Source organism: Rosa chinensis, chromosome 4 (genome assembly GCF_002994745.2).
Source record: "Rosa chinensis cultivar Old Blush chromosome 4, RchiOBHm-V2, whole genome shotgun sequence".
NCBI lineage: Eukaryota > Viridiplantae > Streptophyta > Magnoliopsida > Rosales > Rosaceae > Rosa > Rosa chinensis.
This window is the reverse complement of record NC_037091.1, coordinates 10,655,197-10,722,844: the sequence shown is the minus strand read 5'-3', so window position 1 is coordinate 10,722,844 and position 67,648 is coordinate 10,655,197. Positions and strand designations below refer to the sequence as shown.

General features: G+C 36.7%; 1 protein-coding gene and 3 long non-coding RNA genes across 9 annotated transcripts; 2 read left to right on the top strand and 2 right to left on the bottom strand.

Moving 5' to 3' along the window:
* The first annotated feature begins 12,918 nt into the window (after window positions 1–12,918).
* Window positions 12,919–26,132, top strand: LOC112201163. Of its 4 annotated transcripts, none has more exons than XM_040518894.1 (24): window positions 12,919–13,318; window positions 14,145–14,362; window positions 14,462–14,567; window positions 14,711–14,812; window positions 15,048–15,119; window positions 15,286–15,364; window positions 15,448–15,598; window positions 15,853–15,976; window positions 16,079–16,259; window positions 16,374–16,402; window positions 17,324–17,472; window positions 17,691–17,793; window positions 17,965–18,060; window positions 18,143–18,192; window positions 18,280–18,403; window positions 19,021–19,083; window positions 19,197–19,256; window positions 19,344–19,505; window positions 19,582–19,655; window positions 19,737–19,830; window positions 19,942–20,078; window positions 20,163–20,243; window positions 25,565–25,670; window positions 25,792–26,132. In XM_040518894.1, the coding sequence occupies exons 1-24, from the start codon at window positions 13,145–13,147 to the stop codon at window positions 25,861–25,863; spliced, it is 2,607 nt and encodes an 868-aa protein (XP_040374828.1). In that variant the 5' UTR covers window positions 12,919–13,144; the 3' UTR covers window positions 25,864–26,132. The 4 variants fall into 4 exon arrangements, with proteins under 4 accessions (XP_040374828.1, XP_024197958.1, XP_024197957.1 ...); XM_024342190.2 differs by having other exon boundaries at window positions 15,060–15,119; window positions 25,792–26,131; XM_024342189.2 differs by having other exon boundaries at window positions 15,451–15,598; window positions 25,792–26,131.
* Window positions 26,133–27,249: 1,117 nt separating this feature from the next.
* On the top strand, window positions 27,250–29,686 carry LOC112196062. The gene is made up of 5 exons (XR_002934911.2): window positions 27,250–27,553; window positions 28,172–28,398; window positions 28,507–28,660; window positions 28,767–28,829; window positions 29,066–29,686. It is a non-coding gene; the product is annotated as an uncharacterized LOC112196062 (long non-coding RNA).
* Window positions 29,687–36,374: 6,688 nt separating this feature from the next.
* Window positions 36,375–37,187, bottom strand: LOC112196861. The gene is made up of 4 exons (XR_002935427.1): window positions 37,139–37,187; window positions 36,774–36,854; window positions 36,543–36,633; window positions 36,375–36,450 (listed from the first exon to the last, which is right to left on the bottom strand). It is a non-coding gene; the product is annotated as an uncharacterized LOC112196861 (long non-coding RNA).
* Window positions 37,188–44,219: 7,032 nt separating this feature from the next.
* On the bottom strand, window positions 44,220–45,373 carry LOC112200124. 3 transcript variants are annotated; one of them, XR_005810177.1, is made up of 3 exons: window positions 45,195–45,373; window positions 45,033–45,095; window positions 44,220–44,448 (listed from the first exon to the last, which is right to left on the bottom strand). It is a non-coding gene; the product is annotated as an uncharacterized LOC112200124 (long non-coding RNA). The 3 variants fall into 3 exon arrangements; XR_005810178.1 differs by lacking the exon at window positions 45,033–45,095 and having other exon boundaries at window positions 45,195–45,319; XR_005810176.1 differs by lacking the exon at window positions 45,195–45,373 and having other exon boundaries at window positions 45,033–45,188.
* Between the last annotated feature and the right edge of the window lie 22,275 nt (window positions 45,374–67,648).

Below are 67,648 nucleotides of genomic sequence, written 5' to 3'. Positions count from 1 at the left end.
CACAATGTTCACCTTTGAGGGAAGCAAAAAGGACTGTTCTCTAAAATCCGTTCTTATAGTTCATAGTCCTCAGTTTTATTGGAAAGTATGCATATAATTTTAACTAACTTTGATACTTCTTAATGTGAATTCTAGTTAAAAGGAAAAGGTTTCTTATTAAAGCTCAGGAAGACAGTATATCGGATCATTGTAAATATGAAAACACCATTAACTCCTCTTGCGCTTTCACTGACTAGGAGAAATATTGATTTGACAGGTAATGACACAGGCTGATCTAGGCATTACAGATGCATATATCAATTGCGATTTTTCTTTCCATGATAAAGACCGAGGTCTTCTAAATCTTCTTATGGTAAGACAATTGAACATTAATTGCAATCTCATTCTCCTTATTATGCAGATTTTGATAAAATTTTGCCTTGCTGTTTCTTCTTCCAGTTTCTCATTGCCAACGAAGATTCTAATGCCTCAAAATCAAACAAGAAAAGGTGCAATGCACCGATTATCTCAAACTAGAATTGTGATATAGCAGATAACAATCAGCCAGGTCTCATTACATTGTTGGTTTTTTGTAGGAGATGGTGGCAGCCTTTGTTTTTCATAGCCACTATAGCCTCAACCAGATACTTCTTTCAGAATGCTTTCAGGCAAAATAGTCTTGCACAAGCTCGAAGGAACATATATATCTAGTCATTATGATATGGTATACAATTTATGACCTAGGAATATAGAAATAAACACTACACCAAAAACGTTAACACACAACACTTTTTGCACAACGGAAAAAAAAAGTGTTGTGTGATGAAGAAAAGTGAATCACACAACATGTTTAGTAAACTTACATTATATAAGGTGGTTAAAATTCTGAAATTTTTGTTTAGAAGGTCATTGCACAACGGTTACAAGAATAATCTGTTGTATGAATAAAAAAAAAATTGCGGCAGATTTCCCTCCTATATGGACTCAAATTTTGCTCCAAATTGTACCCTAGATGCCACTAAATTGTACAACAGTTTAGTTACTTGTGTTGTAGGAGTATACTTGCAAATCATCATACAATGGTTTTTAATGTGCTGTTGTGCAAGTGAGTGGCAGAATTTGGAGAAGTCTCCAAAATGACATTCATTATCCCCCCCCCCCCCCCCCCCCCAAACAAGCAAATTTGGCTTCAATGGTTTGTCATGCTTGCAACTTCCTACAACATAATGAACTATTTCTGTTATGTGAATGAGAAATGCCTAGCCTAAACGCCAAAACTGGCATTTTGATTGCACAAGCGGGACATTTTCATCTTTTGTTTCCTTAGCTATGTAGCAATTTAGACAATGTAAATATATCTATATGTTGTATGAGTAACTAAAAACAAAGAAAACAAAGCTATTGCTTAATGCCTTAGATAACTGAGGGCACATTTAAACAAAGTTAGGCCTTAGCTGTTTTTCATAACCTCTCAATCTCTTCTCTCAAGACGCCCAACACTCACAGCTCTCCATCTCTCTCACGAAATCTCTGTCCTCTTCATCGTTGAACTCTCACGTTCTACTCTCTCTCTCTCTCTCTCTCTCTCTCTCTCTCTCTCTCTCTCTCTCTCTCTCTCTCTCTCTCTCTCTCTTCAGATCGCTCCTCTCCCTGTCTCACTCTCAGTCTTCTCTCGTTATCTTCTTCATCCAACTCTCTTCTTTACCCAAAAATCATAGTCTTCCTCCCTCTTTCATTCTGAAATCCCAATAGGGAAACCCCAATCTCAGATTCCCCGAAATCAACCAAATCTCCATTGGTCGAACCCTCAATCTGAAACCCAAATTTCATTGACCTAACTCTCGTCTCCACAATTAGCCGGATTTACACCGCACAGCCATGGCCCAGGAACTTGATAAAGAACAAGCAGCGCCGCCGGTCATCCTCCGATGGCAAGATTTGGGCGAGTTGCCAGAAATCGAGCTGATTATTAAGGCTCCCGAAAAGGTGAGAATGGGGGTGTAAGATGGTTTGCAGAAGATTGCTCAAGAACAGCGGTGAATCTAGGGTTTTGTAGAAGAATACCCGATATCCACTGCTAGTTCCAGGTGAACTCTCAGCGAGATTGCACAATTTCAAGAACTCCCACTGCTTATTTCTGGGTATGATTCTTTTTCATGTTCTTCCTAGCGATAATTGGCAATTTTTGTTCTTTTTCTATTCCGTCAAATCTCTTGGCTTGATAAGCCTTACTGATTTACTTTCTGTTTTACGAATCTCATCGATATAGATATGTTTTTCTCCGTTAGGATTGTGATAATTGTACATTCAAATCATATATTGCTCAGTTGTAATTTTTTTTCTTTCGATTTTTGTGTTCAAATGGGGATTGCAAAAACAAGTATTGGGTTACTATACTCCTTAAGAAATGGAACTTCATGTGGGTTATACAGGGCTCCTTAAGAAATGGAACCTCATGTGGGTTATACAGGGTTTTCGTTCTTTTCTTAGTTTTATGTAGTTTCATACTAAGTTCACAGGGGAATTGAAAAGGGAAATTCGATGTAATTTTATTGTTATTTCAAATTATATATCATTCAGTGCTACTCCTATCTGCATTTAGTGCAAATCACAATTGGGACTTGGATCTGCATGACTATTCATCTGAGCCGTGTTTGTAATACAGAGAATTAAACCCTTGCCGTTGAGATACAAGCTCATACTCATGTGCATCACAAGGTCATAGTTATGGAAAAGAAGGGTCGTATCCTAGCTCTGCAGATCTTTGATTGGGACACGGGTAGTATATGAAGTCGTGGAATAAGAGAGGCTCATTGATTCAAGCACTTGATGAGGAGGCACAGACAAATCTAAAAAAATCTTGAACCTTCCACTTTAACTGTTCTGTATAATTTGACACTGCTTCCACAATTATCAGTTTTATGTGTGCCGCATTATTTGCGAGCATATTGTTTTCAGTTATCATATTCAAATTATAATGTAGTTTATGTGATTAGTGCCTTGTGTTTCTATTATTCGGCTTCTTCCAAGATAGTGGAGGTGGACCTCTATTTTTTACAATATGAAATTTTTGTTTAAGTGATTATGACATCTCAATTGAACTGAATCCTGGATAGGAGCAGCTTTTATCGATGCTGCTATTATTTTTGCTTTTATTTTTTTAAACCATTGAGATGATGGTGGGTCTGATGCCTTGATTCCTAATTTGCTATACAGACAAAGATAACCAAGAAGGCTGGTATTGTCGGTGAAGAAGGATTTTCTGTAACTTTGTGTTTGGGGACTGCAGATTGTATCGGAGTGGAGCCGAAAGACAGTTTTGTAAATTGTGTCAGGCAGACAACAACAACTACAAGAGTGACTTGCATCTGCTGCTTTTGTTATGACAAGTCTTGGTATATTTGGATGTCTTGAATGAATTTCTATGAATTACTAGACAACTTACTTCCCCCACTCACCTTTCATGAGTGGAATTTTCAGTTGTGGCATGGAAGTCACAATGAAACCATCCCCCTGCAATAAATATCTTTTATTCTATATCACATAAGCTAATCATCGTAATCAAGTCGTTGAAAGAAAGAAATAGAAAAAAATGAGTATAACCTTATAGGATGTATAGAAAACTAGCAAATAACTGGTATAATAGGTTTCACCTTCTGCTGAGAGAACAGACTTGGTGTTTATGAAAGAAATTAAAATGGTGGAAGGAGATGAGTGGATGGGTATCATAATAATTGTGGGTGGTGGAAGAGTATGTCGTGGATGAGTGATTGAGTTTGTTCATAAGGAGCAATATGGAATAACAGGAAAGAGTGTTTTTTTTTGTTTTTGTTTTTTTTATTATTATTTTTTCCAGCAATTTAGTGAGGGCGGGAAATATGAGAAAGGGTGGGAATAGCAGCATTCTTAATTATTTGTAAACTGTTATGCTTGTTACGGCCGGACATTAAATGAGCTATTCAATTACAGGGTGAGGATATTACTGTGGCAGCTGTAAGGGAAGTTAAAGAAGAAACAGGAGTAAGTTATCAATTGTTGTTAAGTTCTTCTGAATTGGTAGTTCCTGCTGTGTAGCCAATTGCTATCTTTTGTGCCCCTTTTCTGTCTAATTGTTGCTACGGTTTTATGTTAAGTCTTACAACCCCTGTTTTTACTGACTTACTAGCATATGGGAAACTTTGGATACTATATGTAACTCAGTTTATGTAACTTATTCTAGTAAAAAAGTTTCTAACTGAATTTTATAGAAACTTATATTCCTCTTCTAGTTCACTTGAGATTCACTTCTCTATTTAAATTTCTTGAGTTTGGTTGCGTTCTTCTTGAGACCCGTGGGAACTGAGTCTATTCTGGAGTCCAATTATAGTCGCGCCCCTAAGAGATGGCACCATCAGCGAAACCCTAAGTCTAGGGACAATTCAGGACGATTTGGTCCACATTCTTGCTTTAATGAAGAATGCAACCTCCAAAACAAGCAAACACAGAACGATGGTGGTCAACGTGTAAAAAAAGAGGGAGGCAATGCCTCTGGCCATGGTGGTGGAGCCACCAACCATAAGAGCCATCCAAATCGTGCCCCACAAGTACCTCGATCATGGGAGCCTGACAATAGAGATGTTTATCTTCGATGTGGAGTGTCTGGACATTGGGCAAAGGCATATAACTCATCCCAGAATGTTGCAAACGCATATAGGATGTATCGGGGAAGCAAGGGAAGCAAACTTCATGGAACAAGAAGATCAAGAAGGTGATCATGAGCTAGGGGGAAGACTTCAAATCTAGCCAAGATCAAGAGAATGACGATTTTGAATAATTCTTTATTTTTCAAGAGATGTAATAGGCCATTGCCATATATTTTGTACTAAATGCCATTGGTTTAGTTTTTCTTCAACTAGGTTCATCCAAAGCAAGTATGATGTATAAGAAGGTTTTGAGATAAGTGGTACTTAAACGAGCTTTGCTCCACTGACATCTCTATAGTCACCTGGTCATATTTATTTTGGAGTTACTGAAAGAAGTTAAACGACTAACGACTAACTTTGTTTTGCATTAGCTAGTTTCAAATTAGATTTTATTTTGGTCAAAGAAACAATGATGTACTCCGTTGGCTTATGAATAAAATTTTGAGTTCTTTTCTTTATGACTCCATTTTAATTCTGAGCATATTACTTTGTGACTACGATGGCTAGGCCATCAGGATTAGTTCAAGGACATGGAATAGGCCAAATTCCTTTTGCCAAATGGCACCTTGATTACTGTCACAGAAACTCTCTACGCTCCTAGGGCAAATCATATTGAGCCATTCAAGCCAACGCATTCCATGCAAAAACGCATATAGAGAACAGAAAAGAGTTCATTTCCAATACCTCTAATGATTGCGAATAAAAGTGCATCGTAGAGAAACTTATGTGTCTCTCTAGTGGTTTTTATGTCACCACTATTCGAGCCATTAAATCCAATAAATTTATGAGAGAAGATCTCTTGGATTTAGACACATATTGGCTTTGTCACGACAGGATAGATCATCCTAGTCATGATATGATGATCCGTCTACTATAGACTTCACACGACATCCATTCTTTCAAGCGAAACGAAGCAAGAATCAAAGGTTAATTCCTGGACTAAGTGTGATCACCACCACAGCCGTCCATCGCCAGCCTAGGGCGGGCGCTAACCATATTCATAACACCATGGATGGCATCCATCATGGTGATGGCCCCCAAAGTGATGTTGCAATCACCAAATTTGCTTCCAATAGTGTTTAAGACGCTCAAGCCCAACCAAAATCCTCATTGATTGCTTTTAAGGCTCCTCGCTTATTCTGCAAAGCCTGTTCCTTATGGAAATTAGGACTGAGACCGTCCTATGAAAAGGATACAAGAATGCTCATTCTGTTCTTACATAGAATCCAAGGGGATTCTGAGGACAAATTCAACCAACTTGCGAACGTTTAAATATTTTATGATGTTGGTTGACATGTTGAACATGCTGGTCATGTGTTGTACCATTGTCCCCTTGTAATGCTGCTTATTCTACACACCTAGCACATATCATATGGCGATGAGCTCACTCCCGAATCATCCCATTCAGTCAATTCAACTTGACAATGCTAGAGAGTTTACATCAAAGACTTTCGATGGTTATTGCATTGGGACTGATGTTGGACATCATATTCTCATGTACATACCTAAATAGTCTCACGAAAATGACCACGATGGTAGCCCAGACATTGGTAATGCGCACCAATCTCCCTATATCCGCTTGGGGTGATGCAATATTGCATGCAGTTATGCTAATTTGTTTATTACCCGCCGCCACTCAATCTATCTCTGCGTTATAGCTAGTGCCTGGGTACAAGTATCTCATGCTTATGCATATTTAAATGCACCATTTAGGTGCCTATTGCGCTGCCACAACGCACTAAGATGGGTCCTCACAAACTAATGGGCAAATACGTTGGATTTGAGACCCCAACAATCGTCCACCACTTAATACCCTTGCTAGGCGATCACTTTACCACTTGCGGATTGTCACTTTGATGGACAGTCTTCCTGTAGTTAGTGGGAAATAAGAACACGGATGTTTAACAGGAATGACAGAAATTGTCGTGGTCTGTCCCCACTATGTCTCATCTCAATTCCCGCTAAAGTGACGAGATCACACATATCTGCTATGAAAGTGCTTGCAAGGATGGACATCCCCACAAGAGGACGTAGTAACACCTTACATGGAGGTATGTATGGCACCAAAGCCATAGAAAGTGGCACTCTGGCATCACAAGCCATGGCTCCAGCTAGGATGCATGGGAGGCCCGTGGGTTCGAAAGATACTTTGGCACAATCTAATCCTCTTATCATCAATACTCAAAATCCACCTCATGAAAATGTTCCGGATTAAGGTTATCGTTGGGGGATGCCTCAAAGTCAGAACCTATTCCTGAGAATATAGAGCTCTTTGAAAACTACAATGGAAAGATGCAAACCAGGTTAAGTTGGATTCTCTAACGAATATGAAGGTTTTTTGAGCCAGTGACGCCAACACCTCCTAACATAAGGAGAAAATTGGCTTAAATGGAAAGATGCAATCCAGGTTAAGTTGGATTCTCTAACGAAGATGAAGGTTTTTTGAGCCAGTGATTCCAACACCTCCTAACATAAAATCTGTTGCCTAATAGATCTTCGTTAGAAAGCGTGATGAGAAAAAGATATGGTAATCTCACCTTATGGCACAAGGCTTCTCACAAACGCCCTGGAATCGACAACGAGGAGACATATTCTCCTATAATAGATGTCATTGCACTCCACTACCCCTTCAGTTTGGTTGTTTCCGAATAACTGAACATGTAGGTTACTAATGTGATCACTACGTATCTTTATGGGGATCTAGATACAGAATATACATGATGGTTCCTGGTGAAATTTGTTTACCTAAGTCAAGTGGCTATAGACCACGAAGTGTGTTTAGAATGAGGGAGTAATGCTCACTAAAGTGACTACTTGATTGAGATGGGATATGCCCACGCGTTTCCATGACATTTTAGATTCTATCGCGGTTCATATTGGTGACATGATCTTCATTGGAAGCCCTTAAAGAGTTAAGGGAAACTGCTGAACACTTGAAATCCGAGTTTGAGATGAAGGATCTTGGGAGAACACAATTTTGCCTCGGTTTGGAACTTGAGCACCATGTTGATGGATGCTTAGGCGTTTTGACAAGGTCAAGCCTTCAAGCACACCGATGCTCATCCATAGTCTTGATCCTAAAAGGATCCTCTTCTTTGAAGGATGATGATGAAGATGTGCTAGAGGCAAAAGTGGCTACTTGAGTGTAATATGCGCATTAATGTACTTAGCTCAATACACAAGGTCGAACATCTCATTTGCAATGAACTTGTTAGCTAGATATAGCTCTGCACCAATGTGATGCCATTAGACTAGTGTTAAAGATATTTTTGATGCTTGAGATGTACGATTGATATGGGCTTGTTCTATCCCTACATAGAGATGATGAATTTGGACCCATCACGCACCAGGGACGCTGCCAACATTGCCCCGCATCCTCTATCCCCATCCCAAAATGATATTGGCATTTTGGAATGTTTTACTGATGCTGGATATCTCTCTGACCCACATAAAGTCATTCCCAAACTGGTTATGTGTTCATCAAGTGAAAGACTACGATATCTTGGAGGTCTACACAACAGACCACAGTCGGTACTTCTTCGAACCATGCAGAGATTATTGCTCTTCATGAAGCGGTTCGTACATGTATATGGGTCAGATCCATAATTACGCATGTTCGAAGCAATTGTGTTTTGAAGTTTACCATAAATGAGCTTATGAGCATTTATGAGGATAATGTTGCTTACTTCGAACAAATGAAGCAAGGCTTCATCAAAGGTGACAACACCAAGCATAATCAGCAACAACAGACTTTACTCAAGACCAAATTGAATCAGGTTTGATCTGAAGACAATGTGGCAAACTTGTTAACTATACCACTGCCTAATTCCACTTTTGCGAAACATGTTGGTGGCATAGTTTGCGGAAGCTATCCGAACTCCCATGACCGTTGTTATGAGGGGGAGATGCAGACATCAGGGGGAGATGTCTACATGTATGGTCTCGAAACGTGAAAAGTGTGTTGGACTTGTTTTCTTCTTCGACTGAGATTATTTTTGTCCCATTGGATTTTTGTTACTCGGCAAGGTTTTTGACGAGGCAACAAGAGGATCACCACGTTTAGGTGACACAAGGGGGAGTGTTCAAGTATATTTGGATGGTGTGTCTAGCCCAAACTCTGATTACTTGTCTGAGCTGTAATAGGGTTAATCTTATAGATATTCTCAGAGATATCTTATTTATTGTATGATTCAATTTTCATACAAGACTCATATTCTCTGATTGTAATTCTCTATATAAAGAAGCCCCTATTATCAATGAAAGTATACATCATGCATTCTCTCCCAATTTCTGATTTCCTACAACAACAGAGATTTTTTTTTTTTGGGAGGTAATGTGTGCATGTACTTTGCACAAGTTGGGCTTAAGAGCAACGGTCCCATGCCTCCAAGGCAAAGAGTTGAAGGAAAATCCTCACATGCCATATGGGCCATAACTCACATGGAAGCTAAATCTTCCATCTCCATTGTTGTGATTTTGTTGATATCATCCAACACAAGAAAATAAGGACTCATCACTGCCCTTGTTTCCACTAATCGGTCTATATGTTTGCTAGTGTCATTTACTCTGCGCCACTACTCCGAGTCATGGGTCAAATTAGATTGTGTAAGTTTTTATTTTTTTTGGGCTCATTTTTGTTGTTTGATTGAATATTCCAGGGTGAATGAGAATGATGATGAAGACTTTGATAAGCATGCAGTTGAGAAAGCTAACGTATTTGATAAGCAAGCTTCAATGATTGACATGTGCATTCCCTCTCTTCTCTCTGCACAATTTTATACAAGGGCGGATTCAGGGGGTTGAGTGTAGGCAGCTGCCTAACCTCAAAACTTAAAATAAGATACAGAAGTTTCTTTGGTCATAGGGTTCAGCAAAATTCTTTTCTGAAAGAGAGGGCAAGAGGGTTGGGGCCAATACCCCTGCACGTCCTTTCTGTTTCTTCTCTCCAATAAAGACGCCATCTGGTAGTTTGAAATCTTTAATTAGAGTTAAGGTCATAACTAGGTTTAAATACAATTAAATATAAATAACACTAGAAACTTATCACACCCTATGGGTGTGGTCGAAGTGGGTGGTTACCCGTCTAGAAGTATGTAGATAGTTTCTGAAAATAATAAACTTTCTTATTAATTATTTTAGGGGTATAAAGTAAAAAATTTCAGTAATGATGAGCAAGCCCTCTTCTCTTAAATATAGTATAGATAATACTTGTCAAAGATATAACATAGCACTCGTGGCATCAGCATCACTATTTTACACTAGGTTTAGAGAATTGTGTATATCTTTAAATATTTTTTTGTATAAACTTTTTTCTTTTTAAGATAACATAATATTTATACTTTTATAAACTACAAACTATACTTCTCTCTTCACCCCTTGATAATTTTTCTTTTTGTTTTTCATAATTTTGCTTTAGTAAATGATATATATTTGTGCTCCAATTTTCATGTATGCAATTGCTACATATTTAAGAGTTTATAACTCCAATTAAAATATAAGAAATTAATTTTATTTTTTGAAAACCAATTGAAAAGAAATCTATTAATAATTTTTACCTGAGAAAGATTTCTGGATCCGCCACTGATTTTATATTTGGGTTCATTGTGATTAATATTTTCTGGTTTCTGCATGTGTGTGTGACTCTGTAAGGAGAGATCCTCTACTGAGCTCCTTATCTGCCTAACCTGCCTAAGTTTTCGATGACAAAGCAAAACATGTTAAAAATCACATCCAACAGCTGATATTGATTTCCCCAACCACCTACTTATTAATTCTCTCTTTTGGATAAAGACAGCTAACGCATTTAGTCCTATCTGCATAATTTTATACAAGGGTGGATTCAGGGGGTTGAGTTTAGGCAGCTGCCTAACCTCAAAACTTAAGATAAGCTATGGAAGTCTCTTTGGTCTTAGGGTTCTGCATAATTCTTTTCTAAAGGAGAGGGCAAGAGGGTTGGGGACAATACCCTGCACGTCCTTTCTGTTTCTTCTCTCCAATAAAGACGCCATCTGGTAGTTTGAAATCTTTAATTAGAGCTAAAAGTCATAACTAGGTTTAAATACTATTAAATATAAAATAACATTAGAAACTGTTCACACCCTATGGGTGTGGTCGAAGTGGGTGGTTATTCATCTAGAAGTAGGTAGTTAGTTTATGAAAATAATAAACTTTCTTATTATTTATTTATTAATTATTTTAGGGGTATAAAGTAAAAAATTTCAGTTATGATGAGCAAGCCCTCTTCTCTTGAATATAGTATAGATAATCCTTGTCAAAGATATAACATAACACTCATGGCATCAACATCACTATTCTACACTAGGTTTAGAGAATTGTGTATTTTTTAAAATATTTTTTCTATTAATTTTTTTTTTTAAGATAACATAATATTTATAGAAAATCTAGAGTCCTATAGTTCCTTACCGGGAGAGCAAAACCTAAGGATTTGAGTCTAGAGAGCGACGACGATGGGTCTGCTCCTCATCGTTAGGTCTAGCAGAGGCACGAGTTATCGTCGTCGAACACGGTCCTAAGGTGAGGCAGGGGAAATAGATTTTGCGGTTTTTTTTAGGATTGGAGCGGGGTTGTAGCAGAGGAGGCCGGTGGAGTTGTTGCAGCGGCGATTGGACTAGGTGCGATTTTGTAGCAATGGGGGTCAAGGTTTGGCTGCATAGGAGATCGTTGTTGTTGCAGCGACGATTGGTTTTGAGAGCGGAGTTCCTGTTCGATCGCTCGTTTTGGCCAATTGGGTTTTCGATTTCATTGTTTTTCTTCCTAGTTCCGGCACCGGGTCGGATATTTACTGATTTTCATTAGGTCGCTGAGAGGATTGGCGTTGATGCTGCATTGGAGGGGCCGTCCGCAGGAAAACGTGGCAGCAGCGATGATGACTAGTAGAGGCAGCTTAACGTCTACTGTTATGTTGTCTTTGGTACCCTTGGGTCTGGGACTAGGTTTGGAATTGGTCTCAGGTTATGGGCTATTTGGGTTTGTCTTGAGGTCTGACCTTTTACAGGGCAGAAGTCCATAGTCGTCTAGATGTTTGAGTTAGAATGATTGTATATGCTTGTAAAACTATCTCTATGAGTCTTGTGGAAGTGCTTAGCTTTAGTGTACCACAATTGCGTGCTAGGCATGTAAGGTTAGGTAAACTAGATTGCTTGCAAGGCGAGGTGTTTTATGTGGCATAGAACCAGAGTAGAAATGTTTCAATGGAGTAGAGTTTTGTACTATTATTTATCTATGAACCGGAGCATACTATTGGTATGTTCTATTTATCTATGAACCGGAGCATACTATTGGTATGTACTATTATACTTTTATAAACTACAAACTATACTTGTCCCTTCACCCCTTGATAATTTTTCTTTTTGTTTTTCATAATTTTGCTTTAGTAAGTGATATCTATTTATGCTCCAATTTTCATGTATATAAAACTCCAATTAAAATATAAGAAAATTTTCTTTGAAAACCAATTGAAAAGAAATCTATTAACAATCTTTACCTGAGAAAGATTTCTGGATCCGCCACTGATTTTATAGGGGGTTCATTGTGATTAACATTTTCTAGTTTCAGCATGTGTGTGTCTCTGTAGGGAGAGATCCTCTCCTAAGCTCCTTATCTGCCTAAGCTTTCAATTCTTGTGCTGTTTATTCTTAGGCAGGTTAGGCAAATAAGAAGCTTGGGAGTAGATCCTCTCCTGACATAGCCTGCAAGGCGAGGTGTTTTATGTGGCATAGAACTGGAGCAGAAATGTTTCAATGGCATAGTCTTCTGTATTATTATTTATTTATGAACCGGAGCATACTATTGGTATGTTCTATTTATCAAAAAAAAAAAATATATATATATATATATTTATTTATATTTTTATAAACTACAAACTATACTTGTTCCTTCACCCCTTGATAATTTTTCTTTTTGTTTTTCATAATTTTGCTTTAGTAAGTGATATCTATTTGTGCTCCAATTTTCATGCATGTAATTGCTACATATTTAAGAGTTTATAACTCCAATTAAAATATAAGAAAATTTTCTTTGAAAACCAATTGAAAAGAAATCTATTAATAATCTTTACCTGAGAAAGATTTCTTTATCCGCCACTGATTTTATATGGGGTTCATTGTGATTAATATTTTCTGGTTTCAGCATGTGTGTGTGACTCTGTAGGGAGAGATCCTCTCCTAAGCTCCTTATCCGCCTAAGCTTTCAATTCTTGTGCTATTTATTCTTAGGCAGGTTAGGCAGATAAGAAGCTTAGGAGAGGATCCTCTCCCGTATATAGCACTCCCCTCAGCTTATTTCTTTTCTCAATCTGAACAGACTGGAGAGAGTAGAGTATCTTGAAATCTGGGTTCAACCTTTAAATTTTCTTATATTTTGCCGAAAATTTTTACAATATTCTCTATATATGCTCCTAAGCAAGTACAGATACATTTCTCTCGTTCTTAAGTCATTTGAAGTAGAACTAAGATAAGTGAAAGATGAAGGTGGCAGTGATTGGTTCTGGTATTAGTGGTTTGGTCTCAGCCTATGTTCTTGCAAAAGAAGGCGTTGAAGTGGTTCTATATGAGAAAAAAGACTACCTGGGTGGCCATGCCAGGACTATCACATATGATGGCGTTGATTTGGACCTTGGTCTCATGGTCTTCAATCATGTAAGTAGCACTCTGGTTGTTCTCTGAGGCTCTTCCTTAATTCTGCAAATATATTCTCATTATCCGAATATTAACCATCTGCTTGTCTTTGTATTTTTTTACTTCAATTTGAACATAATGTTAATGTGGGAAATTCTAGTGTAGTGGTGGGTATCTCATACCCACATTTACAAAATTGTTTATTGTCAAAGTTGTAATTTGAGTCCTAGCCTACTTTGTGTAATCTTAGTTCAAATAATGGTAATTACACCTCTTACGACATTTTACAAGTTTTTGAACAAATTCGTTGTCAATGTTGTAATCTTAGTTCTAATAATGGTAATTACATCTTACGACATTTTTACAAGCTTTTGAACAAATTCGTTGTCAATGTTGTAATCTTAGTTCTAATAATGTTGTAATTTTGTTTAACTATATGTAAATAGTGTAAATGAATATGGTAACTTTTGTTCTCAATGTTGTAATTTTGGTTCAAATACTTGTAAATTTTTGTTCAAATAGTTGTAAATGAGGGTATCTCATACCCACCAGTACACTATCTTGTCTCATGTTAATGTATGCACCGAGTTAGTTGTATATGTTAGATCAGCTGTGCAACTTCTATAAATACAATCCTTAAACTTTCACTATACAGTTTATACTAAACTCTAAACAATACAAATGAAGCTTCAATGATCCAGCCTTCTTGATTAATTGGTCAATGTTGATTCTCCTCATCATCCTCACAAAAAGTCTGTCAATTAATTACTACAAAATAAAATACATATGAATAATGTTAATGTTGCTTTGTGGACTTGTGGAATGAAAATTTAAAATTGGAATGTAGGTGATGTATCCAAATATGATGGAGTTCTTTGAGAGCCTTGGAGTTGATATGGAGACATGTGACATGTCCTTCTCAGTGAGTTTAGATAAAGGACGGGGCTGTGAATGGGGTAGTCGAAATAGTTTCTCAAGCTTGTTTGCAGAAAAGAAGAACTTGTTCAACCCATACTTCTGGAAAATGCTTCAAGAAATCACCAAGTTTAAGCATGATTTGATCAGGTAAGTAACTCCAATGGTTCCTGAAATGCATCCCATGTCTCAAAATGTCCTATTGAGGTGAGATGTCATGTTGAAGTCTGTATTCGGTGTTTCTCGCAGTTATCTTGAGGTGCTTGAGAGTAACCCAGACATTGATCGGAATGAAACCTTGGGGCAGTTTATTGAGTCACATCACTACTCTGAACTATTTCTGGAGGCTTACCTTGTGAGTTATGCATGAATTCACTAAAATTTAGCTGTATTAATCTGTATTATCTTTAATTAGAGCTTTTTCTAAGTCACTGCCTAATATATCAATTAAGTTTATTAGTTACTTGGTGGCAAAGTAATGTGATTATTCACGTGCAGATTCCAATGTGTAGTGCAATCTTGTCGTGTCCTTCAGAAGGAGTTATAAGCTTCTCAGCTTTCTCAGTGCTTTCGGTTTGTCGCAATCATCATCTACTTCAGGTGCATTTTTTATCTCCTTTTAGCTGAACTTAATTAAAAAGCCAATATTTTTTTAAAGTAGCATGTATTGTATGATAAATTAGATACCAGAAAGCATATTTTGATGTTTTAATTTCCATTTTAATACCTTAGGAGTTTTGATGTCTATATGTCATATTTTGATGTTTTAATTTCCATTTTAATACCTTAGGAGTTTTGATGTCTATATGTACTTACTTTCTTGGCCCTGGCCTAGTTTATCTTGCAGCTATTTGGCGGCCCACAATGGCTTACCATCAAATGGGGTTCACATTGTTATGTGAAGAAGGTACTAATCTTTTACTTTTGAAATAATTGATGTTGCTTATAAGCTTATATACCTGATGCCACATGTGGGAAAAAAAAAAAAAAAAACAGTTTCAGGGTCTCAACTGAAAGTAAATGGTTTTTTCTAGGACTCTAGTCTCTAGCTCATGTTTTGTTAACAATTTCAGGTGAAAGAAGTGTTGGAGAGTAAAGGGTGTCAGATAAGAACCGGCTGTGAGGTGCATAAAGTTTCCACAACTGATGAGGGTGAGTGCTTAGATGGATAGTTGAGACTGCTTTTTCTGATCCTCTAATCAATTGTATTAATATAGATTCCATGAGAGATATAGCAGGTTGCACTGTTTTTACTGGAGATGGTTTTGAGGAAATATACGATGGATGCATTATAGCTATCCAAGCCCCCGATGCCATGAGAATGTTAGGAGAACAGGCAACACCTGATGAACTGAGAATACTTGGCGCCTTCCAATATGTGTACTGGTATGCCTTTGTTTTCTCACTTGCACCTATTCAAATTAGTACCTGTACGTCTGTAATCTTGGTAACCATGTCTTGCTGGTCACTTCAAGTGTACTCTGAAAAATAGTCAACTTATAATATGCACCTGATCATTTGCTTTAAGTTATCTACCTTTTGTTGTTGTGGAAAAAAGGGTAAATGCTGAAGTTGATTTGGTTTTTTGGTCTCCTAGCTAATTCAATGAATGCATAATCATTGTTGAACTCTATTGGCAGTGATATTTTCCTTCATCGTGACAAAACTTTAATGCCCCGAAATCTAGCAGCATGGAGTGCATTAAACTATCTTGGAAGTACTGACAACAAAGTATGTTTGACATACTGGCTCAATCAGCTTCAGGTATTTTATGTGTTCAGTAAGAATATGAGGAACTTTCCTCTTTGAAATTGCTCCCTTCTTCTGTTAAAAACTTAACCATTCCTGGAATTTTTGAATGTGCAGAACCTCGGTGAAACAAGTCAACCATATCTTGTGACACTCAATCCAGATCATACACCAAACCACACCTTGCTTAAGTGGTCAACAAGCCATCCAGTCCTATCTGTTGCTGCATTGAAAGCTTCGCTGGAGCTTCCTCATATTCAAGGAAAGAGAGGAATTTGGTATTGTGGAGCATACCAGGGTGAGATTCAGAACTACCTCAATTTTCATTTCTCAGAGCTGATATTATCCTATGTTGCTAAAACTATGCTTAGCTTTTATCAATCATCTGATTGTCTATCATACACTTTTTCAGGTTATGGCTTCCATGAGGATGGGCTAAAGGTATGTTATGAAGGAGTTAGTTATTAGATCATATTATTGTATAACTGACTGATACGTGTTATAGTATGTGTGTGTGTGTGTATCCTATCTAGAGTAAGATCTCGCTCTGAAATTAAAGTGCGAGGTTGGAGTTTAGGGTCACTTTTCGGTCGCATATCCACATCTCAACCGTTCAGTTTTTAGGTACTAATATATAGATCATCTCTACAGAATTTCAGCCAAATTGATGATCTTTAAGATATCTAACTCGCTAAATCCAATGGACGAACTGAATCTGTCAAACCTGAACGGTACTAGTTTTAAGGCAGTTATCAATGCCTTAACGACTATCAATTTAGCTGAAATTTTGCAGAGATGATCTATACATTAGTACCTAAAAACTGAACGGTCGAGATGTGGATATGCGACCGAAAAGTGACCCTAAACTCCAACCTCGCACTTTAATTTCATAGCGAGGCCTCGCTCTGGATAGGAACTATATATATATATATATATATATATATATATATATATATATATATATATATATAACCGAATCTGTCGAATGGACAGAATCTGTCGAACCAGAACCGTTCGTGTTTATAATGATAAATTGCAGTTTTGGATGCCTTAACAATCATCAAATTGGCTGAAAATTTGCAGAAGTGATCTATACATTAGGACCTAAAAACTGAATGGTTGAGATGTAAAAATATGATCGAAAAGTTGGTCTAATGCCCTATCCCTATAAAAGACCAAAAAAAGGGATCCCTCACTAGAAGGGCCCTATATATATATATATATATATATATATATTATATATATATATATATATATAAAATGAAAGAGTGATTGACCTCCTCGGTAATTATTCATTTTGATGAATTGAATGGTAAATTACTTGAATAAAAAGCTTAATACATTGGCAAAGTGGAATTGTAGGCTGGAGTGGCTGTAGCACATGGTATGCTTGGAAAAGGCTGTGCCCTATTGGGAAACCCAAAACATATGGCTCTTTCATTGACGGAAACAGCAGCACGCCTATTTGTTACTAGATTTTTTAGACATTATATATCTACCGGATGTTTAGTGTGAGTAATACTTATGTTCTTGAAATTTATTCTACTTCCTCAACTTGGATTATAGATGTGACAAGCTTACTGTTATCTGCATTGCATGTGCCACTTGTTTCTTCTTTTTCTATCTTCTATGTCAGCTGTTTTTCTACGTTTTTTCTTTCCATCATTTGGAATAAGTTTCATCAGATATGAATACAATTAGTATAATTTAAATGTCGTTTTGTATGCAGCTTATTAGAAGAGGGAGGCACAATGTTCACCTTTGAGGGAAGCAGAAAGGACTGTTCTCTAAAATCCATTCTTAAAGTTCACAGTCCTCAGTTTTACTGGAAAGTATGCATGTACTTTTATCCAACTTTGACACATCTGAACTTGAATTCTAGTTAAAAGGAAAAGGTTTCCAATTAAAGCTCATGAAGACAGTATATCGGATCATTGTAAATATGAAAACACCATTAAATCTTCTTCCACTTTCACTGAGTAGGAGAAATTTGAATTTGACAGGTAATGACACAGGCTGATCTAGGCATTGCAGATGCATATATCAGTGGTGATTTTTCTTTTGATGATAAAGACCGAGGTCTTCTAAATCTTTTTCTGGTAAGATAATTGAACATTGCAATCTCATTCTCCTTACTATGCAGATTTTGATAAGATTTTGCCTTGCTGTTTCTTCTTCCAGCTTCTCATTGCCAATAGAGATTCTAATGCCTTAAAATCAAACAAGAAAAGGTGCAATGCGCTGATTATCTCAAACTAGAATTGTGATATAGCTGATAATAATCATCTAGGTCTCATTACATTGTTGGTTTTATGTAGGGGATGGTGGCAGCCTTTGTTTATCACAGCCACTATAGCGTCAGCCAAATGTGTCTTTCAGCATGCTTTAAGGAAAAATAGTCTTACACAGGCTCGAAGGAACATATCTCGTCATTATGATCTGGTATAAAATTTACAAGGCCGGCCGTGAGGGTTGCCTAGTGAGGCAGCTGCCTCAGGCCACCGGTCGTTGGAGGCCTCCGATTGATATAATTGTCTCAGTTATTAGTATATATATAATTTATTAGCGAAAATTATACACATGTACCAGAGTGGCAGAGTGGAAAAGCCTTGACATATAAATGACCAAAGCCTTCACGGGTTCGAATCCCTGGGCTGTTACCACGTCTTACACACGCGCGCGCACACACACATATTTATATATAAGAATAATAAATCATTTAAAAATATACCCAAAAAACACGATAAACTCAAATTGAGACCTAAAAAAAATATTTTAAAAAAAATTGTTCGATTGCTAAAATGTGAAACTCAAGTAAGGCCACAATTTTTTTTTTTTTTGCCTCAAGCCTCTACAATCTCAGGACCAGCCCTGAAAATTTATGACCTGGGAATATAGAAATAATAGGATTTACTTAAACAGATTAACCTCTCTATTATCACTTAGTACATATTAGAATAGATTTCACTCTTCTTTAGTAGCTATTTCAATGACATGCCAGCATGAGACTTGGTTTTTTAGCTCACAAAAGTTCATTATTCGCTTTTTGTGTGTTGTAGAGTAATGAACTATTCTCGCTGTTCTTGGGTGAAACGATGATGTACTCCACTGCAATATTTAAGGTCGGAGTCACCAGCTTCCAGTCAGTTTACTACAATAAACACTCATGGAAGAAAGTACATTAATTGTAATGTAACTTATATTTTTCTTTCTGTGTCAAATTGTCATTCTTAAGACAGAAGATGAGGATTTGAATACTGCACAGCTTAGGAAAATCTCTATTCTCATTGATAAGGTTAGTTCAGTTTTGAGAATTCTGTCAAGGGTTTGATTTCTGTTTTCGTCTCCTATTCCAAAGTGTTTCTTCTTTCAATTAAACTAGGCTAGAATCGATGAGAACCATGAGGTTCTAGATATTGGTTGTGGTTGGGGAACCTTTGCTATTGAAGCAGTCAAACAAACAGGCTGCAGATACACTGGCATCACTCTATCTGAGGAACAACTTAGATTTGCTGAAAAGAAAGTGAAAAATGCTGGACTTCAGGTATTAAATTTTAGAAACTTCAGAAACTTATTTATTCCAAGAAACTTGATTTGTTATTTGAGGTACTTAATAACAGCACCGGATCAAGTTCCTTCTGTGTGACTACCGCCAATTGCCTTCTTACCACAAATATGACAGAATCATATCTTGGTGAGTACTTTTCCCTTACCAACTTGAGTCCATTCATTATGTACTCCTCAAAATTTCTTGATTAGTGGCTGCGTTTTTCAGTGAGATGCTAGAACATGTCGGCCATGAATTTATGGACGAGTTCTTTTCTTGCTGTGAGTCTGTACTGGCAAAAAATGGGCTTTTTATTCTTCAGGTAGTGTTTGACAATTTTGACTCTAAGCTGCTTAACTATTTTGACTAATAAATTTGACTGCTATATATGATGGCATCGAACATATTGCTAATGGTGATTGATCTTTCTTAGTTCATATCTATGCCGGATGAATTCTATGATGAGTACCTACGAAGTTCAGGCTTCATGAAGGAATATATATTTCCTGGTGGGTGTCTACCGTCATTAAGTAGGGTAACATCAGCCATGGCCACTTCTTCTAGACTCTGGTATGATCTGTTATCATAATTTCATAATTAGGTCCAACATTTTGTTATAATGTTTTTCTAACTCATGAGAATGTCATTTTGCAGTGTGGAGCACTTGGAAAACATTGGTATTCATTATTATCAAACACTAAGATGTTGGAGAAAGAATTTCTTAGAGAGACACAGGTAAGAAGATAGTCATTTCTTTAATTAGTCTGATGGCAATATAAATAAGAATTCCATGTATAATGAGGTTGACATGCACATACAAGTTTTATTTTGAATTTATGATATAGCATGGGTGGTGCTATTCACACACCCATTTTCTCTATTTACACACCCCTTATAATTTTCTATTACTTTAATTCAATTTGTTTCTACAAATTACCCTAACTACCCTCCCTTGCAATTATGTTTCTTTTTATTTTTTCTATTTAGCAAGTCAATTATGAATCAAATACACATTATACAATAAATCAATATTTTTTTTTTTACCGAAGGAAAAATATTATGTTCATTAAGTGGAATGACATATATTATTAGACAAGGAATATGTTTCCCAGGTAATTACGTTCATCTAACTGAATCTAACTTGCAAAGTTTGTATTCATACAAGTAGGAGGGGTAAGATTGTAAGAATCATGCTTTACTCCTTCGTTGTCTTGGGTTCCAATATTGCACCTAGCTTATTTGAGTTTCTCGTCTCTTATAGACTGGCAATAAGCCATTTTCAAATGCAGTCTACAAATTTAGTAAATCTCTAGGTACAACAAAATAAAATATTTGCAGTATAGTTCAAGATTAATTGTTTGAACAAGACTTGCCTGAGAAGCTAGACAAATGCAGACACACGCATAATCAATAGCACTCACCTATAAATAAAAGTTCAACATTAGGCTAAAAAAAATATGATTAAATACTCGTTACTCCTCATACTTTTGCAAGAAAAACAGTTTAATCCAAATTTTTTAAATTAAACAGTTTAGTCCTTATTCTTTCTAATTGTCACACAACATGTCCTAAAATGACTATTATACCCCTCACCTCTCTCTCTCTCTCTCTCTATATATATATATATATATATATATATATATCTATATATATATATATAGTGTGTGTGTATATATCTATATCTATACACACACACACACACATATATATATAAATCTATATCTATATATATATATATATAGTGTGTGTGTGTATACACACACACACACACACACACACACGTGTATGTGTGTATATAGAGAGAGAGAGAGAGACAGAAAAAATAAAAAATAAAAAGTGAGGGGTATAATAGTCATTTTAGGATCTGTTGTGTGACAATTAGAAAAAATAAGGACTAAACTATTTAATTTTAAAATTTTGGACTAAACTGTTTTTCATGCAAAAATATGAGGAGTAACGAGTATTTAGTCCAAAAAAATACTAGACTTTGGAATATTTTTTCCAGTATGTAACAAGTAGATCCTATGCAATAATATCTCAAATGTTGCAAAATATCATAGTACACAACATGGAATCAAAACATCTTATAGTCAACTAGCCATAAATCCTCAACCATATATACATAGTGATGAGTATGTGATTGCTAATCTTGCAATAAAAATAATAAGAATGTATTATGCAATGCCAGAATAATCAAAATAAGATCGAACATAGTCAAAAATATTAGTCATATGGAAAAGAAAAGAAGCAATTGCAAAGAGTTTTGAAGTCCTCTTCTGCGGGAAAATAAGGGTTTAGGATTTGGGGATAATTGACTTGCCAAATAGAAAAAAGAAAAAAGAAAAAGAATTAGAATTGCAAGGGAGGGTATTTAAGGTAATTTGTAAAAGAAAATTGAATTAAAGTAATAAAAAAAATAGAGGGGGTTTGTGAATAGAAAAAATGGGTGTGTAAATAGCACTCACCCAGCTATATGGATATATATATATATATATATATTTTTTTTTTTTGAGAAGCCAGCTATATGGATATATAGAAGCAGTCTAAAGGAATATAGTTTTTCTATTGGAACCTCCAAATGATGTAGGACGAGAATCGACCCAGTTTAGCCGAAAAACCATAAAAGTAAAGAAGCGGTGTAGAATCAAGAGGAGTGATTGGAAAATAGGTAACTCACGCGTAATCAGGTTACTAGCCGCGGTAATATTCAAGAAGATTTGGTTTTGGACTTTTCGGGTTTCTCGTGCGAAAAGTCAGGTTTTGATTTTGAATCAGATTTGACTAACTTTTGGCCAGAATGTCCGTTTGAAACGCATGATACCTTTACAGAATGGGAACGACGAGATCTTCAAGACTCACTTTTGTGAGCCCTATCAGATTTAGGCCAAAATGTATCGTCTTAATTATCCGATTCGTGATTTAATATTTTTAGGTTAGTTTTACATTCTTTTTATTTTAGGTTTTCTAGTTTATTTTAGATTTGTTTTGTTTTAATCCGTGGGCTTTAGGGTTTCATTGTTAGTCGCCCTAGGGTTTCTTTTCCCATATATAAGCAACCTTAAACGGCTGCAGAACTATCTTTTATTATATTATCAATCAAAATTGAGAGTTTTCTCTTTTATCTCTGGTGGACTCCAGAATCTTTGTTTTAGGTTTATTGTTTGTAAACCTAGGGTTACTTCCGCCCGCGTCACCAAATTTATTCACTTGACCTCTATGCTTTTTACACCACCTATCAAATTTTCAAATACTAAATTTAGTCATTAAACCTCACTAAAGTTCCTCAAATAACCTCACTCATATAATTAATTTACAAACAAACTAAGATCTTTATAATAAAAAAACTTAGTCATTTCAATGATTTAATTACTCTATAAATCTTAATTACATCTCCATTCCTTAATCAGATAACATAAATCTCTTATCCAATAAAAAAAATCAAACACAAGGTATTGAGTTTTAAAAATTAATAAAAATAAAATAACATGAACTATTATGTGATTTTTTTTATATACTTTTTCTTGTTTAGCTGTTAAAAAAAAACAAGATTAATAATTTTTTCTTAATGTTTCTCTATTTTCTGTACCTCATGATTAATTATTTAAATATTTTTTATTTATTTTTATTTGCTAGCTCTTTTTTTTTTTCTTCTTCTTCTTTTTACAAATATAATAGATAGATTTAGATTTAGGGCATAATACAATTTATCTTAATCATAGTTTTATTTCTTAATATATATATATATATATATATATATGTATGTATATGAATGCTTTAATGAGTATGTAGTAAAATTGGAAAATGAAAATAGATAGGGCAAATATTAATCTAATATTATTGAATTGGAAAGTCTAGAAAAAATAAATATAACCATTTTTTTTTGTATAATTATTGTCCCTAATAGTCATTTTATAGTAGGTTATATATGTTATTTAATAATTCATAACAGAGTGAGGCCAAGTGAGCAGATTTGGAGGTCTCAATAGAAACCCTCAAAAGAATAAGAGTCAAAAACAGAAAACAAGAATGAAGTTCCAATTGTCTAATCTAAAAGTGGGAATCGTACTAAGAGTTGATAAAGAATTAAAAAAAGTAAAATTTTTTTTAAAAATTAAAAAAAAAAAAAAAAACTCAACAAACTACATCACTATATAAACTGGGAAAGAATTTTCAAGAAGTACGAACAAATTTAATTAATTGCGAGCAAAGAATTATTTTAATCAAGATCAGCTTAGATTTGAATCAACCTTGCTTTACAATAGGAGACTCAGCTAAAAAACAAAAAAATCAAGCGGCGCTCTTTCCTAGGGTTGTCGAGCACAGAGAAGCGCGCCGTTAATCCTTGCGGAGCTCGACAGTCGTCTAGTGCCTCTAGCCCTGGCACGTCGCTCCGCGTTCATTGCCGGTCGAGGTTGAGGTGTGTTTTACACGGTTTCTAGTTTTGGGTGGTCGGATCCCGGAGGATTTCGGGTGGTCAGCAACAGGTTCTACACTAGTCTTCTGTATTGGCCTGCCGGTTCTATCTCTGATCGAAGGCGGAGGGGTGTGGGGAGCAGAGTCGACCTGCGACGTGATACTGATTGAGTCTGGTTTAGTCTGGTTTTGTCGCCGGCTTGGAAGGGAGGCAGCAGCACCAGACTTGACGCTGATGCAATCAATTTCAATAGTCAAGGCTAAAGTCTTTGTTTAGTTCATAATACCGGATGAACCGTTAAGGCTGATTGGTCTTTCTTTAGTTCATATCAATACCGGATAAACATTATGACGAGTATAGGCCACTAAATAAAGGAACATATAGTTCCTTATGGATGTATACCTTCATCAAGTAGGGTAACATCGACCTTGGCTGCTTCCAGAGTTATCATGAGATGAGAACAATCTCATAATTAGGTCCAACCTTTTTATTGTAGTGTTTTTATTTAAAAATTATGAGAATAATTTCACAGCGTGGAGCAGGGCCGGTCCTGAGATTCTAACCGCCTGAGGCAAAGAATTAAAATGTGGCCTCCTATATGTATGTCTTTTTTTTTTTGGCGCCAAATAACAGTATAAAATCATGTATTTTGAATAAAAGTAAATATGAAATTAATAACAATACAAAAGAATCGATCTTCTTTGAAGTGAGAAATCTTCTATGCATACACAATCAATATATAGGGTTTAATTGTGTTAGTTTTCCATATGGAGAAGGAAAATAAAGGAAAGGAAAGGTTTATATGGAAAAGGAAAAGAAAAAAAAAAAGAGGCTAGGCCACGGGTCCAACAAAATTTTTGCCTCAAGTGATTTAAAAAAGAAAAAAGGTTAAAAAACTGAAAGAAATTGGGCCCCACTTAAATTGATTGAAAAAATTTTGAGAAGTGAGTCAGGTGTGATGCGAACCTTGGTGAAGGTGGATGTGGCCTATCTCCCCTTCCGCTAGAGCAACACGCGTTTTTTGGTTTATTATAGCAAACAATAAAATATATATATTATCTATAACTTATATACAGGAAGTCCGGAGGCCCCCGGGAGCCGATGGCCTGAGGCGGCTGTCTCAGGTGGCAGCCCTCAGGGCCGGCCCTGGTGTGGAGCAATTGAAAAACATTAGAATTCATTATAATCAAACACTAAGATGTTGGAGAAAATATTTCTTAGAGAGTCAATAGAGTTAGGAAGATAGTTATTTCTGTAGTATGATGGCAAATTTCTGTATAAAATAGAATTACTATGTATAATGAGGTTCTTGAGGACCATGACATGCACGGTTTATCATGATATCCAGCATATATTAATCAGTCTATATATGGATTGAAAGGATAGAATTCAATGGGCATAAATTTGCCATTGCAACGTTCTTGTCTGAAACACGGAACTCTCTACGTATTAATTACGCTCGATCACTATTGCTCTTTGTTCTTTGCTTTTCATCGAACATATTCTCTGATCAAAGTCTTAATTTACATGTATTCAATTCATAGAATAATTTCCAATATATCAAATGAAATAGGAAAATAATATTTATGACTGCTACACTTTTAGCTTTTAAAACAGTGCATTTTTTCTCTGGTGTTTATAGTGAAATACTCGCTCTTGGATTCAATGAAAATTTCATTCGAACATGGGAATATTATTTTGATTATTGTGCTGCTGGTTTCAAGTCACATACACTTGGAGACTACCAGGTAACTTTTATACTCTACACATTTTCTAAATTTCTGCTGTTCACTATGATTTTTAAGTATTATATGTGCCTCAGTCACACGTGCTTCACATAACCCAATATAAGTTATTAATTTGATGCAGATTGTGTTTTCACGTCCTGGTAATGCTCTCACATTTAACAATCCATATAAGGGTTTCCCTTCAGCATATTGATGGTTATGCACTATGAACTACCATGAAGAATAAGGCGCAAATTAAACAAGGCTCCATTTGAATGAGTGATTCTAATTAAATCTACATATTTCGTTTGACATATATTATTGCTTAAATTGCATGTCAAACATGTAAAGATTTCAAGTTTGAATAAAAAAGTAAATAAATAAATGGAGTTCGAATAATTACTTGTCTGTAATTCAATAAACTACATTTTATGTAATGTTGGAGTTTTGTGTTCAAACTAAATCGAAACCTTTTTTTCGCAGAGGATTACTAATGGATCTTAACACAGGGGAAGTCTAAGGTGTGTTGATGTTTGTCATACATCAACTTTTTAATTAATATATATTAAATTAAATTAGTTGGTGAAACCTGTTGTACAGGTCAACAGGTTATCCAATTATAATTTGACATGTGTACTTAAAAAAAAAAAAATTACCATACTAAGTACTCATTTATTCTTTTATACGTAAATCGTTCAAAAACTTGTAATGAATATCGTAAATATAGTAATTACTTTTATTACAACTATAATTATCATTAAATACGACTAATGTGGTCTTTTGTTGTAAAATGCCTCATCGATGATATAATTTACAAAACAAAGGACTCTAATTACAAAAAGAACAACTGGATTACAAGAATAAGGACTTGAAAAGTTTTAGGTCTAATATGATTATTTACCATATAAACAAATCATTTGTTGTTACATTGGTAAGTGGATCGTTTTTTTTTGTAAATGGATCATATTTCATGTAGTTATCATAAAAACAACCATAATTACCACTTTATACCTCAATTGTTGTAATCTATAGTAAAATGCATTGTCAAACGAGTAATTCTCTCATGGATGATGAGATTTACACATGAAAAGTATTAATTACAAAATATAGAACTTTAATACACAATTAAGGACTCGCGCCTCATTTACAATATATACATAATGTTTTACCACTTTGACAGCAATTCGTTGTCACATTAGTAAAATGGTTCTCAGACTTGTAATATAAAAAATTACCACAAATAAGAGTTTGATTACTACTTCTACAACAATTCGTTGTCAAACTTGTAATATTGAAGAATTACCACAAATACAACCTTGGTTATTACTTTGGACCTCAATTGCCGTAAAATCTAGAAAAAACATTGTCAAATAAGTAAATAACTCCTAAAGGACAGTAATTACAAGATAGACAACCTTATTACACAATAAAGGACTCACCGCAAATTTACTTAAATATATGAAGTTTTACTATTATAGCAACACATTCGTTGTTTTATTAGTAAAGTGGTTCTGAAAACATGCAGGGCGTTCGTCCGCTACATGACCCCAAATTCCAAATACAGAAGTCTAAAGTTCGAGAGAGAAAACAGATCTGCAACCAACACCCCTCCCCCTCCTCTCTTGCCCTGATCTTGATCCCTCCGGATCCAGATCGTTGGCTCGAGGGTTGGGGGCGGCTCTTCTTCATTTTGTCTTGTTCAGTTGTCTTCTTCAACGCTGTGCAAGAGCTTTGGGTCAGGCTGGGGACGCTTGGATCCTGGTCGGTTCGTCCCGCTAGTGTGGTGCGGAGCTGCGGTGCGGTTGAGCGGTGGCTGTGGCGGTGGTGGAAAGGCCAGTTCCCGGATCGGTTTCTACCGCGGTGGTTGCACGACTGCCTTCTTTTTTGGTTCTGGTGTGAAACTTGTGAGTTAATAATTTGGTTATTGGTGTGCTTGATACATATCTTGTCCCCTAATTATCACTCAATATGTATGCTTGGTGTTGTGTCCTCTAAGTGTGACTGATGGTTGGGTCTCGGAGATGGAAAACTTTGCTCCAAAATTAAAATTTGTACGATATGTTGGTGATATAGAATATAGGTGCAGCTTACGCAGGACAATACAAGTGTTGTAAAATCATGAATCAGTTTAGTCCCATTGGTGGGTGAGTGGTAATGTGTATGTTTGTCATTAGCTTTACTATGTCTTTTAGGGTATTCGTTTCTAAAATGAAAAATCTTCTTTGTTTTAGGATGTTCAGAAACATAAAAGGTAGAGTCTTCCATAAGGAAGATGAGAATTGAAATTAACATTTATACAATTATGTCATTTCTTCTCATAAATGAAAGGTTTCAAATGGTCCTGTAATTAGATATGTTGTTTTTAAGCCTGGATCATATTTTAAAATGATTTGAAATGGGTGCAGAAGCACGGCCGTATTGGTTGATCTGGATCCATTAAAGTATGACACCCTTAAAATGGTGGAATATTTGTATTATTCGCTGTAACATAGGTAGTTGATATCTTCCTTTCCTCGATGCAGGAAATAGTCACTCAAATATGTTCTCTACCTGATAGTGGTGAATTCTTCCCAGAAGAAGTCTCGACACCCATTCTTGATCTGATGAAATCCTTTGAGAGTTATCATCTATAATGCTGGAAACACGGAAGTCTTTTAAAGCCAGTTTGGCAGTAGCGGAGTTGACAATTGCAATACACCATGTTTTCCATGCACCGGTTGATAAGATACTATGGGATGCTATAGAACAAGTAAGACCATAACACATTTAGCTCTCTCTTTGTATGAATGCTTAGTTCATAGAGAGACATGCAAGTTATGGATTACTTTTAAATCAATCATTGTTTATTCTTATATAGCTGAGAGTGAATATGATCACTACTTCAATAACAGTAAAGCTGTTAAGGAAGCAATGTGTTTCATGATGGACCCAGATTATGGGAAGAAGACCTGCTATGTACAGTTCCCACAAGAAGAGGGCTGCTCTTAGTTCTTTTAATTTGAGATTCCAGGGTAGACACTGAAGAGGACTTTTCTTTTTTCCTTGTCTTTTTTATTTGTTACTTCCAAACTATGCAACTATGCAAGTCATTTATGGTTAGGAAATTAAATTCTGCAGGCTCTTCAGAGAAATTCAACCGAAGCTATGATGGAGGCAAGGGTTGTTGATATTCTAAATGCAGTAAGGCTTATTTCAATACTACTGTAGATATATAGCTTCGCTGGTATTGCTTTCGTTTGTGTTGGTTCTAAAGTTCTGTCACTTTTGCGGCATGTGCTACAGCAAGCTACCAGTATGCTTGATTAAATATTTCAACCCCTTTGCAATTGGTTAAACTATGATTTGATCCTCTTTGTTCTCTTACATTTTAAAATTTAGTATAATCAGCTTTTGATGAAAACACTATATGATTGCAGATGGAACCACTTGCATATAGGAAAATGGACTTTGAAGAATTTTGTGCTGCTGCAATTAGCACGCATCAATTGGAGGCCCTCGAAGGATGGGAGCAGATAGCATCTACTGCTTTTTAATTTGAGATTCCAGGGCTGTCAAAAAAACTGAATCGACCATTCCCATTTTCAATATGGAAGACATTGACGAGTTAAGGTGAAGGAAATCAACTATTATCAATTAAACCTGAAGCCTTTGCTGAACTGAAGGTGAAGGAAATCAAGAATGGGCGGTTGGCAATGACCTCAATTGATAAGATTCTTTGTTCAGGCTATTGTAACTGGAAAAGGGCCAGTTGAGAACCTCTATGACCACGTTGCTGATCCCGTGGCCAACAATGCATGGGCATACGCTACCAACTTCGTCCCCGGGAAGTGAAGAAACCTAAATTGCTGGGATTTCTGCAACATTATCCAAAGTTGTTAATTTTCTGTATCCAGTAAAAAGATGCAGCTTCTTTTTGCTTGAACAACTTCTTTGTTTATTGGCCAAAAGAAAAGAAAAGAATACAAGAAAAAAGAAAAAAGAGAACTGTTTATTTTTCTAAATGCGGTGCACATTCAGGTGCTCATGTCAACAGATGCATGCTTTACTGCAATTTAGGTATATCTAAACTAGAATAAATTAAGCAGACAATTTGGGTATCTAGTGGCCTCACTAAAATCTTTCCCAACTGGGACGCGGAAAGAGCACCAGAAGAATCCCTCTCAATACAACTATGAAGCCATGAAGGCCCAAACTGTAAACAAAGCATATGATTAGCAAAAGAAAGAGCTTCTCTTGCAATCTTGTGAGCAACCATATTACAGTTCCGACGAACATACCCCCAGCTGCAATGATCTAACTGACTTATCACATCTTTTGCTTCATCCAATATATTTCCTTCCTCACTAAGATCTTCTCCCTGCTCATGGAGCGTGTTAATCACCGTAAGGGCATCCCCTTCAATTTCAAGGGACTTAAAACCAACATGAACAGCAAATTTCAGTCCGTGCAGCAGAGCCAGCGCCTCTGCCACCTTGGGCTTCACTCTGCCTACCTGGGGGACCGCTAAAGCGCCTTTCAATCTCCCAAATTCATCCCTGAACACTGCTCCCAACCCAGTATAGCCCCTCCTCCCATCACAAGCCGCATCAAAATTTAGCTTAATTAATGAAGTTATGCTATGGAGGCTGCCATCCTTCACTGCTGCGATTAGCCCTCCTCCCTACTTGTTTCTATTTTGCTATTAGCCCTAAGACCAGTGAAACCAAAACGAAGGTCTTTAAACTCTATAGTCTAATCTTCAACTGGAATCGGTGCTCAAACATAAAATAAGGGACATTCAACAGGAAACCCTAAACCCATCATCTAGATGATAATGGTGCAACATACAACTACAAAGTCTTATAATCGCATCTAGATGATAAGGATTCTACGTACCTGAGTGCAAACAATGAAACCAGAATTCTACGTACTTGTTTTCTCGCTTTGTACAAGAACAAAACTGGACAGGAAGAAAGAAACTCTTTTCCTCGTCTTCTCCTCTTTTTCAAATTAGGGTTCTTTTTTTTTTTTTTTTTTTTTTTAATGTAGATATGTAATTCAGAATTTTGAAAAAGAAAAAAAAAATTATACAGGCTACCTGGTAAGCAGGTCACCACTATTGAATATTCTAGACCGTTAGATATATTCATATTTTAATTATATCCAACGGCCTAAAATATTTGAAAGAGTTGATGTATGGCATACGTCAACATATACTAGAATTTTCCCTTAACACATTGTCATGCCCTTTAAAGTATTGTTATTAATGAATATTTTTATTGAACATATTTTTAATAGAACACTTAGCAAACTCTCTTAACACTAGAGAGAGGTAGAGCCCATCGCTGGGGTTCTTGGAAGCATTCATACGTATGAATCTTGGCCGGAGGCATTGGGTTTTCCTTACCCTCTGGTTACATGGGGATTGATGATGGTAGGGTTCTAGTACTCCATCGTTTGGTCCAAGGTTTTTGTTTGGTTATCTTGCTTGCAGGCAGTTGGTTGTTGATGACAGTCCCGCCTTGATTCTCTTAGATGTTTTAGGGTAGTTTTGAATTGCTTAGGTAATGACTTTTTTGACAGCCCCGCTAAGGTGAGTTGTTATGTATAATTTCATTAATCAATACTATGTTTAAGAATGAGATGTTTGAGAGAGATTAATGAGAGAATTGTGTTTTATTATTGAGAATATGAGCCCTATATATAGGGATTACAAAATACATGTTCTAATGTTACAAGGAAAACTAATCCGAGTAGGACTAGAGATTCTAGAACCTTCTCTCCTATTACAACCATGAAACTAATCCTAGTTTGAATAGGCACACAAATCTGATTTCCTTCAACACTCCCCCTTGTGCCGCTCAAACTTGGTGGTGACGTTTCATCCCTTGCCTCGTTAAAAACCTTACTTGAGTGAAAAACTGTCACGCCTCGAATTTTAAATAAATTAATTCAAATCCAAAACACGATAACTTAACAAGCACAAGAAAAGCACATACAAAATTTTTCATTTAAATTAAGCAACTAAACAAACTGAGCTCACAATGTCAATACTGACTCGTTCTTTAAAGTCACATATTACATACAGATAGTTTACAAATTAAACTGAATGACAATTCAATAAGTAAACACACCCACCACAACTCACTACACAGTGGAAGACTTAAAAATAAGATTACCCTTCGACGTCCACGCTACCGAACGTACCCCTCAGCTTCGACGACGATTAATCGATATTCTAACCCGCACAATAAACCTTACACCATAGAGTAGTGCACCGGGTTGAACAAAACAAACCCGGTAAGCTTTTTAAGCCCGTATGAGTAAACTCAATTAAAATGACTCACGTCACTCATGCTTATAATTTCTCAACTCGTGAGATAAATTAAAGCAACAACATTTAACTTCATAAAACACAACTACGAAATCACTCTTCTTTCCTCTCAACATAAAGCATTAATCACCACAATGACGTGATAAAAAATTTCTTGACTCTCTACGAGTCTCAACCACAACTGCACTCACATCATTAAAGTAAATAAAACTAGTAATCCCTACTTAGAAAATTAGTTCAGGAGATCACTAAAATCACACAATTCAAATCATAGTAATTCCTGCATATAGTTTAGTTCAGGAAATTACATTAAAACAAACAATTCAAAAGACAGTAATCCCTGCATATAACTTAGTTCAGGAGATTATAAATAAATCAAACAATAGAAAAGACAGTAATCCCTGCATATAACTTAGTTCAGGAGATTACATTAAAACAAACAATAAAAAAGGCAGTAATCCCTGCATATAACTTAGTTCAAGAGATTACATTTAAATCAAACAATAGAATTCATGGGAATCCCAAATCTCATGTAAACACTAAAGAAAGAATCCCAGAAACCTTCCCTAAACTACGACAGACTAGAGCTCAAACTGTATCATAACCTGCCCCCTTGACGAAGGTACAAGCATCCGATAACTGTATCGTAACTTGCCCCCCTTGACCAAGGTGCAAGCATCCGATGACTTACACCCCACTGTATCATAACCTGCCCCCTTGAAGAAGGTACAAGCATCCGATAACTGTATCGTAACTTGCCCCCTTGACCAAGGTGCAAGCATCCGATGACTTACACCCTAACAGTATCGTAACTTGTCACCTTGGCCGAGGTTCAACCTTACGATATCAGTGCACCCAGGTTACCACTGTAACCTTCGAACTTCAAACCATTTGGCCCTCAAAACAAACCCAGGTTTACCACTGAAACCTTCCGACTCACATTTGTCACATCACAACTCCAAATCACTCTTTCAACAATATAAATCATCAAAAATCTACATATCACATGCCACACCTTCCAGATATATATATATATATATATATATTCCACGTAAATATATATATATATATATATATAATATACAGCCCCCTTCCAATGAGAGATCCCTATTTTTTGCCAACTTGAGGGACAGGCTCGCAGCCCTTGGATCTGCTTTAATGAGGTTCAACGGCTGAGATTAAATCCAAGGTTTTCACCTTTTTCTAAGCCTCCAACTCGTAAACTCGTGTAACGTTCCAAACCTAAATTTGCCAGTTTACGAGTCTTTCGATGGGTAAACAACATTTACATTTACTTTTTGGCTCCGTTTCGACATTTTGGGGGGGCCCTAAAAGTTGACTTTTTGTTCGGGTCAAAATTTGAGAAAATGTTCTGCATGAAAGTTGTAGAGGACGTTAAGCCGAGCGTGTGCATATGTGGTACGTAAAAATCAGAGTTCGTATGCGAAAGTTATAATCGAAAAGGTAATGTTACTGTTCATGGTAACTTTCTATAAATAGGACGAGTTACTGTGGTAACTCGTCATTTTCTCTCTCCCTGATTTTCTCTCCCTCTTCCCCCGGGTCGCCCTCTCTCCTTTTTCAGATTTCTTCACCGTCCGGTGTCCGATTGACTTGATTCCAGTTGTCCTTGGATCGTATCTTCCTCCTCTACACGATGGTACCAGTGGGTATCGGCGATTTGGCCGGAAACCCGAATTTATGCAAGCATTGTTACTGTAGCAGTTTGCTTCTGCGACGAAATTCTCCAGTTTCCGGCTATCTTCGGCTGTGAAATTGGCTGTATTAGGAGCGCCTCGAGTCACTGATCATCTTCCCTCAAGACTTCTAGCTGGAATTTCCACGTTTGGAAGGTGAATTTGAAGGATTTCCAAATTGGTGGGTTTGGAGATTTCCGGGTTTGTGTTGATCGGCAAAAGTGGAGCACTTCAAGGTATTTTCTCACTTGGTCACAGTTATGAAAAGTGCTTAGAATCTTGAGATGATTCTGTGGTTGAAATTTGGTGGCCGGAGGAGGAGTTGGCCATGCATGAACAATGTCGCGCGTGAACAGTGCGGTGCGTGAACAGTGGTGGCGTTTAAACAGTAATTTAAATTATATATCTTTTCACTATGCCAAAAAATGCTTCAGACGACAGATCCTGATCTGTCGTCTGATGAAGTAAAAATTTGTTGTCTAGGTGGCTGCCGTCTCTAAGCCATTCAGACGACAGATATTCTCCGTCATTGATAATGCACTCAGACGACAGTAATCTGTCGTCTGAAGTACCTAATATTGAAGAATCGGAGTCTATCTGTCGTCTGAAACACCATACCACTACATATTAATGTTGTTGGAAATTCACTTCATCAATGGATTCAAAAAATAACTGTCGATGTAGTTAATGTAAGATGACGGAGTTTTTGTTGTTTCTGTCATTTGATTGAACTAATATTAAGCTTAGTTGATGCTTCTGTTGTCTGATTTGAAGAACAACGACAGTTATAGATTGACTGATTTCGTATGCAACAACATAATTCTGTTGTTTGAAGTTGGTAGAAACAACATATCAACCACCTACTTCTGTTGTATGAGAGCTCTTTGAACTCTACTTTTCTGTTGTTTGAACGTGGTAGAAACAACATATCAACACCTACTTCTGTTGTGTGAGAGCTCTTTGAACTCTACTTTTATGTTGTTTGAACATGGTAGAAACAACATATCAACACCTACTTCTGTCGTCTGAGAACTCTTTGAACTCTACTTTTCTGTTGTTTGAACGTGGTAGAAACAACATATCAACACCTACTTCTGTTGTCTGAGAGCTCTTTGAACTCTACTTTTCTGTTGTTTGAACGTGGTAGAAACAACATATCAATCACCTACTTCTGTTGTCTGAGAGCTCTTTGAACTCTACTTTTCTATTGTTTGAACTTGGTAGAAACAACAGATGATCATTTGTTTCTGTTGTTTCTATTTTCTTGATACAACATAAATTGTGCTGTATTTTCTTCATACAACATAAACCTGCATATATCTGTTGCCTTTCAACCATTTCAACATCAGTCATTTACAATCATCAAAACCATAAAATTGGACTAAAATCAACATTGAAAATGATGGCTACGTTTCATTAATTGCATCAACATCATCCAAAATACAATCCATAGTTCCAACTCTAAACCTAGCCAACAGTTACATTATGATCGAGAGAACCAAAAAACCATCTTATCTCGATCATTTACCTAGTGCACCAAGTCAAAAACCTATAAGGTAAAGAAAGAGTAGCTAGACAGAGCAACTGCATGCATAATTTAAGTTCATCAACACTTTCCATCATTTGTATATAAATGCACAAAAGCAGTTCCAAGTGCTACTCATCTACCTTAAACAGAACCAAAGTTAGAACTGTATAACATTATTTGCCCATTCAGCTCGAACCACATCATGATGCCTTCTCTTCTTTTGAGCATTCTTTTGCAATTTCCTTAAGGCCTTGTTAGTTTGTTCATCAAAGATCGTCTTCTTCATTGTTGAAACCATCTGTACATTCACAAAATGGAAAGAAACAACGAATGACTTTTATGAAATATATAACAAAAAAGGCCAACTTAGTTATAGGAAAAAGGAAACAAAACAAGAGTTAATCACCCACTATGCCAAACTATTTAAATAAGCATGAATTTAGATAACCTATACTCAATGCTTGAGATAGAATGATCTGAAAAGATCTATCTAAACAAATGGAGGAATCTGAAGATTAGAATGTCCAAGACACCTGAAATAACCTGTAGTACAAATGAATACATAATATCACTTCATCTTTATATTCTGTTAGCAACAGCTAATATATGTGAAGGTCTAAGAAACAAATGACAATTATACTTGCAGAGAAGGGAATTAAGAATATTACCTACAATTATACTTGCATATTACAAAAGTGGAAATCCTAGGTAGAAGCTGGTATCATATGTATCCCTGGAGCAGCCCAACATTGCGGTTCAAATGCACTGTCTCGTATGTATCCTTGTCAAATGTGAAATAAATTCATTCATGATTCCAGGTGATCAGTTAAGTATTAAGGAACAATATTCATGTCTTATGTCTCATGTCTAAGTTACAGACTAATGCAAGCTCAATGATTATAGGATCTTCCAACAACTTGATATATTATGGACCAACACTAACATTTCTGCAAAGCAACCAAAAAATATCATCTCAAGAAGAATTGAGCATGTAGATCTGGGAAATGAGATTCACTTACAGCAACGACCGATGTGTTGTGGCGATGTTCTTGAATAACTTTCTGGTATCCTAATGCTGCATGAGCCAAACCATGCAGGTATACATTGCAAAACTAATTATGGTCCTTATTAAGAATTTGGAAAGAAAAAGAATAAAACCGATTTTAGTTTAAATATATTACCTAGGTTGTTGAAATCCTCCTGGTACTTCATTTGTAGAAACTTCATTCCTGCTTTTGTATCATATAGATTATGTTTCAATTCCTACATGATATTAGCACCAATTTCACCAGTACTTCTTTAATTAGGACAGATTGCAGTATTGGAGTAGCTATTATGATACAACTGCAGTTTACCTGAATATTTTTCTTTTGATCCCTCTTGATGGTCATATGTTTGATTGCAACAATCGTCCTTCTTTATTTCAGTCGCAGCTTTCTCTTCATTCTAAATCATCCATCAGTAAAAGAAAATGTCACCAATTGCAAAATCAATCGAAGTTACACAAAATGCTATCCTTTTGAATCAAGTCTTTTGCATTTTCACAACAGTATGGTGAATGAGAATCTAAATGCATGCAGACATACCTTGATATCACCAGAACCAGGTTCAGAAAGAGATGGAGAGTCAGAGTCAGGGCCAGGGCTATCTTTGGAAGGTGCTTTTACCTGCCATTATCAAACAGAGTAAATCATCCATGGAAGCTTGATAGTAACCTAGTAATTAATAGTGAAACTGCACATATATTTCATCTTCCTAAAGATAATGACACAAAACAGTAGAAGTCCAAAACTGTTCGAGAAGCAGGATCCAAAACAATGAAACTGCACATATATTTTTCTGAATAACAGAAAGCCTCCTTAAGTATCTCCACAGTTATTTCATGACAAAAAATTGGATTTAATTTCCGTTGACTCCCATCCACATCAGTATAATTTATTAAGATACTTACAAATGGAATTTCTTCCTATTTTTTGTCCAAAAGAACTTCACGTACTAGCCTATGTAAGGAATGAGAAAAACTCTGAAAATTAGAAGACAAAACAATTAAACTCTATTATCTGATGAATGTAAAAGAAAATTTAAGAAACAGAAAATCTCACTAACTGCTTCATTGGGATCTTCACTGGAGAAACTATCTTGCGATCTTTCACTCCATGATAAGGTCCTTATAAAAGAACTCATGAATGGTTCAAAATTTTTTCTCATAAAGGGTTTCCCAGAGATAGGTGGTTTCAAGTTTCCAACAAATTTCCATGATCCACTTCCGCCTGCTTGTTTCCAGTCACTATATGATTTTAGTGCTAGAACACAGTTGACAATCCTTGTACTTGCAGATTGTCCTCCCTGTAAACTCAAAATTTGGATAAGTGTCACCACAAAACTAAAACAAAAAATTTGCAAGTGCACAGCCATAAATGTATTCTTAGCACCAACCTATTCCAAATCAGAGGCTTCAAAGGTTGGAAGCCCCAATTCCTCCACAGCCACAAGGAAATTTCTGACGTTTTCAAAGTACTGAAATGCTGATAGAGCTGCCCCGTCAGGAATAGGCACAGAGTCACAAGGGCCTTCAACAACCTAAGAACAAATAGGCAGTTATCCTCATCAAACCATTCAATAAACAAATAGGAACATATAAAAGAGCCTGAACAAAGACAAAATACTATAATTTTTACAACCCTAGCATAACTTATAGGTTTCTCACCCAACTTCCTCTGTCAGGTTGATTCCACTTCTTGCATATGCCACAAACATGTTTTGTCAACTACAACAAACAAAAAAAAAAAAAAATATCGTCAAGTCTAATTTATCACTGCCTATCGTCAAGTCTAATTTATCACTGATCATCTATAATCCATCTTCAAACTTCACAAAACTCAACACAAAGGATCATTGTGTTTCATGCCGCAAGTAAACCAACCGAGACCGAAACCAAAATCCAAGTCTAGTTACATCACCTTAGTTTGAAGCATATAGATAGACACTGCATCACAAACTCAAATACATTAATCAAGATTTTCACCAACTATACATATATAAGTAGATACATGTACAGATATACGGTATACACATATATAAGAATAATGAGTATACGAATTTGAAAGGAGAAGAGTGGGTACTGACTCTCTTGGTCCAATTCAATGGCCTTGTACTGGACTCCCAATTTTAGAACGAAGAGCTGCTTCACTCAAACACAGTGAGGACAAAGCTTGTTGATGCGAAACAATATCTTATTGTCAAATTTCCAAATTGGTTCAAAACGATCGACAATTCTATATATATAGACACACAGAAGAAGATGAAGAGGTAGACAGAACTTGAAGATGACTAACGGATAGAACGAGACGAGCTCCTTCACCTTGCCCAACGCCATTTCGAAAACGACGACGCTTTCGATTTCGAAACCCTAAATCCCCAAATCACTCCCGATTCTGTGATCTCTGTTGGGTGTAGATCCGGACTCGCAGTCGGAAGCATGTGGTGCTGACTTTCGATATCGTTGGATGACGCAGCCCGGGTCAACTAATTGGAGGCCGAAGAGTCCATTGGTAGTGGCGATGTCGCCGGATGATGCTCGGAGGTAGAAGATGGAGAATTGAGAAACCAGATCTACTTTCTCTCTCTTTGTACTGTCTTCTCTCATCTCTACGCTTCAATTTCTATTTTCTTGAAGAACTTGACTTGACCCGGCTTTGGTTGTTGGTTTGTAGATCGATATGAAAGACCAACGAGGGTGGAAGAGCATCGAAGAAGAGGTGCTGCTAGGTTTGGGTCTGGGAGATGGAAAATGAGTTTTCTGATTTTTTTTTTCCACAAGTGTGGGAAAGCACGGGGCCGGGTCTAGGTCTATTGAAAGATAGATAAGTTTTAGTTTAGCCAAAAAGAGGTTTTTGTCCACACAAGAAGAAATAATTTCTTCATCTACTCAGACAACAGAATTCTGTTGTCTGAGTTTTCTAAATTACAACAAACTTGAAAAAATTGATCTAGTATTGATTTTGATACTATTTAGACAACAGAAATAGTTAAAATTGTCGTCTAAAGACGTTCAAAAAAATCAGACAACAGAAAAAACCTCTTCTGTCGTCTGAGGGGTATGGTCTGAAGCATTTTTTGGCATAGTGTTTAGCTGGTTAAATCCTATAATTTTTGTAGAGGTTGAATATGTGAATTTGGTTGGAATTGGAGAAGTTTTTAATCGATTATGAATTTCTAAAAATTTAGGATAATTTACGAGAATCCGACCGTCGGATATCTCTCGGTTCTGACTTGGAACCTTTAAGATAGCGAATTGGTATTAGAGGAAAAATTTGGGTTGAATCTGTGAAGAAGTGGAGAGATGATTTATAAGGATTTGATTTTGGGAATCGTATTTAATTGTTGAATAGTTATTCACGGAAAATATTTTTGTTTAGGGCGACGTACAGAGCTATTGCTCGACGAAGGAATTTGTATGCGTGATCGCCTCACTAGTACTGTGAGTGAACATTTATTTTAAATTAAATGTGCATGCAGTATATTATTATTTTCCAATTGAGGTTTGATTTATTATTTGAATTATTGAGTATTATGATTTTATGAGCTTGATTTCTTGAGATTTATTATGCTCTATGAGTTACGGGATTTTTAGTGGATTTCCTTCCCGAGGGCTTTCAATAGATTTTCAAGCTAATTATTTATGAATTATGGAGTTGGGAAATGATTTGCGGGAAGTGACTGATTCAGAAAATATTATGAGAATTATTGATTTCGAATATCAGTTAATATGATGATATACAAGTACGAAGGATTTAGCAAATATTTGAGTATGATTGAATTATCGAGATTTATTGAGTTTTGAGCTCCGCACTTACCAGCCTTGAGTTAGATTGAGATTTCCTTTCTGAAAGCATTTATTGATTTACAGAGTATTTGATTTATGCTTTCGAGGATTTATTGAGATATTGAGATTTGAGTTAGCGAGATCATCCTGAGTTATGCTTTCGGTGAATTTTTAATGTTTTATTGAAGTAACAGCGAGTTTCTTTCTGAAAGCAAGTAATTGAAAGAGGTTGTGTCCAGTTTATTGAGGAGGCTATCTTCGGCGCATGCGTATATTACCTAGTTGGCAGTCCCTTCTAGGTAATAGTCTGGTTGGCAGTCCCTTCCAGACTACATCCCGGTTGGCAGTCCCTTCCGATGCGTCACCTGGTTGGCAGTCCCTTCCAGATGACATGAGGTAGTTAGTTGGCAGTCCCTTCTAACTACTTGTGGCTAGTTAGCAGTCTCTTCTACCCACCGCCTCCTATCCCGGTTGGCAGTCCATTCCGATGCGTCACCTGGTTGGCAGTCCCTTCCAGATGACATGAGGTAGTTAGTTGGCAGTCCCTTCTAACTACCTGTGGCTAGTTGACAGTCCCTTCTATCCACCGCCTCCTATTCCGGTTGGCAGTCCCTTCCGATGTGTCATCTGGGTGGCAGTCCCTCCCTGATGGCATGAGATGACTAGACAGCAGTCCTTTCTAGTCATCGAACGAGCCTCTTGAAAATGATGTTTTAAAAAGGATTGAGGTTGAGATTTTAAGAGATTGCAAGATGCCCTTTATTTTTACGTGATTAAGATCGCAGTAAAGATGATGATTAAAAGTATTTTCAAGATTGTTACTGCATGCGAGATTTTAGAGAATAACTTGGGAAATCATTACATTTTACTTTTCATTCGAAATTACTTATTTTTCGTCCACTCACTCTAACAGTTTTTAAATGTTTTCCCCTGGGCCCTTCGGTTTCAAATGCCCAGTTTGCAGGCCAGTTTAGCTTGAGGTCGAGCGTACTTGGGGTTGAGGCATAACTGTCATAGCTTCCGCATTATAAAAGTATTGGTCTTTTATCTTTTATTCTATTCTCTTGTACTCTTGTACATTAGATTGCTCTGATAACCTAAGAGATTAATATTCTTAATTTCAGAATTGGTTTGTGATATGGGAGATGTTGTGATTTAGGGAGCATGGTGGCTCCAGAAGATTAAGGGTGGATTATTTTAGAAGTGTAAATGACTTTCTACAGATTATGGGTAGTCCACTTTTAGAGGGAGTTCCTCCAAATTTTTGGTAGAATTTCTTCTAAGGTGGGCCCCGCAGGGCTACTTCGGATTTCAAGGTGAAATCCGGGACGGGTCCTGTCAACTCGGGTCCATTCTCAAATTCCCAATTTTCTCTCTCTCTCTCTCTCTCTCTCTCTCTCTCTCGCTCAGAGAATTCACTCGATTTACATGTCAAGCACATCTCTTGCATCAACTTCTCTAGAAATCAGGTGGGTTTTCTATTTGTAGTGAGTATATGATTTGTTGAGGGAAATAGTCCACTCTTGCCTTAGATTTCAATTCAATTGCAGCAATTTACAAGGAAATAGTCCATCAATCCAGAGCAATCCCTTCGCCATTGATTGGAAGAGATGTTGTCGGAGCTGCAAGGATAGAGTCGGGGAAGACTCTTGCTTTTCCATTTCCAGCTATCTAGTTGTATAAACATGCATAGCCTATGTTTGTGCCCTACCCTCTTATTTGTTCCTAAAGTGTATACCTTTTCTCTTTGTTTTTGTTGATATGATGTTGGGCTATGCAAATTGAAGTTCAAAAACAATAGCTATAATCTCTTTCTTACTGATTGAATAGAAAATTGAAGTTCACATACTTGCATTTTGGTTTAGTCTAATCTGCGTGTCTGCTTGTAACAGCTTGATCAGAAGAAAGCTCGTTGAAAATGCATACAGATCGAAACTTTAGGAACAAATAAGAGGGTAGAGCACAAACATAGCAATCCCACCGCCATTCATACCTGTCTTGGGAATGGGTTTTATGAATAAGGGTAATTATCACAAATGGTACCTGAACTTATCATCTATCTTATCGATATCACAAATGGTACCTGAACTTATCATCTATCTTATGGATGGTACCTAAACTTCAATTTTGATCACAACCAGTACCTGAACTTTTCGATTTTATTTCAAATGGTATATATCACTAACTTCCGTTAATGTTCCATTAAAAACTAATATGTGCCAAACATGTGACTCATTTTTCAAGGATAAATTTGTAATTACCTTCTTTTTTGTAATATCACTTATTTTCACTTATATTGTGGCTATAAAGAGACTATCAAAGGAAAAACTTTCAACTTCAATTAAAAATATGAATGATAGGAAAAAAAAAAGAATTACGAAAGTTTTGAGAAGCTTTTGGTTTTAAATGTTTTATAGTTTGTCCAAAAAAATATTTTATAGTTTTATTTGAAATGTTTTGTCTGTATCTATAAAACAAATTAATTTTTTGTTGAGATCTTGCTTTTAAATTTTATTTTCATGAGAGGGTAGAGATACATTTTTAATTCTATTTTTAATTGAACTTCTATTTTTATTAACATATTAATTGATCAAAATATATAGTAAACAAAATTATTTAAATGGATATTTTTGTCAAACTACTCTTGAATATAGGTCATGTGTTTTGCACATGTTAGTTTTTAACGGAACATTAACGAAAGTTAGTGATAGGTACCATTTGAAATGAAATCGATTTCAGGTACTGGTTGTGATCAAAATTGAAGTTCAGGTACCATCGATAAGATAGAGGATAAGTTCAGGTACAATTTATGATAATAACCCTATGAATAATCTTGAACTATTATGCTTTGAGTGCGAATGCGGCATCATATATTGGACCATTATGAAATTTTAGAATCTGAATGGAAATATTGGAACTGTATTGTTTTGTGTCAATGCATTGTTATTGTTAATCACCTAATCTTTAAGAATGTCCAACATTTTGCAAGGAATGACTCGTATTCGGCGAATTAGTATAGAGCTAAAGCTCCAACACTTGTGAAAACTCAAGGACTGTAGTCCTCCATGGTGTTTGCTGTGGAATCTAATAATTGGTTGGTTTGATATCAAATTATGGCTATTTTGTGACCTTAAATAGTTAGTGGCTAGGTTGCACGTATTGTTATATGCTAGGCAAGTTGTGTGTGGACTGCAGACATAGAAGAAATTAAAGCTCCTTAGTTGTACCATGTAGGCACCAATTCTCTTCTGCTAATTACGGTGTCTGACAAGTTCTTGCTAATAAGTAAAGTTTATTATCTGTTGAGCAATGAGGAGAGCCATGTCAAATGCATCCTAAGCCACACATCATGCTTTCCAGGAGGCCATTGAACTATCAGCAACAACAGGAGAACCATGATGTGCTTACAAAGTGATTGTTGTAATGAAGCAGACCTTGTAATCTTTATAATTGAAATGCTAGATAAGAAGAGGTTATTATATTCTAAAACTAATTTGGATGAGGTTTATGTCCTTGCACACATGTAGTGTAATCCTCTCTAGAGAATTGCAAGTCTTTAGTGACTTCCAACTACAGTAAATTGTGGTGTGTTACTATGTAAGCTGTGGTGTTGGTGAATTTATTTCATCGTATTGGTATCCTCTAGTTTTTGTTTATCTATGGTCCATGTATTGCTTTTCTTCTCTGCATTCTATTGATAATGTTTTGTTTCTCGCTTGAAAAACAAAAAAAAAAGTACTTGAAGAAGCGATTTGTATTGATGATTTATTTAAGCTTTTGTAGTCCATATTGATAACTATAGACCTGTAGATGACAGGTGCTTGTTCTATTCTCATTTATAATATATCAATTTTTATTGATTATGCATTCTCATAATTTTAGTAACAATACATAAAGTAGTTCAGAACATTACTTTACAATCCAACTAGAGTAACATTTTTTGGTTAAATGGGGGCCAAAATGCCCAGCAAAACAAGGAAACAAATCAGAAACTAGGTATTTGCTCCTAAAACTTGAAGTTTAGCATAAATCATCCAGCAGCAAAGTAATAACTTATGGAGGAGGCTGCATAACAATGTGCATTCCAATCTCAGAATCCGATCTAATTTTGAACAACACATTAGCAACCTTGTTGCTTGATTTCACAGCTTTGGAAGGGTGACAATTTTTTATCATAGGCTTTAAAGGCTGCAGAGCATCCATACCATAATCAATCAAAGTGACAATGACTTTAGAATCAGGTTCAATCAACACATGTATCAATAAGCATCAGTAGCCAACTAGAGAGTAAAATTGCACAATAAAGAAACATGAATTGTACTGCTTCATGATTTCAAATATGGACTTCTAGCAACTCTGATGCAACTCCAAATTGTCTACTGCAAACTCCCAGACAATTTTACAAATGCTCTGATACATCTTCTTACTTTCTTCACCTGCGTATTTGATATCTCATGAAAATACTTAGAAATTAGAATAGATGAAGAGTTATCAGTTTTCAAACACATAGAAACCCAGAAAAAAAAAACTGTGTCTAATATAATGACTATACAAAAGTAAGGATGTATTCGACACAAATCCACAATGAAATTCTTCAGAAGCAAAGTAAGGTAGAAAACTTGTCCCTGCAGGTTATGACTAAGTTGTGTATCCCAAAGAAAGCCTATAAACTCAAATATATATAGAAATTGACAAAACAAAATTCAGTGATAGTGCATCAACAATAAACTTCCCAGGAAATTGATGACTTGTGGGAGGAGGCTGCACATAATCAGACTACTAATTTAGAAAATACAAAACTATATTAATTATATACATTTGTTTTACTAGATTGAGTCAATCAAGAGTGACATGTGGTAGGAAGACTATATTGATTATACACAAATCCAAACATATATAGATTACCAATTCGGATTCCAATGATCCAACCCAGATAGAATTGATTATACAGAAATCCAAGCATATGTAGATCGATCTGTGAAACTAAATATAGAAGAAGAAAAATGTCAAGGGCAAAAACCTGAACAAGAGTCCCCACAAGCCAAGTAAGAAGTTTTTGTTTTAGGTGGAGAGCCACCGCAAGCTGAATATGGATGAGGATCGATTTTAGGTTATAGCTTTTGTTTTTATTATTAGAAAGTCGAATCCCTCATGAAATACTCACAACGAAAAGAAAACCCACCTGATTTCTGTAGAATTTGAAGAAATATATGGTGCTGAGGTGCGAAGAGTGTTGTTCGAGCGCTGTTATTCGCCAGAAAGAATGAGGAGATAGAGAAACTGACTGACCCTATTCAGTTTTCGGGTTACCGGTCTTAGAAAGGGGTCAAAATCTTAATTTAATCTCAACCGTCGAACCTCATTAATGCAAATCCAAGGGCTGCGAACCTATCCCTCAAGTTGGCAAAAAATACAGATCCCTCATTGGAAGGGGGGCTGTATATATATATATAGGGAAAATTCTCATACACACCAAATCTAGCAATATACTCCTCATACACTCCAATAACTTATTTCTATTCCCACTCACACAAAACTTTCCAACTTTTCTCCCTACTTTTCAAAACCACTCACTATTCATCCCACTACTACCCCTCTCCATCATCTATTTCTTTCTTATCACATCTTTATTATTTTTTTATAAAGCGTGGTAGGCCCATCTTGAAGTTATTTGTCTAGACCATATTTGCAGCTATAATCCATCCTCTATATTCAAAGGTAAGCAGTTAAAATTACTATTCATAATTTCAATCGTTGACAGACTTGAGTTAGTTGCTATCTGTAACAGTACTAGTAAAGAATTGAAAAAAGAAAGAGAAAAGCTGAGAAAGTTGAAAAACTTTAGAGATAATCTTAGTAGAGAAACTCTCAACTACTGGGATATCATCTATAGATTGCAAACAAGAATCTATAAAATTGAACAAGATATTGAAGATATCTTATATGCTCTTCAAGAGGAACAAAAACCTCTTGATTATTTGAGCATTGGTTAGATCCGCACCTCACTGATATCAGAGCTTGTAAAAATAGCTCAAAAGGGGAATCCCCAATGGGGACAATGTCTGATTTAATATTAGAGAAGTTGAATTCACTACTGAAATTCTCTGATGAGAAACATCAGATCCTACTGAAGGAACTATCTAGATGTCAAGATTATCTAGAAAAATTACCTGCTATAATCTACCAATTAGAAAAATTGGAAAACAAAATAGATTATATCAAGGAATTTCCAAAAACGGAAGAAGAAAAGCTAACAAATGTTAGTAGAATTCTATGAAAAATATACTAAAGGATAAGAAAGTGCCTACAGTAAAACCAATGAAAGATAATGGATTTAAACCATTAGAAAAACCTGAGAAGAATCTTGTTCCAAACATGATTTTTCTTGGACCATCTACTAGTCAAACTAGTATCCGGTACGAATACCCGAAAGAAAAAAGAGATGTCAAAATGATGAGCATCTTTGGGAAAAAGAAAGGAGTACAACTCCTTAATGCTGAAGAATTTGAATTCAACAAAATTGAACAGAAGGTAAAAAACTCCGCAATTCCAAAATTAGATTTTAAACAAATCTATAAAAGGGGAAAATTTGATGTGTTGGATAGCCACCACTTCAAATTATTGGAATTTACAACCCCCTCCACAACAGGAGAAACTGATCTACTGATGATCACTCCTACAAAAGTTGCCCGAGCAAGAACAAAAAATTATCAATTTATGCATATTGGAGCAGTCCAAGTAGGCATAAAATTTCTTACCCGAGAAGGCATAAACTGTTCAGTTCTATGTGTCCTCAGAGATAATAGACTAACAGATTTTCAAGCTAGTCTGTTGGGAACCCTTGAGGCATCTTTATGCAATCAAGTGGCTTATTTCAACTGCTTCCCAAATTTCTCAACCAGCTTGAAAAATGCAGCTCACTGTCTAAGACTGAGAGTTAAGACATATGGCATATCAATGAAAAAAGATATGCAAGAACTGGCTATAGTATACAGAATACACTATAAATTGATGAGTACCATGGTAGAACCGAAAACCAGGATATAAAATATCCCAGGTCTTACCACTGGCTTCCTTACCAGCCAGAAGATCGAACCATTCACAGCAGATCCACAAGGTTACTTGGAATGAAGTAACTTTTCCTATTGAATGGAAATTATCTGGTCAGAAAAAACTAGCAGAAAATGCCAAAGCGGCAATCTATGAAAGCAGAAAGACTGGAGATATCAGTCTAAAATTTGACGATCACAGAAAAAGTGACGTCTGTCTTGAAAATATCAGGATAAACAATAATCTTCTTAGAAGAAGCTACAGCACTAGAGAAGCTAGTGTTAGTGATACTAAATACTTTGAAAAACAATCAGAATCCATCACTGAAGAAGAATTAGAAGCTGATCTGAACAGACTAGTAAATCTGCTTAGAGCACAAAAGCTCTATGATCTCTATAATGAAGCAGAATTCTGCGAAGATCCTGAACGATTAGAAAAACTAATCGAAGAAATGAAAATTTTCAAACCAGGAAAGGAAAGAAAACTCCTTCCCTATCAGGATATTGAAATGGAAGAAGGAGAAAGCTCAAAAACTTCCATCATTAGAGAAAAGGGAAAAGTAAAACTCCATACACAGAAAGCCCCTACGGGCAAAAATGGAGAAAGAAATTCTCAAAGATTTGTCCCAGAAGACAATATACCCAGAGTACCAATTTCCTCTCATGGTATCGGGTTAAATCTAGACAAAGCTCTAGACAAGAGAAAAACTCTTGACCAATCGGTTGATAGCCTGATGATGGCCTCTGCTTTAACCCTTGGAAAATTTGAAGCACCAGATCTTCAGGTGTACTATGAAACTACTCTCACCGGAGTAGCAAAAAAGTATTACTTCTCTTTTAAAGAGATTGCCAGAGGAAAAGACTGGCTTGAAGAAATAAAAAATTCAAAATCTCCGTATGATTTTGCAGTACCCCCTATATGATCAGTTTTGTGGAGATCTCTCAAATCTAAGTAAAAAGGCTAAAGAAACGGCCAAATCAAATATCTATGCTCTCAAAATATCTCATGTCACAAATTTTGAAGAATACTTGAATGAATTTCAAGAATATTACTGTACAATCGGTGAACTAGAAAATATTGATCTAGACAACCTGTTGCACAGGAAACTCTTTGAACCATGGAGAACAACTGTGAGAGAAAGCATAGCTGAAAAATCAATTGAAAGATTTTCAGTTGCAGGAATTGCCGACAGAATTAGGCAATTACTAAAAGAGCAATACAAAGCCAATCTTAGAGCTACGATAGCCAAAAAACAACTCAAAGGAGTTGAAAATTTCTGTTATGGAATACTGGATATGCCAACCAACTAGGGATGTCATGAATCTGAGTTCCACAGAAAAAGAAAAGAAAAATATTACTAGAAAAAATTCAAAAATACAATAAAAAAAAAGATTGGAAATTCAAGAAAAGTTCCGATTACAAGAAACAACAGGAGGAAGATCCTAAAAAGAAATTCTTCAAGAAAAATAAGAATCACAGAGTCAATCCTCAGAATACTCAACCAGGCAAGAAAGCTTGTAGATGCTGGTTATGTAAAGCTGAAGGGCACTATGCCAATGATTGCCCAGAAAAGGGTAAAAGATCTACTAAAGCTCTATTTGAAGAATATGAGCCTATAGTAGAAACAACAAACATGAAGGGCTACGAAATAGCCTATTCTGATGATGGAAATGACGACAGGTCAGTATACTCTGCCTAGTCTGAAGAAGAAGAATCATCTGATTCTGAAATAGATTCTGAAGTAGAGTACTTGGAATCTAGACAGATGAATGTTCTACATGTCAAAAACTGGGAAGAAAGTAAGACATAAGCAATAACGTCTTCTTATCAGGTGAACCCTGGTATATTCATTTGTGACTACTGCCTATGTCACGAAAAGAATGGACTTCCTATGTTCTGTGAAAGGTCAAAAAAGACTTATCACAAAGAATACTTCATAGCTGAAGCAAGAAGAAAAACCAAGAATGGCCTACTCAGCCGATTGGTAGAACAAGAATATGAAGAATATTTCTCTGAGAAAAAAGAGAAAGAATTAGAAACTCAGTTCCAAAAAAATTATGGAACCATCTTCCTCAAAAATAAAGGAAGAAAAAATCGAGGAAGAAAAACTCGATATAATAGAAGAAAAAATCAAGGAAAAAGAACTTGATCCAACTATAGAACTGGTCGAAATACCAGAAAATGTTCCAGAAGAATGTAAACCATTCACACCTCAGGAATAAGCTCAAGAAAATGAGCTACAACAATCGAAAGTCGTCTCTACTAGTAGATACAGCAACTACATAGAGATTGGACTCAAATTCCCTGACCATAAAAAATATCATCTACATGCATTTGTAGACAATGGATCAGGATTTACATTTGCAAAGAGATTTGCAATTCCAGAAGAACTCTGGAAAGAAGATAAGAAAAGAATAGCTACTGGCGTTACGTTTGATGGAAGCCATCTTACAATGAATAAAGTAGCAAAAAATGTTCATATCATATCACCATTGGTGGAGGAACATTTATCATCCATAATGTTTGGCAATCTGAAGGCCAAGGATCAGATTTCTTGTTGGGAAATGATTTTATTCTCCAACAGAGATTTATCCAGGATAAAGAAACAATAGGCTTTAGAAAAGGAGAAAGGGTGTATTGGGCCGATAGGCTTACCTAGGCCAAAAGTGTAGTAGGACCAAACTTTACTACACAATATCAAATATCGCAATAGAATAGTGGTGATCTTAACCCCTACAAACCCAAATTTGAAACCATGCTCCAAATCAAACAAGAAGAAGAACTACTTGTTGAAGAATCATCTTCTGAAGATGAAGAAGAAGAAACAACAGCACAGATGAAGAAGCTAGTTTCATTCATGAGCATAACCTCAAGCACTTTCAGAATAAGCTTGAGTCCCAGAAAATTCCCACTCTTGATAAAATCAAGAAACTACTCGAACAGAACATCGATGTAGACCCTCAGAAGTTTTGGGAAAAAGACCCAGTGGTCTGTGAATTGAGATTACATGATATGAATTCCATCTATCATGTCAAAGCTATTCCTCAGTACAAAGAGGAAGATAAAAAAGAATTCAGAAAAGATATTAAAGATCTCCTGAACAAGAGATTAATTCAACCTTCCACTAGCCCTCATCATGCTTCAGCATTCTACGTGAGAAACCACGCAGAAAACCTCAGAGGAAAAGCTAGAATGGTGATTGACTACAGAGACGTCAACAAGAAGACTGTCAAAGACGGTTATCAAATTGCTCAAGTAAGAGTACTGATCAACCAGCTCAGAGAAGCTAAAGTCTTTTTAAAATTCGATGCAAAGTCGGGTTTTTGGCAAGTCAAGATGCATCCTGAGAGTGTTCCTCTTACTGCATTTGGAACACCACAAGGTCATTACGAATGGTTAGTAATGCCTTTTGGTCTAAAGCAGGCCCCCTCAATTTTCCAAAGAAAGATGGACAACATCTTCAAGCATGTGGCTGAATTTTGCGTCGTCTATATAGATGACATCCTTGTCTTCTCCAAAAACAGAGAAGAACACATGAAACACCTCCACGAGGTTGTAAAGCTGATAGTTCAGCATGGAATTATCCTAGGTGCAAAGAAAATCTTCTTTATCCTCGATGAAGTTGATTTCCTAGGAATAAATATCAAGAATGGAGTCATAAAACTCCAACCTCATATCCTTGAGAAGATTCGAAAGTTCCCAGATAAAATTCCTGATGCCAAGAGTCTAGAGAGATTCTTAGGAGTCATAAACAATGGGAGAGATTTCATTCCCAAAATCTCAGGACTAACAGCAATGTTATCTCCTAAGACAAGTTCAAAAAGAAAATGGAACTTCACTGCAAATGATGAGAAAATTGTAAAGCAGATAAAAAAACTCTGCAAAAACCTCCCTCCTCTGCATCAACCAGAAGAAGATGATGAAATTATCCTCCAAACAGATGCGAGTGATAATTACTGGTCCGGTGTTGTTCTGGCAAAAATGCCAGGAACTAACATTGAAAAGATCTGTAAATTTTGTAGTGGCAAGTTCAGCCCTGCAGAACTAAATTATCCCACAAGGGAAAAAAAAATTTTGGCTGTCAAGAAAACAATTTTAAATTCTCCAGCTTTTCTTGGAAAACCCTTTACTGTCCGCACCGATTGTGTTAGAGTAAAGAATTTCAAAAATTTTAAACTTGATAAAGCTGCTGATAGAGGAAGACTAGCAAATTGGCAATTATTTCTTATACAATATAATTATAATGTTGAATTAATTGCAGTAAACAAGAACTATCTTCCAGACGCCTAAACCAGAGAACTGGCCATTTTCAGCCGAAAAGAGGATGACAAAGCTCGTAATCCTAGAAGCAGAAGACCTGGGAAATAACATGAACCTGCTGAGGATGATCCTAAAGAAAAAATCCTCAAAAGATTCTTGCTAGGTCCAAAAGGACTAGCCACAACTGATCAATCCCAGGGTAAAGGATTGGCTAGCCCGTCTCAAACGGCAGACGGTAAAGGCTCATTAAGACCGTTGATGGCTGCTGCTTTGCCAAAAAGCAGACCTACTCCAACTGGAGTTATAAATATTTTTAATTATAAATTAAGAACTTTTGATGCTCATGTGTTTAGAACTGGCAAGAGACTAGCTTATCACCAGAAGGCAATCATGAATAACCTTTTATTTGCCTTTCAAGAAAGGAGCAGTGGTCTGATGTTCCCAACTCTCTTTGCACTAGCTGAAGAACTCTATGAAAATGCGAGACCACAGTTTGAAGAAATTCATACACAGCAGAGTGCTGTTAGAAGTGAAAAAATTCACTACTTGGATGATCCGGAAAATGCTAGAATTCCTATCATAGCTCTGAAGGAATCAGATTGGTTTGAATTCCATAATCTGATAGGAAAGCATAATTCAGAGGCCTGTATTCGTCCAACTCTCTTCATTATTGCTGGACCTTATGTTGGAAGATACCTAGTCAACATTCAGAGTGAACATCCTCAAGAACACAAGCTTTGGCTTGTTGAAAATGGTTTTGTCCATAATCTATGGACTAAAACAAATGATGATCTCAACGTACTGCCCCCTATAATTGTCAACACAGTCAAAAATGTCAGAAAAAATGACTGCATGCTGAGATTGAAGTTCAGATCCACCCCTCCAGAATGGATTCAAAAAATAAACGGTGAAGTTGAATACATCTCTCCGTATCATTATGTAAGAATCATTCAAAGGAGATATCTTCAGCCCGCCTGTGTTGCTTTCAATGACCAGCCAAATTCAAGCATTCCATGGATGAAGGCCATGCCACTAGAGTACATCAAGAGATCATCTCTGAAGATACCAAGAATACTTTCCTGGCAGCAGGAGAAAAAATAATTATCACTGCTTACGATCATCCTGACGTAGTCAGCAGTGACCTCTTCCTATCACTCACAAGAAAGGAGATAGATTCGACACTGGCATGCTTACAGTGGGTTGAAAAGCTAGAAACTGACAACCACTACAAGATGTATGTTGATACAGATGTCGAAGACAATGCAACAACTGCTCGTATGGCCCAAGCAGATAACGACTCGTCTGTCCTTGGTCACAATTCAGAAATAGACAAGAACATGTGAAGAAGCAGGTGTAGAAAGGACTGAAAGTATTTTTGGATCTTTCCCAAAAGCTACTTTTGCTTTACAGAAAAGAAAGGTGAAAAACATTTCACCTAAAGGAATCTGCTTTTCCCTGTCCGAGCTCCACCAACAGGAGCACTCAGGAAAGCAGAAAATCACAGAGTTGTACTGTAGATATAGTTGTTTTGAATTCCAGTTTGGAGTCCGCTCCCTATAAAAGGAGCTTTAGGATTCATTGTAAGGCATTCGAAAATTTCCATATTAGTTCTAGAATCAGAAAATTGAGAAGAATCATATTCTCTCAAGAAGTAAGAAAGCCATAGTAGCAGTGTGCTCTTTCCTTCCTGTCTAGTATGAAGTAGTGTGCTTTCACTACAAGTAAGTATCTGTAATCGTTCTTATGGATAGCTAAACAGCTTCTTAGTTGTTTACCTGAGAATGAGGCACTGATTTTAATCTGTAAATTATGTTTGAATAAATAATTTCAGATTGCTCATCCACCTTGCCAATAATGTTTTAAATTCTAGTTTGCCATTTTTGTTTACAAAAGTTTCTGTCTTATCCCTGTACTAATTTTTAGGCTTAGACTTTCGTTTCTCTAAGAAAAAATTGGACTCAGCTTAAGATTGAAGCAAGCAGCAGTGATTCCGCCTGTTAAAGTAACCGTTAGGTGAAAATTGGGCATGTTGAAGGCTAGTTTTTTTTTTTTCAAAAGTGTGAAAAGTTTTTTCAAAGAAAAAACAAAGGTTGAACCCAAAAGTCAGCGTAGGACACATGAGGCACTAGTTTAGAAAAGACTACCCCTATTGGTCTTTTCCCCTAATATTTGTGTAAATGGGCACAATACAAACTTGTTGATGTAAGTGGGCACAATACATGTGATTTCTAGGTAAACAGGAATTAACCCATATATATATATATATATATATATATATATATATATATATATACACACACACATTGTCACCCACTCATGGATGCCACTAATACCAACAATAGTTTTACAAATTAACTACTCAAAAATAATTTTATATCAAAATCTTGTTTTAATCTACCCATGAACCGTTGTCGATCAAGTTCATATATTTTAAAACAAATAATTTATTTTGATAAATATGATTTTGCATACTAACAATTTAAATCTACTAAATTAAACATAACTAATTTATTGACCGAAACACCGTGAGATTTACTCACCTCCAAATCCTGCTGCGCCTTCACACAAACCAAGACAAGCACCAAATCGTCCAAACTCCGCTCACACAATTTTGTCAATCACCTAATCACATCAAGGTCACACTCAATACAACACAAAGCACAAAATACAATTATGCAACAATCCAATAGTCGGATCCTCATCCGAGACCATCCAACGTCTTCGAAACACTTCTACGATCAATAAATCAAAACTACAAGTCGATAGGACGTCCAAATCCTCATGGATCGATAACCGAAACTATCGAAATCACCAAAAATCCTAACATGCTCATACGATCTCCAAAAATTATGTATTGTATATTGAAATGCTCGTATTGACGAGTAGATCGAAATCAGGAACAGAAACCATCCCTGAGGTGGCCGGAAACCGTCGAAAAACACCACCACAATGGCGGCACCGCCACTGACCCAAAGTCAGAATTTGGCAAAACATCCAACACCAAAGTTCTTCATCTCAACTCTAATTAAAACTTTCATAACTAGCACAAAGACTGAATCGAAGCCATATGGCCTGAATTTACCTCGCAATCTCTGAAACTCGATGAACCCTAGAATCACAATCTTCAAAATTTGACCTCCACACTTTGAATCGTTGCAAGCCATCTTGGGTATAGAATCTACGTCTTCTGGGCTAGAAATGCCCTCAAGGATCAAGAGCTATGGTGGCCGGAGGAGGGAGAACCCACGAGGGAGATTTCAACGTCGACAGCTCCATTTCTCGGCCTTGTACCGCCGTGTACGGTGCTTCCCACAACAAATCACCACCACAGACTTGTAGAGGGGACTGAGGCGAGCAGGATTCGATTTGGAATCGCACCGATTGGTGGCCGGAAGGTGAAGAAATCGACCAGCGAAGTGAGAGGGTGAAATTGGGTCCGGAGAGAGGAGAGAGAAAACTTTCCGAAAATGGAAAGTTGGTATTTTCTGAAATAATTTCTGGAAAAATCCCATATATACCAAAATGGAAACTTCTTTCAATGGCCATAACTTCTTCATACGAACTCCGATTTTCTCGTTCCACATGTCCACGAACTTGTATTGACGCGCTTTACAACTTTCGTGAAGGAAGTTCTCACATAATATAAACGTATAAAAAGTCAAACTTCGTAACCCCCTAAAACGAGCACTTCAAATAATAATTCGTCTGAAAATAATTCCACTCCAACCTCGAACCACGAAATTGTACAAACGAACACATTATTAATTCCAGGGAACATTTAGGAATTAATAACAAATTTATGAGGTCTTACAAAAACCCTGTGGGACAAAAAACAAGCTCGAGGAGGAGAAAAAAAGTACAATACGTCCTTCACTCTTCGAGATCGAACATGTAGACATCATAACTCCCCCTGATGTCGATATCTCCCCCAGATTGCTACAATCATGGGAGTTCGGATAACTTTCTCAATCCGATGCTCTTCACATATTTCTCAAAGGTGGATTAAGGTAACGACTTAGTGAATAAGTCCGCTACATTATCCTCTGATCAGATTTGATTCATTTCAATCTTTAGAAGTGATTGTTGTTGCTGATTGTAAAAGAACTTAGGCGATATATGCTTGGTGTTGTCGCCCGGCCTTAATGAAACCTAACTTCATTTGCTCAATACAAGCTGCATTATCCTCATAAATGCATGTAGGTTCATCCTTGGTAGACTTCAAACCACAACTTCCTTGAATATGTCTAATTACAGACCTTAGCCATACACATTCACGTACAGCTTTATGTAGAGCAATAATCTCTACATGATTCGAGGAAGTAGCAACAAAAGTCTATTTTGTAGACCTCTAAGATATCGCGGTGCTTCCCATGGTAAAGACATAACCCGTTTGGGAGCGACCTTTGTGAGGGTCAGAGAGATACCCTACATCAGCAAAACCCATCAAAATATCATCATCGTTTTGATAGAGTGGAGTAGGGGGATGCCGACCACCATAGACGGCGCCGGCGAGGCAACATGGCCGGCGGCCAACTCTTGGACGGCTGCTTTTTGCCTCTTGGGGTCAGATCCCAGAATTTCGCCATTCCTTTTTTCTCTGTATGGATATAATATGCCCATATCAATCGTACCTCTTAAGTATCGAAAGATTGTCTTTACACCAATCCAATGATATGTCTAACAAGTTCACTGCGAATGATATGTCTGGTCTTGTGCATTGAGCTAAGTACAATAATGCGCCTATTGCACTTAAATAGGGCACTTCAGCCTCTAATGGTTCTTCATCCTCATCCTTTGGACGAAACGGATCTTTTCCGGGCTCAAGACTACGGCCAATCATGGGAGTACTCATAGGCTTTGCTTTATCTTCATTAAATCGCCTTAGAATTTTCTGAGTATATGCAGACTGATGGATCAAAATCCCATCACTACGGTGCTCGAGTTCTAAACTGAGACAAAACCGTGTTTTCCCAAGATCTTTCATCTCAAATTCGGATTTCAAGTATTTAGCAGTTTCCTTCAACTTATCTAGAGTTCCAATTAGGTTCATGTCATCGATATAAACTGCTACGATTGCAAATCCGGAACTTGTTCTTTTAATGAACACGCATGGGCATATATCATTATTAATATATCCCTTCCCAATCAAGTAGTCACTTAGATGGTTATACCACATCCATCCGGATTGTTTTAATCCATATAGTGAGCGTTTTAATCTTATTGAAAACGCGCTCCGTGGTTTAGAGCCACTTGATTTGGGTAATTGAAGTCCATCTGGAACCTTCATATATATCTCTGAATCTAGATCCTCATAGAGATATGCTGTAACCACATCCATAACTTGCATGTCAAATTTTTCAGAAACTACCAAACTGACAAGGTAGCGGAATGTTATAACATCCATTATGGGAGAATATGTCTCCTCGTAGTCGATTCCAGGCGTTGTGAGAAACCTTGCGCCACGATCTAACCACCTCATTTTTTTCATTACGTTTTCTAACAAAGACCCATTTATGGCCAACAGGTTTTATATCTAGGAGTGTCTGCGTTATAGGCCAAAATACCTGTCTCTTTGCTAGTGAATCTAATTCAGCCTGGATCGCATCTTTCCATTTAGGCCAATCCACTTTCGTTGACATTCTTCGACGGAGCGAGGTTCGATATCATCATATTCTATAATTCCTTTTGCAACATGATATGCAAATGCATCATCAATAACCATAGAATTTCTATCCATCATCTCATGTCACTAGTGTAATTCATGGAGATCTCTCTATTCTCTAGAATTGGTTCTGATATTGGAGCATCCCCCAATGATGTTTCTTGAACATAACCATAATCCGGAATATTCTCATGAGATGAACTATTTACATCGATGATTAATGGATTATTTTGTGCCAAACTCGCTTTCTTTCTTGGGTGAGAATCCATCGAACCTATGGGCCTCTCGCACTTCCTGGCGGGAGCCGTGGGCCTAGTCACAACCTTACCATCACTATGAGAGGGGTCGTTGGCGCCATGCTCAGTTGCCCTTGAGATGGCGTCATGTCCTCTAATTTTAGGGACATTAATCCTTATAGGCAAGTTTGCAGCAGGTATGTGTGATCTCGTCACTTTTGCGATATCAGAAAACCCATTAGGCATCGATTCTGCTACGTTATGAAGATCGAGAATTCTCCGCACTTCAATTTCAGACTGTGCGGTTCAGGGATCAAGATGAGACAGAGTGGAGATAGACCACTACAATTCCTGTCGTTCCTGTTGAACATTTATGTTCTTATCTCCCCCTAACAACGGGAAGACTGTCTCATCAAATTGACAATCTGTAAATTTAGCGGTAAAGAGATCACCTGTCAAGGGTTCTAAGTAGCGGACAATCGTTGGAGAATCATATCCAACATAAATGCCTAATCGTCGTTGAAGACCCATTTCGGTGAGCTGTAGAGGTACAATTGGCACATAAACTGCACACCCAAATATGCGTAAGTGTGAGATATCAGGCTCATACTCAATCACTATCTGGGACGCAGAAAAGGGTTGAGTGGTAGTAGGCCTCAGACGAATAAGCACAGCTGCATGCAATATTGCATAGCCCCAAGCCGAAATAGGGAGATTGGTGCGCATTACCAATGCTCTAGCTAGCGATCATTTGTAGTCTTCTAATGGCGGCTTCTGCGAGACCATTTTGGGTGTGAACATAAGGAACCGGATGTTCAATTTCAATCCCAATAGACATACAATAATCATCAAAACTTTTTGATGTAAACTCCCCAGCGTTGTCTAATCTTATAAAATATCTAAATGGTCTGCATGGTGGTTAAATAGGTCAACAAATATCACCTTGGATTCTTTGCAAGAATGGTATATTTTCTTTAGTGTCATTTGCATAGGATGGTGTCGATCCTAATTTTGCTAAAGAGCAGGCTTCGTATAATGAATGATGGGCTTTAGAAACAACCAATGAGGATTTTAGTTGACCCACGAAGTCACAATTGACTTTAGAAGTAAAATTTGGAGAAAAAAGAGCATTGGTGGAGTTAATGCCACCCTTAGGCTGCAGGGGGACGGCGGCGCTGGCCAAGGATGGCCGATTTTGGGGGTGAATGGCTCCGTGAGGTGCAGGGGCTCTTTTAGGGTCCAAAAATCAATTTTTATTTCTTTTCGTTCGGAAAAATGGATGTCAGTGTGAAGTCTTTAGTATACGGATCATCACATCACGACCTGTGTGTCCCAAATGATCATACCAAAGCCTATATGTGTCGGAATCCCATAAATCAACTCTCATAACATGATTGGATTCAATTATTCGAATAATAGTTGCATACAATCCACTAGATCGACACATAAGTTTCTCTAAGACTCTTTTATGTCCGTAGTCATTAGAGGTGATGCAAAAGAACTCTTTTCCATTCTCACAATGTGTTTCCACATGAAAACCATTGGCTCTTATATCTTTGAAGCTCAATAGGGTTCTTCCTGCCCTAGGAGCATAAAGAGCTTCGGTGACATTTAGAGTTGTGCCATTTGGCAGCATGAATTGGGCTGGTCCTCTACCATGAATCGATTGAGATGATCCAGCCATCGTAGTCACGGAAGATCAAGAAGGCGTCATCCATAAAAATAGTTGCCTATTTCGAAGGATGGTATGTGTAGTTGCACTATCCACATGGCATTCTAGCTCTCCGGGAAACATATTGAAAAATAATAAAGTTCAAAATTAAAATATGTCCAAGTCATTGAATAAAATAAATCGAGACTTTATTAATGATAGCCAATGATTACATCAAAGTTTAGTGACCAAAATCTAATCCAAAATGAAAAATCAAATCGTAGACAAACCGTAGTCACTCAATCCGTTCGGTAATTCCAATTTGGTTGTGACCAGGAAAGATAAGGCGAGATTTTGGTGGAGCATTGCTCACTTTTAAAACCATTCTCTCAGTTCAAACCTTCCCTAGACATCACAATTACTCTTGAGTACGCCTAGAGGGAAAGAGTTAATACAATAAGTCATTTTACTGATTTTAGGCATAATTGCCATTACATAATTCTTGAAAAAAAAATAAAGGACTATACTAATCAAAATCTGCAGCATCCTTGTGCAATTCCTTATTAGATTTGAAGTCCGCTATGGTGAGATTGACGTTGGCATCATCACCATCTTCTTCTTCTTCGGCAAGATAGGCTTCATGCTGTCTAAAGTCTCTATATGCCTTGTAACGTGGTCTCTATACGTCCTGGAGCCCCACAGCAACCTCTCCCACGTTGCCATGTATTGCCACGTGTCCGTCCTTCATTCTGACGGTTTCCTTCCCTTGTAGGGAGGTTATATGGACCAAAACGTCCGTTGTGTCCCTTATTTTTAGGGTTCCGCTCCTTGCGCCCTCCTTTGGGTGCATTATTATAATTTGCCTCTTGAACGCTCTTAATTCCGATAGGCCTTGACTTATAATTCTTCACGAGTATATTATCATGTTTTTCAGCTACAGACATAACATTGATTAGCTGATGAAACCTTGTGATCCGTCCAGTATTGTATTCGGTTCAATATTGCTTTGATACCAAGATTGCTGAGACGGGGAAGGTGGAGGGAGTTTTCTCAATTAGTTCTTGTTCCATGACAGGTTGTCCACAAAACCCCAACATGGTTTTGAGGCGTAGAGCTTCTGAATTATATTCAGCTACAGACTTGAAGTCGGCAAATCGTAGATTGCTCCATTGAACTTTCAAGTTGGAAAGGAAGGAGTCCTTGACATAGCCAAAACGCTCTTCTAGTGCAACCCATAATTCTCTAGCATCCTTGTTTTCCATGTACTCTAATCGGAGTGATTTATCCATGTGGCGTCTCATCAAGATGAGAGCGGTGGCATTATTTGTAGCCATACGCTCAAATATGAGCTCGGGATTTGGTGCCTAAATTATGGGTAGGATCCCTTTTGAAGTGAGATGGTTCTCAACATCCGTGACCCAACTATGATATTCCAAGCTAGTTGAGTCGAGTATAGGAAATTCAAGCTTCGGCTTCGACATCCTAAAATAAGAAGAAGAAATATATTAGTTTCGGAGTTAATAACTTCCACGACAACTAAATAATAAGATTTCCGAGCTATGCTACCAAAAAATTGATTTCCAAGAATAATTGGATTAGACCGAAACAATGATGTTTATATGGTCATAAATCGATGTTTGCGGACGCTCTTAGTTCGAAGTCTTACGAAGGCTCTTAGTTCACTAATAGTGTGAATCCCCACGATTCCGCTTTTCAAGAATCGAACCCACATTATAAGAAAGGTGGGATGTAGAAGAAGGGAGGTTGCAACTCCCCGAAGAAAAAGAAGATGAAAAATAAATTTCGAAAGCGGGAACTTTAATGTAAATACTTACTTGGTTGTTTTGGAGCTTGGAACCTTGAAATCTTGAATACTTGAACCTTTGAGTTGATGTAGCTTGGTTGGCTCGTTGATGCTAGGCTCGTGTGATGATGGAAGAGGCCGAAAGTGTGGCCGGTTGGCTGGCCGAGAAGGCTGCAGATGCAGCTGCTGCAGAGGCAGCATAATACACGGGCATCAGGGGCTGCGGTGATGTTGCAGAAGTAGCGATGCAAGGCTGCAGGCGCTTGGGAGTGCAAGCGGCTAGCAGGGAAAGCAGGGACGCTTAGCGCGGGGAGCACTCGGGGCAAGCTACAGGGGATGACTCTGCTAGCTTGGGCTAGGAGCAGCGGCAGATTTCGGTGAGGAGAGTTTCCCGGGGTTTTTTGTTTTTGTTTTGTGGTTAGAATTCGTGCTGATAACGTGTTTAAGAATAAGATGTTTGAGAGAGATTGATGAGAGAATTGTGTTTTATTATTGAGAATAGGAGCCCTATAAATAAGGATTACAAAGTCCATGTTCTAATGTTACAAGGAAAACTAATCCGAGTAGGACTAGAGATTCTAGAACATTCTCTCCTATTACAACCATGAAACTAATCCTAGTTTGAATAGGCACATGCACAAAGCTGATTTCCTTCAAAATACTATGAGTTGACATGTAAAAACAAAAAACAAAAAAACCTTATTTTAATAGAGAAACATACACAAATTTTAATTTGCAAGAATAAATTAGTACTGCTGTCACTCACTCACTCTCCATGCTTCCTTCCATAATGTTAAGCTAGTTTTTTAATCTACTGATTCCTTCAACACAGCATCATGTTGAATATAGGCCTAACACAAATCACAAACATTAATTACTTTGGTTTGGTGACAAATACAATAAACTAAAGTGAGGACATAACTAGAGGGTTAAATAGCCAAATTACCTTCTGACTTTTTCCATGGCTGTCGATTTACCCCCTGACATTTGAATTTTGATTATCTACACCCTCACTTTTCTAATTGTTGCCGATTTATACCCTATCATTATTTTTTAGACTTTCCATCCAATTTTCCGTTAATTTGGTTAGCACGTGAGGGGCTTTTTCGTCTTTTTAACTATCACCCAAAAAAAAATTAAACAAACCAACACATCGTCAAAGAAATATAAAAAAATTACAAAACTGTTCTTCGTTAAAAAAGGAAAAAAAAAAAAAACTTGCCCTTTGTCGCTTCTTCCTTGTCCATCTCTTCTTCGTCTTCACTCCCTTTATTTCAAGATTGGTCGTTAGCTTGCAACTGATCGCTTAGATAATATTTGCTAGTCACATCAAATGATAGGATGATCATATCACTGAAGGAGAGAAACGATCTTTGATCATTTAGGTTTCTAGTTTTCTTTTTCTTTGAAGGTCGGATTGGTCATTAATATATCAAACATTCATATGAGAATTTGATCTTTCATGTTTTCAATTGGAGGGGTTTGTATTGTGTATAAGATTGAGAAGCCATCGATCAATCTAAAATATTTATATGTATGGAATACAAAAATTAAAATTACAGCAAGCATGTGAACGTCATCTTGATTGATTCAAGTTGGGATTGTGTTATATTGATCTCGATAAAAGGAACATAGAGGAAGAGGTTATGCTGAGAAGAAGATAATTGCGAGATAGATAGAGAAGAAGATGAGAGGCTGAGGAAAAAAAAAACAGTTGTGGGAGACGAATAGTAGTATTTTATTTTTTATTTTTTAACAAAGTAATTTTGTATTTTTTTTTTGGGTGACAATTGCAGAGACGAAAAAGCCCCTCACATGTTAACCAAATTAACGGAGAAATTGGATGGAAAGTCTAAAATTTAACAATAGGGTGTAAATTGGCAACATTTAGAAAAGTGAGGGTGTAAATAATCAAAAGTAAAATGTCAGGGGATAAATCGGCAATCATGAGAAAAGTTATAGGGTAATTTGACTATTTTACCTAACTAAAGATACTATGATAATTATCTTGTTTCATATATCAAATAATCCATCTAAATTTTGAGTTGGGGATAGTTCTTGTAATTAAGAAAGAAAAGATATGCAAATGCCCGAATGTGGTAGCTCATGAAAGCTTCCTTCAAAGTATTGTGGGCAGGTGATTCTTCAATGCATAAATAAAAATAAATAAATGTGAACTGAAGTAGAAAATCGTATAAGGTTCGACACAAGTATTCACAAATCATATTTTCTTAGTGATGAGGGAAATATGATTGAGCTGTAAAATGTCATTCATTAGTAGAATATAACAGAATATTGGTGTGCCCAGCATAAATCAATATATATAAACCTAGAGACTAAATAATAGTTACTCTCTATAATTTGCTCCTAAAAACACTTTAGGTTCTCACTTTTAAAATTAGCAAACTACACATAAGCCCTTGACAAAAGATGAATTCACAAATACATCCATACAAGTTAATTTAGAGTTTATAAGGACAATATTTTATACATAAGGACAAGTTGTTATTTTGTTGTCATGTGTCAATAAGACATTTATAATTCTAAAATTCATGCATAGATAACTAACTATTAATTATTTTCTTTAATTCAAACTCTTTTTTGTTCAAATCCTGCTACTGGACTCACTACACTCATATTCCTCCAGTTTTGCTACTACACTTGTACTCGTGTTCTGCTACAGCACTTGTCATTATCTAATCCTGCTACTGCACTTGCTACACTCATACTTGTCGAGTTCTGCTATTGCACTTGTACTGATCTTGTTCTGCTACTGATTTCGTACTCATCCAGTTCTGCTATTGCGCTCGTATTCCTCAGTTCTGCAACTGCACTTGTACTCCTCCAGTTCTGCTACTGCTTGAAGATTAAGACAATATTAAAGGTTAGTTCTGCTACTGCACTCGTACTCCTCTAGTTCTGGTACTGCATTCGTACTCCTCCAATTCTGCTACTGCACTCGTACTCCTCCAGTTCTACTACTACTTGAAGATTAGGACAATATTGAAGGTTGGTTCTGCTACTACACTCGTACTCCTCCAGTTCTGCTACTGCTTTAGAGTAGTAGAAGTAGCAGAACTAGTAGAAGTTACTACCAGCTCTACCGTTCAACTCAAACAAGTCGTAACTCGAACCTTGGTCATCAAACGACCACAACTCACTGATTTCGGAAGAGTCCGATTGTGAGCCCCATAAATTTATTTTTCGAGCTAAGTTGAAATTGTTTGCAAATTAATTTACGATCTCATTATTTCTTAAGTGCTCGAGAATATTTTTCAAAAGTTTTCACAAGTTGAAATTCTTAATTTAAGAGTTTGATAATAAAGCACGCAATAGGAAGAGTTCACTGAAATTTTCAAGAAATTTTTCGGATAACCGAGCTAATTTTTATGAATTTTGGAAGTTTTAGTATTGAAGAAATTATTTAAGAAAATAAAAAAAGTCATAACCTTTTGACAATCATCACAGCAATTTTAACGAAAAATTGTATTAATTCGTAATTACGCATGAAATCTCAGAGATTAGGTCTACTTCATTCTCCTTGGGTCTAGGCTTTGTGTACTTATTTATATAAATCTAATACAAGATGGGTTTTCTATTTTTTTTTAATTTGGTCTGTTACTTATATGTAATTTTCTATTTAATTCACCACATTACTTCTGTTTCTCCCAATTTCTCACCCCATAGGTCCAAAATGTCTATTATACCTCTCTCTCTCTCTCTCTCTCAATCAATCAATCAATCGAATCTCAGCTCTCTCTCTCCTTCTTCCATGGCAGCATTCATCGACCCTAACCCAGGATGGGCCACCAGGATGCCACAAGCGGGTCTTTCCATTCTCGAGATCGGGAGCCCGGATAGCCTTGTGTTTCCATTGTAACAAAACTCAAATCGGAACTACAACGTACTTGGTGTTGTATCACAGTGGAAGAGCTGTGGTGCTTCACAGGAGTAAGAAGATTGGTCTAGTGGCATTGTACGAAAGGTTTGATGCACAAAGAGAGGAAAAGTCGGGTGCCCAAAGAAAGTTTGGTATCTAAATCATTTCCTGGAAGTTAATGTTGTCGGTGCAAGACTGTTGCTCTAGTGGGGAAGATAGTGGTGGTTGTGCAGGGAATGGATCTCTTGTTAACTGAGAGAATGCCCCCTGAAATTCATAACGTCACTTTTGGATGGGATAATTTTTCGCGACCTTTGTTTGGCTAAAGACTTTTGGAAATAGTTTGGGCTTGGGTCTTAGGCCCGAAAATAGCTTAAGGTTAGGGTCCATAATTTACTTCGGACACCCAACAGACATGTATGCTAGTGAATCTAGCCCAATAAGTTAGTTGATCTTTGACCTGAACATCTCCCTTGATCCAATAAGTTTCTTGTAGCTCATGATAGCATCCTTGCATGATTTTAAAATCTACTTGTGTGTGCATTTACGATTTCTTATTTTACCTTATTTATTAACAATTGGTGGAATTTCTACTCGCCTTATCCGACGCTTACTCCTTAACCATCCCTCCGACTTTCAAAAACACTACTTGTTTAACCCTTATATTTTTCAAATTCGAGCAAAATTCTGACAAAACTTACTTTGCCATTTTTCTGTCTAAATATAAGTTTGGCAAGGCCCGATCCTTATTAGTCTTGCCAACACTTTAATTTTGAGTTTTCTTGTATTTGCTTATTCTACTTTTATTTCCCCATCTTTTTGGTTTTTACAACCTTTTTTTTTTTTACCACGTGATGTATCTTATTCAATTCTGTTACTTTCCCCAAGCTGAGCCTCTTCCCTCACCTGCAAGGCCCAGAGCCTTTCTTCGTTCCTTGTTCACGTCAAATTAGGCAAAGAGAAAGGGGAACCTCGTTCAGCTCCTCCCTTCCACGTTGCTATCATGTAGAGAGAACCATCCCAGGCCTTCAAAAGGGAGAATCCAAGCCAGAGATTGTCATCCACCCTCCTCTTCTCACCCTTCTTCTCGTTCCTGTGCATGTCAGTGTGTTTGAGTACCCCGAAATGCCTAGTTCGGGACCTTCGATCAAAATACTTTCTTCATCAAAGTTTTTCTCTCTATCTCTTCTAAATTTCAGCTCCATTGGAGTCATTTTGAGACCTGTACACTCCTTGAAGCAGGAGCTGTTCAGAAGCGAGCCTGTTCCTGATTTCTGCTTGAGTTCCTTCTCTTGCTCTACCCCAATCCCCCACATCTTGTTTGAGACTGATACCAATAGTTGGTAAGATTCCTGAACTATCAAGTTCCTATTTCTTTCCTCAAATTTTTAAGCTCAATACATTCAAACAACTCTTCTACATATTGAGAAATTTTTGTTTCACTCTGCATGTCCGAGATCGAGTGAACTTCTTGGCATGCAACTGGGTTCGATCCAATCAACTCCCTCAGCTCTCTTTCCAGTTGAAGCCCTCAAGAAAAACTCACCTTTTTGGTTGGTCTTTGGTGAGTATCATCATTTCCTTAACACTGTGTTTATTTTTGGTTGTTGTTACAAACTCTTCCAAATTACAACTTGTCACTATTGTTGTTGGAACCTTGTTGCTTTGACTTTGAACTTCTCATTCTTTCTGTAGTGTTGGATTTATGCTAGACCATGGTTATCTTGAACATTAAAATCATGCTTGATCCAAAAGTTTATTTGTTTTACGGTTGTCCAAACATCATGTCTTAAAACATCATGTTATTGAGCTACAAGACCTCCCCTTATAGTATTAAAGGATGACTGAAATTTTAGGCCTTTAGAGCTTTAGATACTTCTGTAGGTGTCTTAGAGTCTACTTAACTAGCCATTTTGGGTACCAAAAGAGCTTTGAACAAACGAACAACTTTCTGCAGTTTTTCAGTTTTCAGTACAATCTAACCTAGCTGCATTCATAACTAGAGCTAAACCGCTGAAAATTTTGGATCAGTTCCTTCTAGAGAAAAATATTAGATACCAAGATGAACGTTTTAGAATTTGAATCACTCCAAAAATATTTTTCTAGAATTAGTTATGGAATTTTGAAATATGTGGATAGAATCTGATATTTATGGAAAGAATCTGCACATTGTTTTACTTTAGCCTTTAAAACCTTTACTCTTTAAATCGCTTCACTTGAAATTCAATAACCATTTCAATCTTACTGAATTGGTTGTTAAACCAGTCTCCTTTCAAAATTTTCCCAAGAATTTACCTATAGTATTTTGAACACTTTTCCTTGACCCTTGACAGTTCCTTTTTAAACTTTGTTTCCAGCTTTTGACAACTTGTCTTTTAAAGGTGTTCTTACCACTTTTTCCTAAAAAAGCAACTCCTCCTTAAAACCCAAATGGTCTGGTTATTAGCTAGTAAATTAGTTTAAAGGAGAGGTTTTCTTCGGAGAGTATTGAGAGTGAATAGCTAACCTTTTGTTTATTGTGATTTATGTCGCTTATTTGATCTAGGCTTGATACCTTGGTAGGATCTTGTGAAGTTGATGGTTGCTACAAGATTTCATTGAGGCCAAGTGCTGCAAGAGAAAGCTCGAGTTTCAGGTAGGAGATGACTTTAACTCTATCTATGCTTTTCTTGCATATACTGTGTTTTATATGAGACCTCTTGCATGTTTTTAGAAATTATTTGTTTTTACACTTGAAATAGTTTGTGTGGTTGGAATGATGTGTTGGAAATTGATAGCGATGTAAGGAGATGGTTTGTTCCTCCTTGGGGATTAAAAATCCCGAGCCACCAGTGGTGGGCAGTGTGCACCATGCCCTTGTTATTAATTATCCCCTTTGTCTCTAGCCTTGTGATAATTGAATTTTGGAAAGTGATTGGCTAGATGGACGGTTATGATGGAAGTTATGGAAGGAGATCAATTGCCGTGGAAATTATAGTTACGTGGTAACGATCATGTGGAATTGCAAACCGGTTTTTATCTACTACTTTTTATCAAAAAGATAACTCATGTTTTCAAACTTAGATATAGGGGCAGGCATGGGCAATGACTGGA

Bases quoted from the DNA above. Each gene is read 5' to 3' on its own strand.
- LOC112201163 (XM_040518894.1), top strand. From the start codon at position 13,145: ATGAAGGTGGCAGTGATTGGTTCTGGTATTAGTGGTTTGGTCTCAGCC. The intron at 14,813-15,047 runs GTGCATTTTTTA...GCCCTGGCCTAG, and splicing joins GCAATCATCATCTACTTCAG to TTTATCTTGCAGCTATTTGG. The intron at 19,656-19,736 runs GTGAGTACTTTT...TGCGTTTTTCAG, and splicing joins TATGACAGAATCATATCTTG to TGAGATGCTAGAACATGTCG.